General features: G+C 42.2%; 1 protein-coding gene across 3 annotated transcripts; it reads left to right on the top strand.

Moving 5' to 3' along the window:
* The first annotated feature begins 28,199 nt into the window (after nt 1-28,199).
* MSANTD3 (Myb/SANT DNA binding domain containing 3) lies at nt 28,200-53,613 on the top strand. Of its 3 annotated transcripts, none has more exons than XM_031654358.1 (3): nt 28,200-28,400; nt 43,819-44,269; nt 52,430-53,613. In XM_031654358.1, the coding sequence occupies exons 2-3, from the start codon at nt 43,852-43,854 to the stop codon at nt 52,837-52,839; spliced, it is 828 nt and encodes a 275-aa protein (XP_031510218.1). In that variant the 5' UTR covers nt 28,200-28,400; nt 43,819-43,851; the 3' UTR covers nt 52,840-53,613. The 3 variants fall into 3 exon arrangements, with proteins under 3 accessions (XP_031510218.1, XP_031510219.1, XP_031510217.1); XM_031654359.1 differs by lacking the exon at nt 28,200-28,400 and adding an exon at nt 28,436-28,576; XM_031654357.1 differs by lacking the exon at nt 28,200-28,400 and adding an exon at nt 42,559-42,612.
* Nucleotides 53,614-72,089: the final 18,476 nt, after the last annotated feature.

Consider the following 72,089-nt stretch of genomic DNA (forward strand, 5'->3'; position numbering starts at 1 on the left):
AATTGAGGGGGGAAGTGGTAATCAAAATTTGAAGTGCCCATGTGCCTTTACTCAGAAATTCCAAATCTAGAAATCTGTCCAACAAAAAGCTTCAGAGATGTACAGAGGTGTATGAACAAGGATGTTCACTGTGAGTACTACTTCAGAGCAAAACACTGGAAACAACTTAAAATTTGTTTTTGGAGAAATATAAAAGGAACTTCAGAGGACATCATTGGTTGTGGTTATATACAATGTATCTCCTATATAGTAAATGGTTGTCATTACATATAGCGTATTGCATGTTATGAAATATTATGGATCCATAAAAAAGCAAAGAACACTATCATTTTAAATGGGCTAATATGGAAAGATCTCCAAGCTATATTACTAAGGTAAAAGTCAACATGTGAAACAATGTTGTAATGATTCCTTTTGTTTTAAAACTTTAAAAAACGTTTTAAAACAAAAGAAAGATTCATATAAATAACATATGTCAATAAATGTATAAACAGAGGCCTGGAATAATAAATAAGCAGAGGTCTGAACAAAAAATCATGTATCTTTAAAATTTTTGTTTTTCTAAACTGTAAAAAAGTTTCCTAGCTGTGAATGTTTATCTCTTTTATTATTTAAAAAAATCAACAAGTAGTATCTAGACAATGAGATTATGAGTTTCTCTTTATTTTTCTCTGACATTGAAAAAAATTAAATATTATTTTTAAATAGCATTTTAAAAAAAGGAAAATGTTACAATAACAAAACAGATTCTTACAGAGTCCTAAAGATGCCCATGGTTTATTGCTACATGAAAAGAGAACATTGCACAGAAGTTATATTGTATGATCCTTTTATCAATTCAAACAAAGCCAAAACGCATGCATCACAATTGCATAATATATTTGCATAAATATAAAGTTATATATGTGCACCCATACACCAAACTTTTACTAGTGATTTGTGGAGCAGGACATGAGATTAAGGGAATAGATAAAGAAGGACTTCCAATTCATGAATTCTCTCCTTCTGTGTTATAGTTTCTAATCGTTTCTCATTTATTTTGCAGATTCACTAGAGTGTATCTAGAGCTTTCTCTCAGAGAACCTGGACTTTATTCAGTTCTAGAAATGATCAGCTGCTGTTTCTTCAGTATCACTTTTCCATCATTCCCTTTATTCTCTTCTGGAACTCACAGACAGATGACAGATAGGTAGGTAGGTAGGTAGATAGATAAGATAGATAGATAGATAGATAGATAGATAGATAGATAGATAGATAGATAGATAGATAGATAATAGATATTTTTTTTTTTTTGAGACGGAGTCTCGCTGTGTCGCCCAGGCTGGAGTGCAGTGGCGTGATCTTGGCTCACTGCAAGCTCCGCCTCCTGGGCTTACGCCATTCTCCTGCCTCAGCCTCCCGAGTAGCTGGGACCACAGGCGCCCGCCACCTCGCCTGGCTAGTTTTTTGTATTTTTTAGTAGAGACGGGGTTTGACCGTGTTTGCCAGGATGGTCTCGATCTCCTGACCTCGTGATCCGCCCGTCTCGGCCTCTCAAAGTGCTGGGATTACAGGCTTGAGCCACCGCGCCCGGCCGATAATAGATATTTTTTAAACAGCTTTATTGAGGTGTAATTCACATAATGTACACTTTATTCACTATTAAATATATTTTGAAATGTCTCCAATTACTCTCTGTGTTTCTTAACTGCTTTTTTATATGTTTAAAAGAATCTCTTTGTGTGTGTATGTGGATGCTCTCAACAAATTCATCAGTACTGTTTCCCAAGTCCTTGTTTTTAAGAATTCAATCTAGAGTTTATCATTTTTTGAGATTTTATTTCACTATAGTTTTCATTTCCAATAGTTTCGTTTTATTATTTCATTTTCTCTCTCTCTCTCTTTTCTCTCTTTTTTTTTTTTTTTTTTGTTTTGTTTTGTTTTGTTTTTGGAGACAGGGTCTCGCTCTGTTCCAGGCTGGAGTGCAGTGGCATTAACATGGCTTACTATAGCCTTGACCTCCTAGGCACAAGCAATTCTCCCACCTCAGCCTCCCAAGTAGCTGGGACTATAGGCAAGCACTCAACGCCCAGCTAATTTTTGTATTTTTCATAGAGACAAGATCTCACCCTGTTGTCCAGGCTGGTCTCAAACTCCTGGGCTCAAGTGACCCTCCTGGCTCAGCCTCCCAAAATGCTGGGATTACAAGTGTGAGCTGCCACACATGGGATATTTTGTTTTCTTTTATGGATTTTTTCTTCAATCCTTTGAGAATATTAAATATTTTTATTTGCTCTATCATCCATTTTCTCAGGAGTGGATTTGTACTTTGGTTTTTGGTTTGCAGGCTCTTTTTGTGGGAAGTTTCTTGTTGCTATTGTTGTTTTCCATTGTTTGGTCCTACCTCTCTGTGTTTGGTGATTTTGCAGTGTTATCTCTGTGACTGGCCAGGATATATCATCAACAGAAGCACCCAATTCCTAGGATTTTTTTTTGTAAACAGTGTTTTGCTTTGTTACCCAGACTGGTGTGCAGTTGGCATAATGCCAGCTCACTGCAGCCTTGAATTCCTGACTCAAGCTATCCTCCTGCCTCAGCCTACCAGAGTGTTTGGATTATAGGCATGAGCTATCACACCTGGCCCTAATCCCTAGTTTATCCCCTTTCTAATATTGCCTCAGAAACAGCAGCCAATCCCAAACTGACCCGCCTTCCATTAGACGTCCTCAGGATTTTCCATGTAACTACAACCTTACAAAAGACGCTGCCTTCTCCCTCTTGTTGAGTGAAGTTTCAAGTTCCTCTGGGGTCCTCTCCCTCACTGAAGTGAATGAATACTCTGACCATAGCCTTTAGCTGATTAGGCTTTAGCAACCATACCTTCCATACCACAGTTTTGTTTTTCTTAGATTATGGGCATCCTAAGGCAGAGGCTACCACTTTCTTACATTTCCTGTATATCCTGAGGATTATTTATTTGGGACAGCAGTGATACTCCTAGGGCCTAGCAGGGGGATTAGCAGTTTCATCTTTTGCAGGCCCATCCCTGGTTATCTGCCCCGCTGTTTAGCGCTCCTTTTCTCAACTTATTTTATTGTGGGGAATCTGCCTTCTACTCCCACTAGGGAGTAAGATCCAAGAAACTAGGACTGAGGTCTCATTCATCTTCATACACTAGACATTATGCAACCCTTAGCACAAAGGGTAGAGTGATTCATCTTATTTTTATGGAGATGGGCCCTACTCTGTGCCAGGAATTGTGTTCGAGCTAGGGGTTTAATTACGGGCAAGATTCAGTCTGTGCCCTCAGTGAGCCTGCAGTCTAATGGAGATTACCAGCAACAAAACTGGCAGTTACAATACATTTTAAGAGCTGATGGGTTTAGTACAGAATGGGGTGGAACACAGTGGAGGAGATCACATAAAAATGTATGGGCTCAAAGGACATGCATGGCTTAGAGTCTGCCCTGAGTGCCATTTCCCTGGTAAGTGCATTTTTGGACCATGACCTACACCACCTCATTCTGTAATCCCCTTCCCCACCTCCCATCCCCACCCTGACTCCTACCAGCATTTTCCTCTGTTGAATTCACTGCAGTACATTGTAATGCTGTCCCTATTATACTTTCAAATATAGGGGCAAAGGGAAGGTAGCCCTCTTGCTTGGTGGGAGCCTGCACATTTTAGACAGTAATGCAGATTTCTTGAATGATAAAATGAAAGGAAATCTGTATGGAATTGAAGCTTTATGCCATTCCTTCAACATAGAAACTGCTCCAGCCATTCCACAAGCCCAAGGCTACTCTGCAGTCTTAGCCAGAACCCTGATCACTTCCTGGTGCTTTCTCTAACCACCTATGGAGATGGAAGTGCTTTTAAACTGGATTATGGTGATGGTTGCACAATAGAATACATTTACTAAAAATCATTGAATTATACACTTAAAATGGATGAACTGCATGGTACCCAAATTACATCTCAATAAAGCTGTTAGCAGTTAAAAAGAAGAGAGGATCATAAATGGCTCTGGGGGGTCAACCTAGAGTGTCTGCCACAGAAACTCTTTAGTTTTTTCTTTCATAACTGGAATCATAACTGTATGTATTTTATGCAAATTTATATTTTCATTTAATATGTACTAGAAGAGATATTTCTGTATAACACATTTATTTCATCAATTTTTAACATACAATTTTTCCCATCTTAATGTGAAAACCTCTGATATGGTTTGGATCTGTGTCCCCACACAAATCTCAAATCTCATGTTCAGTTGTAATCCCCAGTGTTGGATGTGGGGCCTGGTAGGAGGTGATTGGATCATGGATGCAGTTTCTCATGAATGGTTTAGCACTGACCCCTTGATGCTATTCGGGTGATAGTGAGTGTGTGAGTTATCGTGAGTTTTGGTTGTTCAACAGTGTGTAGCACCTTCACCCTCTTCCTCTTTCTCCTGCTCCAGCCATGTAAAATGCTGGCTCCCTCTTCACCTTGTACCATGATTGTAAGTTTCCTGCAGCAGATGCCGCCATGCTTCCAGTACAGCCTGTGGAATCATGAATCAATTAAATCTCTTTTCTTCATAAATTACCCATTTTCAGGTATTTTACTATTTCTTTATAGTAATGTGAGAATGAATTAATATAGTCTCTTATCGCAGACTTCATATGTGCATCAAAACCTGAGAATGGGTGTCAGTTTGCTAGAAAATCCAATAGAAACTAAAACAGAGGAACATTTTTAAAGAAATGCCGTATCACCAATACTTGGATGGCACATGGGACGAATTTGGGGGAAAAAGCACATCATTGATGACTCTGACTCAAAAGGGATTCAGAAGAGTGGGACTTGCTGACCTAATGTGAAGTTTTTTTGTTTGTTTGTTTTTTGTTTGTTTTTTGAGATAGGGTCTTGCTCTGTTGCCTGGGCTGGGGTGCAGTGGCGAGATCTTGATCTTGGCTCACTGCAACCTCTACCTCCTGGGCTCTGGTGATCCTCCCACCTCAGCCTCCTGAGTAGCTGGGACTACATGCACGTGCCCATGCCCAGCTAATTTTTTGTATTTTTTTTAGAGATGGGGTTTCACCATGTTGCACAGGTTGGTCTCAAACTCCTAAGTTCAGGCAATCCACTGGCCTCAGCCTCCCGAAGTGCTGGAATTACAGGTGTAAGCCACTGCACCTGGCCTATGAAGTTGTTTTAAAAATACCTTAACTCATTTATTTCCTTTATATTTTCAATTTTATTAGTGCAAAAAAAAGTGATATGTGACTTATAAATCTAGGTTAAATAAGTCTAAAATATCTCTTTCATTAAATATAAATGTATATTCTACATAATAAAGTATTGTGCCACAGTTCAATTGGCAGCATTATTTGTTTTTCTTATTGGTATACAAAATAATGGTGGGCCTTACAGTTGATGTCACAATAGAGTCAATGAAATACAGTATTATATAGTGTGTTTACTACTTTTTTTTACTATTTTTAAAAATAGAGATGGAGCCTTACCATATTGCCCAGGCTGGTCTGGAACTCCTGGGCTCAAGCAATCCTCCCACCTTGGTCTCTCAAAGTGCTGGGATTAAAGGAGTGAGCCACCGTGCCTGGCCTACTTTATGACTTTTAAACACCATTTATCAAAATTAATGTTCTAGTGAACTCCCTCATACATGCCTCTTTGTGTACGTGTGCATCTCTAGAATATATATATATATATAGGTGTGGAATTTCTAAATTGAAAGGATTGCACATTTAAAATTCTAACTACTATCCTCCAAAAAGATTATACCCATATAAATGTGCACAAATAATGTACCAGGGTATCCATGAAGTCACACAAAGCGTGTTTTTTATTAATAAATTTTTCCTAATCTGATCCTGAAAAATGATATCTCATTTGTTTTAATTTGCTTCTCATTTATTTTTGCCTATTATCTAAAGCAGAAGACAATTCCTACAGTTAATTTGTCATTATTTTGCATTTGCATAAGGTATCCATTAAGATTATAAACAATTTTCATTTTTACTTTTAATACTTGTATTATGTCTTAATGTTAAGCTCCATCTGGAATTTATTTTTGCCTTAATGTAAGGTAAGGATTTGATTTCTTTTCCCTATCAATAAATAGTTGTTTCAATATCATTTATGGGCTTGTACATCCTTGTTCATGGGCTTAGAAATATCTGTTTATATTTGAACTCTATTCTGTTTCTTTGCTAAAAATTTCTATTTCTCTGGAGTAACATACATTTAAAATTACTTATCTTTATATAATTTTTTTTTTTTCGAGATGGAGTCTCACTTTGTCGCCCAGGCTGGAGTGCAGTGGCGCAATCTCGGCTCACTGCAACCTCTGCCTCCCAGGTTCAAGCAATTCTCCTGCCTCAGCCTCTGGAGTAGCTGGAATTACAGGCACCTGCCACCATGCCTGGCTAATTTTCGTATTTTTTTAGTAGAGACAGGGTTTCACCATGTCGGACAGGTTGGTCTCGAACTCCTGAGCTTAAGTGATCCACCCGCCTCAGCCTCCCAAAGTGTTGGGATTACAGGCATGAGCCACTGCACCGGGCCTCTTTATACAACATTTTAATATCTGATAGAGCAAACTCCATCATTCTTTGCAAAAGTCTCTGGACTATTCTTTTTGGGGGGATTGTTGGAGTCATGCTCTGTTACCCAGGCTGGAGTGCAGTGCTGTGAACACAGCTCACTGCAACCTCCACCTCCTGGGCTCAAACAATCCTCCCACCTCAGCCTCCCAAATAGCTGGGACTGGAAGCATCTGCCACCATGCCCAGCTAATTTTTGTATTTTTGATAGAGACAGGGTTTCACCATGTTGCCCAGGCTGGTCTCAAACACCTGGCTTCAAGTGATCTGCTTGCCCCAGCCTCCCAAAGTGCTGGAATTACAGGCCCGAGCCACTCTGGTGGGCCAGATAACTGTTTCCTATAACACAATTCACTAACTGGACAAAAAAACAGTCAATAAATTGGACTTCATACAAATTGAAAAATTTTGTTTATTAAATGATATTTTAAAGAAGTGAAACAGCAAGCTACAGATTGGAAAAGATGAAGGACAGGTAAACAATATATAAAGAACTCTTACAAATCAATAATAAAAAGACAAGCAACCCAAGTTTTTAAATGGGCAAAATGAACAGATATTTCACACACAAAAAGATACCTGGTAAATGTATGAAAAGTTGTTCAACAAGTTAAAATCATAATGAGAGACTAACACATATTCACCAAAATTGCTAAAATTTAAAAGACTGGTAATTCTAAGTATTGGTGAGGATGTGGGGTAATGGGAAAGTGCATAAAATAAAACAACCATTTTGGAAAACTGTTTGGTAGTTTCTCTTTTTTTTTTTTTTTTGAGATGGAGTCTTGCTCTGTCACCCAGGCTGGAGTGCAGTCGCATGATCTCAGCTCACTGCAAGCTCCGCCTCCCGGGTTCATGCCATTCTCTTGCCTCAGCCTCCCGAGCAACTGGGACTACAGGCACCCACCACCACGCCCATCTAACTTTTTGTATTTTTAGTAGAGACGGGGTTTCACTGTATTAGCCAGGATGGTCTCTATCTCTTGACCTCATGATCTGCCCACCTCGGCCTCCCAAAGTGCTGGGATTACAGGTGTGAGCCACCTTGCCCAGCCACTGTTTGGTAGTTTCTTAAAAAGTGAAACATGCTCTTACCTCATAATGGAGCAATTCTGCTCCTAGGCATATCCAGGGGTGTCCCATTTTTGGTTTCCCTGGGCCACATTGGAAGAAGAAGAATTGTCTTGGGGCACATATAAAATACAATAACAATAGCTGATGAGCTAACAACAACAACAAAAAAGCAAGAAACCCCTCATGTTTTACTGTTCTTTTAAGAAAGTTTACTGTATGTCCAAAAAAGAATTGTGCAGGAATGTTTATGGTAGCTTTATTCATAATAGCCCACACTGGAAATAACCCAATTGTCTATTGACAGAACAGATAAATAAATTGAGGTGTATTCACACAGTGGAATACTATATGGCAATATAAAGAAATGAACAGCTCCTACACACAGTGAAAGAGCACACACTGCATGATTCCTCGTAAGAAGGTCAAGAACAGACAAAACCAAGACATGGTGATAGAAATCAGAATAGTAGTATATCTCATGGGGCCTGGGGGCAAGATGACAGGAAGGAGACATAAGGGAGTTTCCTGAAGTTAAGGAAATTTCTTTACCTTAATCTGGATGATGGTTGCACAGTGTATATATTTGTCAAAATTTATCAAGCTTTACACTTAAATGTATTCATTTTAATACATAAATTATACCTCACCAAAGTACTGTTAGTATAAGGTGGAGAAAGGTGATGGTAGGCATTTGTGTGATTTCTGAAGGGGAGTACAAGGCATGTTAATTGGCTCTAAAAGTTGATGGCATTCATGTGGAGTCCTAATTAAGGAAAATGATTCAGGCTGGTGGGAGCAGGGCAAAGCAAAAAGAAAAAGCAGATAAACTGTGAGTCTGCCTTTCTTCATGGTCCGGGACACATAGCCCTCTTGTGCAAATAACTCACAATCTTCCTGCACCCAGCTATCACCAGTCCCTCAGCTGACAGAAAAATGCAAGTTAGTTCACTGCAACCAAGGCATTATCAATACTGCACATAGCCCTCTCCAGCACAAGCATCATCCTATAAAACCCCAGCAAGCCTTTGTCTCTTTGCAGTCAGCTCCTCTGTTGCTGATCTGCCCATTGCCTTCTTGCAATGCATTTTTACTACTTTCTCTCATAAACTGCCTTGGTAAATTCTTTTTTTTTTTTTTTTTTTTTTTTTTTTTTTTTTTTGTGAGATTAAGTCTCACTTATTCTGTCACCCAGGCTAGAGTGCACTGGCATGAACTCGGCTCACTACAACCACTACCTGCCTGGTTCAAGGGATCCTCCCTCCTCAGCCTCTCAAGTAGCTGGAATTACAAGCATGTTCCACCACACCCAGCTAATTTTTGTATTTTTAGTAGAGATGGGGTTTCACCATGTTGGCCAGGCTGGTTTCAAACTCCTGAGCTCAACTGATCTGCCCACCTTGGCCTCCCAAAGTGCAGGGATTACAGGAGTGAACCACAGTGCCCAACCTGCCTTGGTAAATTCTTGTTATCAACCGCATCACCAGCCTCAGATAGTTGCTACCTGCAACAACTCATTCTTAAATCTAAGTTTATTCTGAATCTATTTTATTTTCTTTCACTGTTATCTATTATTAGTATTCATTTCACTTGATAACATCTATTTCCAGAATCAAAATAGAACTGAGACAAGGAGAGAGAAGGAAAAATATATATAATGTAGTATTACAGAATTAGAAATAGGGTTAATTACTAAAAAAAAAAAGTTTGCAATAGAATTAAATAAGTTGCGGGTAGTGACAAATATAGAAAAAGAAGTATTTCTCTGGAGGAAAGGAAGTAGATCTTGGAGGAAGTCTTTAGAGAGAAAAAAATGAGCTGAGAGCACTAATTAGCTGTATATGACCTCAGGGAAGTCACTTAACCTCTCTGGGGATGATTCTACTTTACAGATTTTTTTGGTATGTTAAATGAAAGAATTGAATTAAATGAGCGCAGAGCATTCTATTAAAGTACAATATAATAATTAATATTCCCAGGTCATCCAGAAAAGTCTAATTTGTGTTCTCTGTATTTTAACAAAGCTGAGAAGTTTGGAAAACATTTGTCACGATAAATCGTTATTGATATATTGAGTGTCCACCTTGTGCAAGTAGTGTCCTAGGCAATATACTTTCATTGCCTTGTTTAATTCATACTTTAATTAATTAATGGATTTTATAACTTGAATAATTGGATCAATTAAAAATGTCTTAACATGTGTGTTATTTTATATTTTATATATATATCTCTTTATATATGGATATATAGATAATATATAGATATATTATATATATCTTTATTTTTATCATAATAATGTAATATTATTGCAGAAAACCAGGAAAATAGAGAAAATTACACACAAAAAAGTAATCTTACCACTCTGAAAGCAACTATTAACATTTTGAAGCATATCTGTTGAATATAGACACATATTAGTTATGATTTTTTAAATAAAGTAAAATTGAGGCCAAATTCAACATATTTCTCTCCTGTTTCTATTTTCAAAAATGTGCTTTTTCAGTAACCATATAGTATTCCATTTTATAAATATAAAGGACTACATAATCCTTTTTCGTTGGCCATAAATAAAAGTTTGACACCAATGATGTAAACTTTAGTTACACCAAAAATTCCTCAGGGCAATGTCCCCAGAGGAAACAGATGGCACATAGTCAGGGTCCCCAGAGGAAACAGATGGCACATAGGAAGAGGGTAATTTGAGAAGTGTTGAATACAAGAACTATTTACAAAGGAGTGGGCAGTGATTAGGGAAACCAGAAGTAGTAATGTGGTATGTGACAGCACTGTTGATGGCACTCCTTAGCCTGGAGGAGCAAGAGGAGGGAGCAGTTCCTAGAACTTGGAGACAAAGGAACCTCCATGGAGACAGCTGCCTGACAAAAGCTGTAGCTGGTACTTGGTTGAGGGAGTAGTCAGCCTGCAGCGACCCAGCTTGGAGGTGCAGGGGATAAACACCTTGACACCCTCATTTGCTCTGAGGGCCAGGGAGGCCAGGGAGATATTGGTGTAGTCCACACAGATCAGCCTCCTTGGCCATAAGGCATGGCAGAGAAAAGTGAAGAGTGCATCAGAAGGAGCAAATGGAGCTCTGAACACACACTTTTGCTTTGATCATGCTTACTTGGCAGAATTCATCTTTGTAATGACTTGATCTGAGAGTCAGAGATAGTTTCTCTTTAAGAAGTAATGTTAAATCTGAGACCTAGAGGATGTGTAGGTGCTAAGAATATGAAGAACAAGGAAAATAATACATGAAGTGGGGGAATAGCATGTGCAAAGTCCCTGAGGTAGAAGGGTGTTTTTAAGGAACTGAAAGAAGCCCAGTGGGTAAGATAGAAAGACAAAGGGGAGAGAACAAAGTAAAATAGAGTGAAGATTTTGGCAGGGCAATCTTGTAGGTCCCACTAAGGATTTTGGCCTTTATCCTTGAAACAAAAGTAAATCATTGACAGGTGTTAGGATCAGATGACAGATTAGATTTGCATATTAAGAATATTATTATTCTGCTCTGGGGAGAATGGCTTGGCAGACAAACAAAAATGAAATTGAGGTGGGTATAGCATTAATCCAGGTAAAAGTTTGGATTAAGGTACTGGTGGAGATGGTGTGACACAGACAGGTTTGAGAAATGTGGGGAACATAAAATTGACAAAAATTGATAATATATTGGATATGGGAATGTAAGGGTGGGGATAGTGTCAAAGAATCTACCAGGATACTCTGCTTGCTTATAAAACTGGGTGGGTGGAGCCAGGCATAGTGGTTCATGCCTGTAATCCCAGCACTTCGGGAGGCCGAGGCAGGTGGATCATCTGAGGTCAGGAGTTTGAGACCAGCCTGGCCAACATGGTGAAACCCCATTTCTACTAAAAATACAAAAATCAGCTGGGTGTGGTGGCACATGCCTGTAATCCCAGCTGCTCAGGAGGCTGAGGCAAGAGAATCGCTTGAACTCGGGAGGAGGAGGTTGCAGTGAGCTGAGATCATGCCACTGCACTCCAGCCTGAGTGACAGAGTGAGACTCCATTTCAAAAAAAAAAAACCAAAACTGGATGGATGAAAAGCTTTTTGGAACTGGGAAAGTATAAAACAGTGTATATAGATAGATAGTTTAGCTATTTTTTTTTCTTTTTTTTTTTTTTTTTTTTTTTTTTGAGACAGAGTCTCGCTCTGTCGCCCAGGCTGGAGTGCAGTGGCGCAGTCTCGGCTCACTGCAAGCTGCGCCTCCCCGGTTCACGCCATTCTCCTGCCTCAGCCTCCCGAGTAGCTGGGACTACAGGCGCCCGCCACCAAGCCCGGCTAATTTTTTGTATTTTTAGTAGAGACGGAGTTTCACCGTGTTAGCCAGGATGGTCTGCATCTCCTGACCTCGTGATTCGCCCGACTCGGCCTCCCAAAATGCTGGGATTATAGGCATGAGCCACTGCGCCAGACCAGTTTGGCTATTTCTTAATGAGTTAAAGACTGTATATTCTAGAAATAAAGTGGTGTGAAGCTGAACAATGGGAACGGAAACCATTTCTACAATTTAACACTTGTTAAACAATCAGAGAAGTGGTAGGTGTCGGTAGGAAGAACTGGGAGAGAGGGTAGAGGACTGACATAAAGCAGATATTGAGGAAAGAGGAATTCATGCGATAATGGCCCAGGTTGCTGCAGATGTGAGCAACTATTCAACTTTTGATAAAACATAATCGAAAAAAAATAGTTTGGCACAAAAATACAAATAAGAAAGCAAAAGAAAATTACTACTTTTCTTCCTTTCTTTCCCTCCCTCCCCCTCCCTGTTCTCTCTCTCTCTATCCCTGGGGACCAGCGTCAGGATCAAAGATCTGCCTTGGACAGTCCCCAATCCCTAGCTATTTGCTCCTTTGTTGAGTGCCCCCTTTCCTCACCTTATCTTATGAAAAGCGTCCCAACCCTCCTAGAGTGTGAGCTCCTAGAAAGCGGACTTAGCATATTTTTGTATGCTATATATCGCATAGCCCACTGTACAGAGGAGCTGCTCATTTATGTATCTTATTTTGAGGTAAATCTGAATCTTACCTGGGCCAGACTCCGTGTTAGGATCTGGGTATTCAACTGTGAGGGGACTCAATTGTGAGCAAGACCTTGTCTCTACCTTCCTAGATCATACAGTCTTAGGAGTACATTGACACTTTAAAAAAAGGCCATTACATGACCCTGAGATGAATGCGGATGGGGTAAGTACTGGTCCTCAGGAGAACAGAGGAGCATGCAATGGTAACCCTAGAGACAACCTGGTGCCATTCCTGCTGGGTGCAGACATCTCCTCTATGAATTTTGGCGGTGGGGGTGAGAGGATAGGGAAGTGAGGGTTGTGAGCAAGGAGGGAGGTTCAAGGAACCTCTTTCACATCCCCTAGTCCCCTTTTCCGGCATGAACGGCTGTATCTATCCAATGCGGGTACGCAGGGAGCACAGTCTTTGTGCTAGGTGGGTGCCAGCACACAGCAGTCACTGACACTGTACAGACTTCAGGAGTGAATGGATGGATGGATGAAACACTTGGGCAATCGAAACTTTTTGCGATTCCTTCCATTTGACAAGTAAGGGTCACGCCATTCATTCCGCAACCCAAAGCCCGCGAAGCCCTGCGGCTTACACAGAGGCCCCGCCCCTCCCGCCCGGCTCGGCGCTCCCTCAGCGGTGGCCGCACAGCCGCTCTGGAAGACACGCGGAAAGGTGGTCAAATTCCGGGTCACAGTGCGCTTGCGTAGGAGGAGCCAGTGGCTAAGAAGGGGAGGAGCCCGCGAAGCTTAGAGTGCGGTGACAAGGAAAACACGGAAGGGATCTGAGCAGGAGTCCGCTAGGGCTCTGTGGGGTTAGTGCTCTTGGGGCCGTTTAGTGGGTGCCCGAGGAGTACTCAAAGAGAACCCATCAGAGACTGACCTGAGTTTACACACGATGCGTCTTTTACTGCTCACATCAAGTCTATTGATTTTCCTTTTTTTAAAATTAACGTTAGTGGTCAAGAACTGGTGCTTTGCAGTAAGACAGATCAAGATTCCAGTGTCTAGTGTGACTACGGGTGTCCTTGGGCAAGTTATCTGTCCAAGTTTCAATCGCTACCTGTATAAAATGGAGTTGATTATAGTTGTGTGCATCACAGGGATTTTGTGACGTCGTATGTATCAGGGTCTTAGCGCAGTGCCTGGTACACAGAAAAAGCCCAGTAAATGGCAAGTGCTATTCTAACCGTTGTCATGAGGTTGGAGGATCGCTTGAGCCTGGGAGGCTGAGGCTTCAGTGAACCGTGATCGCGCCACTGCCCTTCAGCCTGGGCAAAAGAGCAAAACCCTGTCAAAAAAAAAAAAAAAAAAAAAAAGCCCAGGAGAAACAAACCAAATGTCCCTGCATAAATGATAAACAAAATGTGGTATATACGGAATCTTATTCAACCTTTAAAAAGAGTGAACTTCTGATGCAAGTTGCAACATGAATAAACCTTGAAGACACTATGCTAAGTGAAATAAACCATACACAAAAGAACACATGTTGTATGATTCCAGTTCCATGAAGTATCTGGAATAGTCAAATATTATACACAAAGACAGAACATAGAATAATGGTTACCTGAGGCTGAAGGTAGGGCAGAAATGAGGAGTTAGTGTTTAACGAGTGCAGAGTTTAGGATGATGAAAACGTCTGGATGGATGGCGAAAATGGTTGCACAGCCATGTGAATGCACTTAATGCCACTGAACTGTACACTTAAAAATGGTTGAAATGAGCCGGGCGCGGTGGCTCAGGCCTGTAATCCTAGCACTTTGGGAGACCCAGGCGGGCGAATCACGAGGTCAGGAGTTCGAAATCAGTCTGACTAACATGGTGAAACCCTGTCTCTACTAAAAATACAAAAATTAGCTGGGCGTGGTGGTGCGCACCTGTAATCCCAGCTACTCAGGAGGCTGAGGCAAGAGAATCGCTTGAACGCGGGAGGCGGAGGTTGCAGTGAGCAGAGATAGCGCCACTGCACTCCAGCCTGGGCAACAGAGCAAGACTCCACCTCCAAACCAAAACAAAACAAAACAAATTGTTAAAATGGTAAATTTTATGTATATTTTACCACATAAAGAAAAGGAAAGGAAAGAAGCCCAGGAGAAAGCAGCGCACAGCGGGAGTGCATGGCAGCTCAGCTCAACAATGCCGTCCGGCGCTTAGGGTCCTTCTATCTTTCAGTTCACCACTCCCTGCATGTGACTTTTGTCCTTGTGGTCGTAAGACGATTGCTGCTTCTCGAGGAATTGTGTACATGTATTAGATAAGAAAAGCCAAAAGTCATCTTCTTGTGAAGTTTTATATTTTCATTCAAAAGAAGGAGTCTAAGGGAATGTCTGCCTACTACTCGTTGACAAGAAGTTTATCACGTGACCTCTTAACAAGAAAGTTACTTTTCAAGTGTCTAAAATATAGAATAGCACAATAAGGGGGAGCTGTGAGGTCCCCCTTATTGTGCCATTGTATAAATACTTGAAAGATAATTTCAAGTATCTAAAGTATAGAATTTTCAAGTATAGAAAATTTGAGGCCGGATGTGGTGGCTCACGCCTGTAATCCCAGCACTTTGGGAGGCCAAAGTGAATGGATCACCTGAGGTCAGGAGTTTGAGACCTACTTAGCCAATATGGTGAAACCCCATCTCCATTAAAAATACAAAAAAATTAGCCGGGCATGGTGGTGCGTGCCTGTCATCGAGCCGACATTGCTCCACTGCACTCCAGCCTGGGAGACGGAGAGAGACTTTGTCTTAAAAAAAAAAAAAAAAAAAAAAGGAAGAAAATTTTAGTAGCCAGATTTTCAGTGAATGTCCCACAAACATAGAGGTTTGTTTTACTTTTTTCCATAAATGTGCTTATACTGCATATTATTTTTTGCAACTTGCTATTTTTTCTTAGCAATATGATTTACAATTCCTCAGTTCCTTTAGCAGCTGCAAAATACTCGTTTCTAAGGCACGCTTTTTAATTCACATTTTATGGTCTCTCAAATTGGTATGCATCTTACAGTTGCTGACAGCTAGCTAGGCAGCAATAGTGATGTAATTGTCATTGCCTGCTGGGTAGGCATCAGAACTTGCAGAATGGAGGTTAGCAGCCTGGCATATTGATGATTCTGAGTCTAAACATTATACAGAAGGGTCAGACTCTGAAAAGAGGATTTAGCTATATGGTAATCAATTTATTTCATGAATCCTTTTAATTTATGCATAAGGATTATATGGAATTAAATATGTCTTAAGCCTTAATTAGCTTATTCAATAAGTGTAAAATAAAAATTATAAATGGCAAGAAAGCTTTGTGTCATAGCTTAATTAGGATCATTTTTATTTCTTGATGTGTAAAATAATGAAGGCTATAGTGGGTCACATCCTCGAGTCAATGAAATACGGTGGTTTTTTAAATTATTATTATTATTTTTATTTTTTGGAGACGGAATCTCGCTCTGTCACCCAGACTGGAGTGCAGTGACGCGATCTCAGCTCACTGCAAACTCTGCCTCCGGGGTTCACGCCATTCTCCTGCCTCAGCCTCCCGAGTAGCTGGGACTACAAGCGCCCGCCACCATGCCCAGCTAATTTTTTGTATTTTTAGTAGAGACGGGGTTTCACCGTGTTAGTCAGGATGGTCTTGATCTTCCATAGCTTATTTAATCATTACCTTTTGGATAGATGTTAGGTTTTACTTTTTTTTTTTTTTAGTGATGCTTTAGGAAACCCTTGTGCATGCCCTTTTTTCCATATGTGAAAGTAGTAGTTCTCTAGATACCTAGGAATACACATTTTAACATTTTGAGAGAAACTGCCCTTTAAAAAGGTCCTATCAATGTACACTTCCACGAAAGAACCCATTTTTTCCAACCAGTTTTAAATTTTGGTGAATCTAGTATCTGAAAATAGTACCTCATTGTTTTGATTTTGTCTTTTAGTGTTGTTAAGGATGTCTATAACATATAAGCCTATTTTTAAAAATCAACTTTTTATTTTTGTGTAGTTTTAGATTTACAGAAAAACTGTGTAGAACAGAGTACTCCTATATATCCCACACCTAGTTTCTCTATTGTTAATATCTTACATTAGAATGGTATCTTTGTCACAATCAATGAACCAATACTGATACATTATTATTAACTAAAGCCCATATTTTGTTCAGATTTTCTTCATTTTTGCCTAATGTCCTTTTTCTGTTGGACAGTCCCATTTGAAATAGCACATTAAATGTAATCATCATGTCTTCTGTGCCCCTCTTGGTTGTGAAAAATTCTCAGACTTTTATTGTTTTTGATAGCCTTGATGTTTTCAGGAGTACTAATTAGGTATTTTGTAGAATGTTTCTCAGTTGGGATTTGTTTGGTGTTTTTCTAATCACTGGACTGGAGTTTGGGTTTGGGGGCGGAAACCCGAAGAGGTAAGTGGTATCACTCTGATCATACCATTTCAAGGGTACAGACAGTTAACATGACTTGTCACTAGTGGTACTAACCTTGATCATCTGACTGAAATAGCATTTGTCAGATTTCTCCATGGTAAAGTTACTCTTTTTTTCCCCCTTTTCTATAATGTATCCTTTCAAAGGAAGTCACTGCACAATCCATACTTAAGGGGTGGGGAGTTATGCTCCATCACCTTAAGGATGGAATAGCTTTTTTTTGGAATTCTTCTGCATGGAAGATTTGCTTACTCTTCCCTATTATTTAATTAATTAATATATGTATTCGATCATTTATTTGTACAGTATGGACTCATGGTTATTTATTGTATACTTTGAGTTACATTAAGAATTCAATGCTACTTCAGCCAGGTGCGGTGGCTCATGCTTGTAATCCCAGCACTTTGGGAGGCTGAGGCAGGTGGATCACAAGGTCAGGAGTTCCAGACCAGCCTGGCCAACACAGTGAAACCCTGTCTCTACTGAAAATTCAAAAATTAGCTGGGTGTGGTAGTGCGCACCTGTAATCCCAGCTACTTGGGAGGCTGAGGCAGGAGAATCTCTTGAATCCAGGAGGCGGATGTGGCAGTGAGCTGAAAGCACGCCACTGCACTCCAGCCTGGGCAACGAGAGTGAAACTGTCTCCAAAAAAAAAAAAAACAACAACAACGAATTCAGTGCTACTTTCTTTTGTTGCTCAAATGGTTCTAGTTTTGGCCATTAGGACTACCTTCAGTTAACTCCTGTGTCCCTTCAACACATCCCATAAGTGTGTACATATTTTAGCTCTTCTTTACTTTTGTTTTTGTTTTTTTGTTTGTTTGTTTGAGATGAAGCCTCACTCTTGTACCCCAGGCTGGAGTGCAGTGGTGTGATCTCAGCTCACTGCAACCTCTGCCTCCTGGGTTCAATCAATTCTCCTGCCTCAGTCTCCCAAGTAGCTGGGATTACAAACCCTGCCACCATGCCTGGATAATTTTTGTACTTTTAATAGAGACGGGGCTTCACCATGTTGACCATGCTAGTCTCGAACTCCTGACCTCAGGTGATCCAACCGCCTTGGCCTCCCAAAGTGCTGGGATTACAGGCGTGAGCCAATGCACCCAGCCAGCTCTTCCTTACTTTCTAACATTACAAAATGCACAATGTTTATCTTATGTGTTTCCTACCCTAGCCCTTGAATCAGCCATTTTTTCAAATAATCCTGGTCCCTTTTATTGGAGAATGGTATTAGAAATCAGTATCTGGGCACTATGTGTATAGAAATGAATTTTTACATAGTTATATTTATGAACCTTGTCCTGTATGGCTTTGCTTTTAGTATTTTACATAAGAAAGTACAGTAAGTCCTCACTTAATGTTGTCAATAAGCCCTTGGAAACTGCAACTTTCAGCAAAACAGCGTATAAGAAAACACATTTTTTTCTCATCAAAATTAGAAGAAAATGATGTTGAAAGACACGTTATTCAAGGATCTGCTGTCTGTATTTCCTTTTCTGATAACACAAAGAAGTGCTGTATTTTATTTTAATACCTAGCTAATGTTTTTTACATGCAGCTTTAAAATGCATCTGGAATCTTTCTTTTTATGTGATGCAGAGTAGGAATGTTTTTTCTCTGTAAACAGGTAATTAATTATCTCAACTCCATTTGCAGACTGATCAGTCTTTTCCTCTGTGGTCTAAATGTATGATATTTCTACATGTCCAAGTCTTTTCAGGGCTTTATTTTATTCTTTGAGTTTAATTGTCTAATCTTGTATAGAGACATGCAGATTTAATTTCTATAAGTTTGTAGGATACTATCTGATAGAATGAGTGCCATCTTGAATCTTTTGAAAAATTTCTTCACTATTCTTGAATATTTTCTCTTGGAGATAAATTTTAGAATCAACTTGTCAAATTGCACATTTACCATGTGCAGTTTTAGCCATTGTCAATTTTATTTTGGATTAATTCTTTCTACCAGAAATATTTATTATAAATTGGACACAATACTGATAGTTTATATTTATATATTTAATTCTTAACTTATGAAAACACTGTAAGCAAACACTTTCAGATGCTCCAGAAGAATAACATCATCTTGTCATCCTCCATTGGTCTCTTGCTTTTTTAGCTTTGTCTCTATATACTAATTGCTCATTTTGTGGTAGAGTTAAGAACAATAGGTTAAATTAAGACGTCCTTCGCTGGTCAGGCACAGTGACTTATGACTGTAATCCCAACACTTTGAGAGGCAAAGGCAGGAGGATTGGGAGGCCAAGGTAGGAGGATTGCTTGAGGCCAGGAGTTTGATACCAGCCTGGGCAACATAGCAAGACCCCATCTCTAAATTTTTTTTTTAAATCAGCTAAGCTCAGTGGTACTCTCCTGCAGTCCCAGCTACTTGAGAGGCTTGAGCCTAAGAGTTTGAGGCTTCAGTGAGCTATGATCATGCCATGTGCCACTGTACTCCATCCTGGGTAACAGACCGATACCCTGTCTCTAATAAATAAATAAATAAAAGTCCAACATGTCCTTGTGTGGGAATGTGCCCAGGACTAAAATGTTTACCAGGTTTAAAACTGTGGAGTCAAAATGGCTTGCCCAAACCAAACCAAACCAAAAATCATCAAACCAACAAAAATGCACATCAATGCAATGCTTTATCAGTCTTATGAAATGCTTCAGCTTATTGATGCATTTTTCTGTTGATGAACTTTAAGTTGTTTTCAATGTTTCTCTCTCTCTCTCTCCTTGCTTTCTTTCTCTCTCTTTCTTGCTTTCCTTCTCTATCTCTCTCCCTCCCTCCCTCTTTTCTCTCTCCCTTCCTCCTGCCTTCCTCTATTGTCCATAATCAAAGCTGCAATGAACATGGCTCTTGGTAATCACAGGCAAGTCTTTTTCTAGAAAAGACACCGAGAATTTCAATGGCTGAATTAGAAATTTGAGTGAAAAGATGAGGGTAGTAGCAACTGATGTTGAAACAGCTGTTAGGGATCAAAACCAAACTCTTTGTTTTTCAGACATCAATCCTCTTCCCCAAGGATTCACAGCCTCTTCGTGGCAGAATGGCTCTAGAAATAAAGAACAGTTTCAAGCAAATTTATAGAAAGTAACACGGGTTTGCATCAGCAGTGGTGGCAATCTGTGCAGGCTGCTGTTGCCTCTGAGTCTAATGCTGAACCTGAAGTCGCTGTAGGTCGGCCAGATTGACAGACGGGAAGGAAACTGAATATGGACAAGGTGAAGGACAAACTAAAACCTGCGAGGACAAACTGTGGCCCACAAGGAACACTAGAACCTGCCTCTGTCTCTCACCAACTCTAACCTTGACACTCGTGCTTTCATCATGAGTCAGGACTCAGGGAAGCTAAAGGAGCTGTAGGACCCAGTGCTGCCCCATGGCATAAGGTTAGCCAGTTATCATGACATGATGTCCCACTGCCTACTGCCCAGGAAGACCTTCAGAGTGTAAAAGACATGTCTCCAGCTTCCAAATCTCCACCTTCCAAATCTCACCCAGAATGTCTCTTAGGTTCATGGCTAAGCCAGAACTATACAAGGAACAGAATTCTGGGAAACAGTACCAGGTTAGCTTAGCCAACCTGACATAGTACAAAGTTGCTGCATCTGGTGTGGAGGAGGTTTTAGAATATGTCTATGAATACTTTGCTATGGGGAAAGACAGTCACCCCTTTGTGAGGTTATTCAAACAGTCTATGGGGAAGCTCACGCGGATGATTGACGTCTGAAAAACAAAGTTTGCTTTTGATCCCTCACAGCTGTTTCAACATTAGTCGCTACTACCCTCATCTTTTCACTCAAGTTTCTAATTCAGCAACAGACAGATGGAGAGCAACTGAGCCCTCTTACCAAAAACCAGCGGTAACTTGACAGCTCTGTGTGTGTGGAGCCACCGTGGAAGTCTATTCTCCAACCCCAGGCAAGACTTCAAATGACTCTTACCCCAGGTGACATCTTATTGGCTACCTTAGGAGAGACCTCGAGGCATAACTGTTTAGTTAAGCTACTCCCTGATCTTCAGAGCCTGTGAGATAATAAATGTTGGTTGAGTTAAGCCTCTAAATATTAGAGTAATTTGCTGTATGGCAATAAGTAATTATACACCGAGGTACCAATTATTTAGAGTAATCAAGTACTCCAAAAACAAGTAGTAAAAGCTTCAGAGGCTGAGCACAGTGGCTCACGTCTGTAATTCCAGCACTTTGGGAGGCTGAGGCGGGTGGATCACAAGATCAGGAGTTTGAGACCAGCCTGGCCAAGATGGTGAAACCCCGTCTCTACTACAAATACAAAAATTCACCGGGTGTGGTAGCATGTGCCTGTAATCCCAGCTACTTGGGAGACTGAGGCAGGAGAATCTCTTGAACCTGGGAGGTGGAGGTTGCCTCCTCCACCTTGAAGGATCTTGGAGTGAGCCAAGATCACGCCACTGCACTCTAGCCTGGGTGACAGAGCAAGACTCTGTCTCAAAAAAGAAAAAAAAAGAAAAGAAAAGGAAAGAAAAACAAACAAACAAAAACTTCAGAGTCCATGTATTACAGACTTGGAATATGTGCACCAAAACCACCTCAACATCATATTGTTTTGGCACCAGCAAGTCCAGTGGCACTACCTTGTAAGTCTAGCCATTTTAAAATCGACAAAGTGGCCCTCAGGAAAAGATGGGGTGTAGATATTTGAAATGTAGGAGTCCTGGAATTTTCATGCAGCCTGGATTTCATTCTGACTCTGTCCCCCACAACTTCCTGGCCCGCCACTCCTCTAGGTTGCTTTTCGGCTCTGGCTTTTGGGCTTCTCAACAGTTCTAACTGTAGCCTCTTATTCAGTGCTCCAAGCTCCTCCTCTCATTTGCTCCCTGAACAGCTGGATTCTGCAGGCTGAGGTATTTCCATTTCTCTCAATAACCATTTATTATAAAAGATATTTGGGTATATCTGGCAATCTGAAGAATAGTTTCCATCTTGTGGAAGGGGATGTTGAGATAGAAAATCAACTCTATGTGTGTATTGGTAAGATCATAGAGGGCATCACTGCTACTTCCTGAAGCTTCCTAAAGGCTATCCTTCTGCTTGGCTGTTGTTTGATGTATTTAAGAGAAATCTGCAGAAAGACAGATTGGCAGTCAGAAATTGCCTAACAGGATAACTGCACCTTGGTGGGGTCAGCACAGATCAAAAGATCAAATAGTATCCAGTTCTCCAATATGTGATGATAATAGTTAATATTTATATAGAAAACATCAAATTGATTTACATATATAAATTCATTTCGTCCTCTCAACAATTCTGTGATGTAGGTACTCTGCTTTATAAGATCACTTACTTTTTTTTTTTTTTTTTTTTTTTTTGAGACAAAGTCTCGGTCTGTAGCCTAGCTGGAGTGCAGTGGCGTGATCTGGGCTCACTGCAACCTCTGCCTCCCGGGTTTAAGCAATTCTCCTGCCTCAGCCTCTTGAGTATCTGGGACTACAGGCACACACCAACATGCCTGGCTAATTTTTGTATTTTTAGTAGAGACAGGGTTTCACCATGTTGGCCACTCTGGTCTTGAACTCCTGACCTCAAGTGATCCGCCCACTTCGGCCTCCCAAAGTGCTGGGATTACAGGCGTGAGCCACTGCACCTGGCAGGTCACCTACCATTTTATAGTAACAGATTTTCCAGGAAAGTCTCAATTTCAAAGATCTTGTTTCATTATTCTCATTAGCTATCAAAATACTTGAGAAATTGCAATATTTTAGCACCTGAACTGCATCATTCAGACTGCCTCTACCATGAGAGAGTGGATCCCAAATACATTTTATATTACTTATCCTAATTTTTGGCTCAGAAAATATGGTCATATTAATAGAATGGTTTCAGTGTAGCTACCTACCCACGCCAACTTCTGGTGAATACCCTCACTTACAACCCTTGTTTGTACCAGGTGGCTATTTTTGTACCAGGTGATACTGCCCCTCCATCCCATAACAGCTGATTGGATTGGAAGTGGACTTCTATCTGAAACTAGTCAATTCATAGATTGCCATCTTGTTTCCCAGCTTGAAACGATGGATTGAGCCCATAGGTTTTGTCTGGGTAAATATGAACCAAGAGACAAGGAGGAGGTTTCCTTGTTGACCTTGGGCTGCAGTGTCTATGATGACCAAGTACAGCATCAGTAAGCAGAGGGAGAGCGGTATAACAATACAAAAAGACTGAGAAACAGCTGGGCGCAGTGGCTCACACCTGTAATCCCAGCACTTTGAGAGGCCAAGGCAGGTGGATCTAAGGTCAGGAGTTTGAGACCAGCCTGATCAACATGGTGAAAGCCCGTCTCTACTAAAAATACAAAAATTTTCTGGGCATGGTGGCACATGCCCATAGTCCCAGCTACTTGGGAGGCTGAGGAAGGAGAATGGCTTGAACCTGGGAGCGGAGGTTGCAGTGAGTCGAGACCATGCCACTGCACTCCAACCTGGGCAAAATAGTGAGACTCCGTCTAAAAAAAAAAAAAAAACTGAGATAAAAAGAAAGTTGGAGAGGCAGAGACGTAGAAAGACACACTAACTTCAAATGAGAGAGAGAGGAAAATCTGTTTCCAGTGGCTTTTTTTTTTCTTTTTCTTTTTGAAAAAGGGCCTGTTTCTGTGGCCCAGGCTGAAGTACTGTGGCACAATCACAGCTAACTGCAGTCTCCACCTCCCTGGGCTCAGATGATCCTCCCACCTCAGCCTCCCATCTCAGCCTCCCACCACGCCTAGCTCATTTTTGTATTTTTTGTCGAGACGGGATTTTGCTATGTTGCCCAGTCTGGTCTCAAACTCCTGGGGTCAAGAGATCCACCTGCCTCTGCCTCCCAAAGTGTGGGGATTACAGGCGTAAGCCACTGCACGAAGCCCTCAGTGGCTTTTAAGTTCCTTAAAGTCCTTCTCAATTTGGGTTCCTATCTTTCAACACCTAAGATTCAATAAACAGCCTTCTCCTGTAGCAAGTTTGGATGAGTCTCTGTTCCTTGCCACCAAAAGAGCCTGATGAAAAAAGCCTCTAATATCCATACATAATTAGACTTTGGGGAGACTGGATTTGCCAGTTAAAATCATGACAGATAGATAAGCTAAACACCAATGGATTAATTTTCAAAGAGATCTGTACTTTCATCACAGAACTATAGAGTATTCGGAGTTGGATGTTCAGGGCATCTTCCCTCATTTAAGAAAATTTTGTTCTGCAGGGTGCGTTGGCTCACGCCCGTAATCCCAGCACATTGGGAGGCCAAGGCGGGCAGATCATGAGGTCAGGAGTTCGAGACCAGCCTGGGCAACATGGTGAAACCCCGTCTCTACTAAAAGTACAAAAAATTAGCTGGGTGTGGTGGCCTGTAATCCCAGCTACTCAGGAGGCTGAGGCAGGAGAATTGCTTAAACCCAGGAGGCAGAGGTTGTGGTGAGCTGAGATCACACCATTGCACTCTAGCCTGGGTGACAGAGCAAGACTCTGTCTTGAGAAAAGAAAAGAAAAAAAGGCAAGGCAAGGCAAGGCAAGGCACGGCAGGGCACGGCAGGGCACGGCAGGGCAGGGCAGGGCAGGGCAAGGCAAGGCAAGGCAAGGCAAGGCAAAGCAAAGCAAAGCAAATTTTGTTGAAACTAGGCTGGGTGCAGTGGCTCATGCCTGCAATTTCAGCACTTTGGAAGCCCAAGGTAGGAGGATTACTTGAAGCTTAGGAGTTCAAGACCAGCCTGGACAACAAAAAACCCCCCCTCTCTACAAAAACAAAAATTTAAAAAATGAGTTGGGCATGGTGGTATGCTCCTGTAGTGTCAGCTACTAGGGAGGCTGAGGTGGGAGGATCGCTTGAGCCCAGGAATTTGAGGCTGCAGTGAGCTATGATCACAACCTGCATTCTGACCTTGGTGACAGAGCAAGACTCTGTCTCTAAAAGGAATAAAAAAGGAAAAAAAAAAAAGTCATTGAAATCAACTGCTATATCAAGACTGCTTAGTGAGCCTGGATCCTAGCAAAAAAGATACCATATGTAGAGCTAGTCTCAGCAACCTGTGGAGTGCAATCCATCACTCATCTCCATGGCGGGATCTCCTGAAGGGACCCTCCAGCATTTAAAAAAGGGACAAGTCACATGGATGAGTTCTTTGTGGTTTTCTTTTCCTAGACTCTGTGTAGATGCTGACCTTCTGTTAACACTTTCTACAAAGAAACTATAATTGCTTTATTATTGATAAAATAGCTCACATTTATTGAGTGTTTTCTATGTGTTTTCAAGAAACCTATTTAATTTGATGTAAGTGATCCAAAGTGAAGAAGAAGAAGAGGAGGAGGAGGAGGAGAAGAGGAGGAGGAGGAGGAGGAAGAAAGTTGTCCAAGGTAGCATGCAGAACTAAGTCAGGGATCAAGGAGAGAGCTGGGAAGGCAGCCACCACATTGAAGGCCTGAGTAGTTACCCTGCCACATTAGTTTTTAAGATAGTCTGCTCTCTTAATTTGAGGAGAGACGCATGACTAAATATGAGTTTCCCACGTCTCCTTAGCAGCACTTCTACATGTGGCTCATGTCAATCACCATTATTTATTTATTTATTACAGCATTAAATTTTTTATTTTTAAATTTTTATCTGTTTATTTATTTATTTTGAGACCAGGTTATGAGACTGGCTAATTTTTGTATTTTTGGTAGAGATGGGGTTTTGCCACATTGCACAGGCTGGTCTTCAACTCCTAGGCTCAAGCTATCCACATGCTTCAGCCCCCCAAAGTGCTGGGATTACAGGCATGAGCCACAATCATCATTATTTAAATCAATAAAATAATACTGACCATTTGTTGAAGTTAAGACTAGAAGCTTTTATCTACCCAGGCAGGTAGGCATCATATTCCCATCTTAGAAATGAGAAAACTGAGATTCAGGAGCTTAGTTCACGTTTATCTAGTGCTTTTTCCACACTGTATCACTTTATCAATCAAATTTCCAATCTGAATTGACCTAATTTCACACCCCAATAGTTTTCCCTTGACTGTATCTGCATTTAAGATGGGAATCTTCATAGACTTATAACATGGCACTAAGTGGAAAACAAGTGGAAATGATGTACAGCCTTGGCTTTCAGTGTGGTATCATAGTTTGTTTGCTAGTACGTTGTAGCAACTCCCCTGGCATAATTTTAGTTTCCAGGCTCTCTGGACAATTTCAAGGCCTCCTGGCCATCAGACAAATTATTATTAAAATAATGAATGAGACACCTGTAATCCCAGCACTTTGGGAGGCTGAGGTGGGTGGACTACTTGAGGTCAGGAGTTCGAGACCAGCCTGGCCAACATGGCAAAACCTTGTCTCTACTAAAATTACAAAAGTTATCTGGACGTGGTGGCACATGCCTATAGTCCCATCTACTCAGGAGGCTGAGGCAGGAGAATTGCTTGAACCCAGGAGGCAGAGGTTGCAGTGAGCCGAGATTGCACCATTGCACTCCAGCCTGGGCGAGAGTGCGACTCTGTCTCAAAAAAAAAAAAAAAAAAAAAAAAAAAAGACAGAAAAGAAAAGAAATAAAGAATGAGGACCAGTATAGCTCTTAGTTTAAGGTCTTTATTTTTATTGGCGTTTCTGTCCCGGTTTGTTTTTTGAGGGAAGAAAGGGTTGCGTGATTCTTTGAACATAGTGAAGACCTAGATCAGCTTTTATTTTAGGGCTATGGATAGTGGGAGTTGGGAGGGCAAGCAACAGTCTCAAAAATGTTCAAGGAATAAAACACAAAAACGGAAAATTGCAAGTGTTGGCAAGGTTGTGGAAACTTGGAACCCTCAAACATTGCTGGTGGAAATGTAAAATGATTCATTCAGCTGCTGTGGAAAACTTTTTGGCAGTTCCTGGAAAAGTTAAACATAGAATTACCCTATGACCTAGAAAGTCCACTCCTAGGTATGTATCCAAAAGAACTGGGAACAGGTACTGAAATATGTGTACAGGCATGTTCAGAGCAGCACTACTCACAATGGCCAAAAGGTGGAAATAACCCAAATATCTATCAAGGGATGAATGAATAAACAAATTGTAATATACACATACAATGGGATATTAATCAGTCATAAAAACGAATGAAGTACTGATGCACGCCTCAACATGGGTGAATCTTAAATACAGGCTAAGTCAAAGAAACGACACAAAAGGCCGCATATTGTATGGTTCCATTTATATGAAATATCCAGAAAAAGTAAACTCACAGAGACAGAAAATAGCTGAGTGGTTGCCAGGGTCTGGAGGAAGGAGGGACTGGGGAATTACTGCTTAATGGAGTGATCCATGTTTCAGAACTAGATAGAAGTAGTGGTTGCTCAACATTATGAATGTAATAAATGCCACTGAATCGTTCGCTTTTAAATGGTTTATGTCTTGTAAATTTCACCTCAAAAAAAAAAAAAAAAAAAAAAAAAAAAGTTAAAAAGCCCTCTCTGCCTTTCTCTGGGCTTGGAATCTTCCCAATGGATCCAGGGCAAAAGAAACATTCAGCCAACTCTGTTTGCGGAAGGGGCAAAGGGTGGCTTGTCCTGACAGTTTGAGCCGTTGTGCATGCATTTACACAGGCATTAATTCCAACTGAGTCAGCACAGTGTCCAAGAGAGGTCCTGGGCTCCAGTGAGTACAGTCGCTGTCCTGGGGAAGGCACATTCCGCAAATTAACAGAAGTCTGGTAAGCTCAGCATAGAAATTTGGCCGTCCCAAGTATCAAGGAGCCCTAAAAGAAAAGGGCCTATTTCAGTCGGGGGACCTGGATTGAACTAACTCGTGCCCATGGCCGCCGAATCCCGTGTGACAAATGTATTCTTCTGTTGTTAATAGAAATAAAACAGCTTTTCGGGCCCCTTCAGGAGCGCCTCTGCAAAGGTGGGGGGAAAAGGCAACTAAATCAGTACGGGGACTTCAGCCCGAGGATGTCAGGAGCGGGGTCGGTGCGGACGGGCAGGTGGGCAGGGGCACCCGTGCCGCCAGAAGTCCCCGGGAGGCCGGCGGCCGCAGCTCGGGGAAGTGGGGACTGGCGCGGGGCCGCGCTCCCGCTGTCCTCGGCGGCGCCTACGGACCGGCAAGCGGCGGGCGGTCCGCGAGGGGGCGGCGGCGTCCCAGCTGTGGCCGCGGCGCTGCTGGCGGGGCCTGGCCACGGCAGGGCGCGCCGCCGCCGCCCGGCGCTCGAGGCCCGCGGCCCTCCTGGCCGCCCTGCTCGCCAGAGGAACCCAGGCCGCCCGCGCTCGCGCCTCGCCGGCCCCTCCCCCGGTCGCCGCGGCCGCCGCGCCGCCGCTGCAGGTAGGAGGCTCCCCTTCCGGGCGGGCAGCAGCGGGGCGGGGGCGCGGGTGGGGGGCGCGGGCCGGGCGTGCAGGGGCCGGGGGCCGGCATGGCGGGTTTTCGGGCCGAGCCGCTGCGACCCCTGCCTTGCAGGCTGGGCGCCAGGCGGCCGCCTCCGCGCGCCGCGATGGGACTCGGTGAGTAGGGCCGGCCTGCTGCCTACAAAGCCCCGGGGCGCGGGCCTCCGGGGGACTCAGTGGCGCGCCCATGGCAGAGAGTGGGGTGGGCTCTGGACTCCCGGGCTGGGGGAGCTCCTTGGGGGGAATCCAGATGACCCGCAATACCGCAGTCTTCCCATCCCGGCGTCCCCACTGTGTGCTGATCACTGTGCTCGGCGCTTTTCCATACTTGGCTCCTTTAAGACCCCCAGTGCCCCGCCCGTCCAGAGTGTAACGGGAGGGGTCCCTCACTTGCAGGATGAAGGCCAAGCATCACATCCTTGCTTGACTGACCTTGGGAAAGCTCCTTTACTCGGAGCCGGGGCTACTGTTTCTGTAAATTAGAGGCGGGGGTCGGGGGGGAGTGGTATTATATCTACCCTCAGGTGCTATTGTGAAAGATAATGTATATAAATGATAACAGCTAAATTTTGAGCACTTTCTATGTACCAGGCCCAAGGTACTGAACAGTTGGCATGAATTATCATTGAATCATCACACTGGCGCTGTGAGGTAGTTACTGTAAATTGCATGAATAATCTTTATTTAGGAGTACTAAACAGTGAAAAATTTAGTCTCCCTATTCCGATTCAGGAGATTGGGTATTAGGTGTGATAACATTTAAGATTACAGACGTTCCTGCAGTATCGAGGAGAGTAGTTGTAGGATGCAGGGATATATTTGTCATACATTTAAAACTGGAGGTAGGATAAGATCAAGGCCAGAGAGTGTGCCTTTCAGCATGTCAGAGAAGATGGTTGTATTCCAAGGAAATTGCTGAATACGAATTCAAAAACATAGTTTATGAGTTAGGATTGAGGACGGCTGTGGAAGTCTGGGGCCAGAGAGAGACATGGGATGGACTAGGGGGGAGAAGAAGGATTCTAAAGTCCTGGAAGAAGATGTAGAGGAAGGTACCAGGGTTCACCATCCCTCCCCTGCAGAATTCTGGACCAGGATTGCTGGGCCAGATTTCAGCCCTCCCTTGGAGACCCGGGATGGGGGACGAAGGCTGCTGGGTCAGGAGGTGGGGAGGGATGTTATAGGATGTCTCTTTTTACTCCCAGGCAAGGCCAAAAATATTCAGATTGATGGAGGGTGGGGTGGTTGGGCCTCCTAACATGCCATTATCCCTTCTCACAGAATTCTTGTGTTTCAGGGCATGGGGATGCTTGCCAGCCCTAATGGTTGATGAGATGCTTAAAATACAAAAGTCTCACTGATATAATGGAGGAGAGCATTTTCAACACCATTCATTGGGTTAGAGAAGTAATGGGCCTGAGGAGATTATTTTGGGTTTCAGTTTAGAATGGGGAGGACTAAAAAGGCTTTGGATCCTGAAGAAGGAAGTGAGGCAGGAAGGGCCCAGGCACTGCACCTATGGGGAAAGGCAGGAGAAGGAGGAGCTGAGGACTTCACCCCACCATCTGCAGAATACCCAACAGGCTGTTCAGTTCTCAGCTACCAAGGGGGCACCCTCTCCTCTCCCGGTTTGTGATGATTTGTTACTTAACGTATTGTGGAAGATCAAGGGCTGGACTCAGGCACTCCTGTCCTGAGTGAGTAGGAAAGAATTCTGGGAGAAGGGTGTTTTGTTTTGTTTTTAACCAGGCATTGAAGCAGAGAGTAGGTGGGTATGTAGCGATGGTGAAGGTAGGGAACACCATGCATAGTTGGAAGAGCAATTGCTTTGGAGAGATAGAGTGTTTGGGGTTTGAATCCTAGCTCTGCCATTTCTTAGCTTTGTACATTTTTTTTGTGAGGATAAAATAGTGTTTTTTCACATACCTGGCGTGCAGTTCAACAAGCACTAGTGCCGTTTTCCCTGTCCGTGATAACATCCATTCAACAAATGTCTGCTGAGCACCAGTCGCGTGCTGAGTCATATGTTACATTCTGGGGATACAGCGATGAGTCAGAAATTATGTATTCCCTAGGAATTTCCCAGTCCAGTGTGGGAGATGGACGCAAAGAGCAAATTGAAAAAAAAATATGGGAAGTGTTACAGTACAGTCATGTACAACTGGCAGCGAGCTCATAGAAGAGTAACTCATTCTGAGCCAGTGGGAACTCAGGGCCAATCTATATCTACCAAGATAAGTATGAGACATTATGACACAGGTTTTTGTTTTGTGGGGTTTTTTTGTTTGTTTGTTTGTTTGTTTTTTGAGACAGAGTCTCGCTCTGTCGTCCAGGCTGGAGTGCAGTGGCATGATCTCAGCTCACTGCAGTCTCCACCTCTTGGGTTCAAGCGAGTCTCTTGTCTCAGCCTCACGAGTAGCTGAGATTACAGGCGCCCATTACCACGCCCAGCTAATTTTTGTAGTTTTAGTAGAGATGGGGTTTCACCATGTTGGCCAGGCTGGTCTTGAACTCCTGACCTCAGGTGATCCACCCACCTCAGCCTCCCAAGGGGTTAGGATTATAGGTGTGAGCCACTGTGCCCGGCCATGACACAGGTTTTGAATGCTCCTTTACCACCTAGCTTTGATCTCTTTTGACTTTGTCTTATCTTTGCCCTGATAGTCTCTCCTCAATCTCTCTCAAAAAAAAAAAAAAAAAAAAATCTAGTTGAATTGTGTGTGTAATTCGTAAGCTGCTTCAACCCCATTTTAGAAGGTAGCCATTATAAAGAAAATAAACATAACAGACTGGGTATTAATTGAGGAAGGCTTAACAAAAATTGCATGAGAGTTGGGCTTTGAAGATTGAAAATGGGCCGGGCGCGGTGGCTCACGCCTGTAATGCCAGCACTTTGGGAGCGAGACTTGGTTTCCAAAAAAAAAAAAAACAAAAAAAGATTGAAAATGGGCCCTTGGTGGCCTTGGGGTGAAGGATTCCAGCCAAAGGAAGCCGCATGTTGAGTTTGGTCTGGTTAGGGTGAAAAATACATGGAGAGGATGAGGGGCTGGTGAGGGTGCTATAATCAGGGCCAGATCCAGAAAGGCCATGAATGCCATGTGAGGAGTTGAGACTTTTATCATTTAGGCAGTGGGAGAGACGTCTGAGGTTTACAAGGAAGCCTGTGGCTTGATCACTGTGTTTTAGGAAGATCCCTGTAGTTGTGTTGAAGAGAGACCGGAAGTTTGGGAGACCATTTTAGAGATTAGGTCTGACCACAGACATGGGCAGTGAGAATGGGAGAGGAGGGAACAGATGTTGGGGTAAAATGTACCATAGGTCGCATGTGATTGTTAATTAGTCGCATGTGATTGAAGATTACATTGATGTTTCTGCTTTGGGAAGCCAAATTGAAGTGGCTGACATCATCAGAAATCAGAAGATTTTGGTGTAGGGGAATAATTAGTTTTTGGCTATGGAGAATTGGAGTTTTCTGAGGTGCCCATGATGGGGTGCAGAGGTGGCTGATAGATAATTGGAAATGTGTTTGATGCTAAGGAGAGAGGTTGGGGCTTGGAAGAGAGGTTCTTCCATCACTGCCACTTTCTTCTTTTTCTTTTTTTTTTTTTGAGACAGAGTTTTGCTCTTGTTGCCCAGGCTGGAGTGCAGCCGCACGATCTCGGCTCACCGCAACCTCTGCCTCCTGGGTTCAAGCAATTCTCCTCCCTCAGCCTCCTGAATAGCTGGGATTACAGGCATGCACCACCATACCTGGCTAATTTTGTATTTTTAGTAGAGACGGGGTTTTTCCATGTTGGTCGGCTGGTCTCGAACTCCCGACCTCAGGTGATTCTTCCACCTCAGCCTCCCAAAGTGCTGGGATTACAGGCGTGAGCCACCATGCCTGGCCTTTTTTGTTTTTTATTTTTTTTTATTTTTTAAAAGAGACAGGGTTGTGCTCTTTTACCTAGGTTGGAGTGCAGTGGTGTAATCATTGTTCGCTGCAGCCTCAAACTCCTGGGCTCAGGTGATCCTCCCACCTCAGCCTTCCAAGTAGCTGGGATTACAGATGCTCCTGCCTGGCTAATTTTTAAATTTTTTTTTTTTTTTTTTTTTTTTTTTGAGACGGAGTCTCGCTGTGTCTCCCAGGCTGGAGTGCAGTGGCGTGATCTTGGCTCACTGCAAGCTCCGCCTCCCGGGTTCACGCCATTCTCCCGCCTCAGCCTCCCGAGTAGCTGAGACTACAGGCGCCCGCCACCACGCCCGGCTAGTTTTTTGTATTTTTTTAGTAGAGACGGGGTTTCACCATGTTAGCCAGGATGGTCTCGATCTCCTGACCTCGTGATCCACCCGCCTCAGCCTCCCAAAGTGCTGGGATTACAGGCTTGAGCCACCGCGCCCGGCTAATTTTTAAATTTTTATTTTTAGAGATGGAGTATCACTGTGTTGCCCAGGCTGGTCTCAAACTTCTGGCATCAAGCAGTACTCCCCTCTCTGCCTTCCAAAGTGCTGGGATTACAGGTGTGAGCCACTGTGCCTGCGTCCCCCCTCCCAACTTTTTTTTTTTTTTTTTAAACAAACACTGCGAATCTACTATGTGCTAAAGATACAAATAAAATGTAGTTCAATGCCTCAGAGCTCACCATCAGATAGGGAGAGCCTTCAGGATATGGATAGATCTCAGTGCAGAGTAATTCTGAGTGCTGCAAGAGGAAAATACTTGGTACCCTTCTCCTATTGAGAGCTGATGGTTGTAGCTGAAGTGGTGGGAGTGGAGGAGAGTGTACTCAGTAGACGAGAAGTAGGTTGGAGTGGGAACACCTACAGAAGGGGACTTTCTGTTTTTCAACATTTCTTTCTGTGGAAGATACCTTAATAATGATTCCAAAGGCATTTCAGGGAAGCCGTGGGTGGGGATGGTTTAAGATGGAGTGTGGAGAAGGGGAAGGAAGGGGTTAGGACTTTTAAGAACTCTCATCTGGTTTATAGAGGGGACTGTGAGGGTGGGAAAGTGGGGGAGCCCTGGCTTTCAACACAAGGCTGGTTCTGCATGCATACAGTCACACTCAGGCACAGATGATGAAAATAAACATTTCCAAGTTACATGGCTGCCTGGAGTGGGTGGAAAAGTGGTAGAGAGGGAATGCATTAGAGAAAGCAAGTTCGGTGCTAGGTTTGACTGGAAAGCTCTCGAAAGGAAAGAAAGAAGGTGGAGAGGCAGAGAGAGCTTGGGTGAGTGGCCATCCTGGGCACACAGGTATGTACATGTGCAGGCAGGTAAGAGTACTGTCTGATTACTCTCACCTCTGGATAAAATGAAATCCTGAAGGCATCATAGTGGTATTGAGGCTCTTAAAACATTGCCATTTCTACCTCCTTTGAACTGTAATGATATTTGCAAGAAGGAAATGATTATTTTATGATAAATCCTTTGTAAGAGGAGAAATTTAAAATAATAAAACATCTAGCGGCCGGGTGCGGTGGCTCACACCTGTAATCCCAGCACTTTGGGAGGCCGAGGCGGGCAGATCAGGAGATCAGGAGATCGAGACCATCCTGGCTAACACGGTGAAACCCTGTCTCTACTAAAAATACAAAAAAAATTAGCTATACCTGATGTAAATGACGAGTTGATGGGTGCAGCACGCCAACATGGCACAGGTATAGATATGTAACAAACCTGCACGTTATCCACATGTACCCTAGAACTTAAAGTATAATAATAAAAAAAAAATTAGCTCGGTGTGGTGGTGGGCTCCTGTAGTCCCAGCTACTTGGAAGGCTGAGGCAGGAGAATGGCGTGAACCCGGGAGGCTGAGCTTGCAGTGAGCTGAGATCGCGCCACTGCACTCCAGCCTGGGTGACAGAGCGAGACTCCGTCTCAAAAAACAAAACAAAACAAAACAAAAATCTAGCAATAATTAGTTTAAAAAAATGCAAATGGTAAGCAGGTTGGTTATGGCATTTAATTCCACAAATATTTATTGAGTGCTTGATGTACACCAGGCTCTCTGTAAGGAGCTGTAGTGAACAGATCAGATCACCTGCTTTTGCCATTTCACCTGGAACTGCTTAACTTGCATAGTTAAACCTGTGTATGGGCCTGAAGCAAAATAACAAGGTCATCTAAAGTGCTGAGATCACTTCATTCTGCTGTAATGCTCTCTTTCATTGGCTGGTAACTCCACCAGCCTCATAAATAATCAGAAAATACCAACTATGTGTCTTTGGCAGTGAACTGTGGAAATTAGGTTGCAGAAAAATCATTTTAATGGCAGTAATAGATGACCAGTACTGGATAGGACTTTAGAGAATACCCCCTTGAGCTTTATAATTTAGAGATGAGGAATTAACAGCAAGTAAAGAAGGCGTGCCAAGACAGATGTCACAAAATGAATGACAGAGTTGAGAGCAGTGCCCTGGAGTTTTCAAACGGTACAGTCGGGGAGGCTTGAGAGTACCTAGCCAAAAGGGCATCTTGATGGTGAGGGGATTCTAAAGTGGGAAAGGGGTTGGAAAGCAAACGAAGAAGCCTTGATTTCAGACCCTCCCCTGTAACTAGGGCCTCGGGAAGCCCTGTTTTGCTCTGAGCCTCAGTTTCCTCAACTGTAAAGTGAGAGGATTAGATTGAGGTCCTTCTTTAAAATGTATTTATATTTTTTCTTTTTCTAAAGCTGCACTCTCAGGAGCAGCGGTAGGGTTGGGATTTGAGGCCATAGGTCCAAGCCCGTGTCCTTAACCTCTATATTATACTACCTTTTTTTTTGGAGATAGGGTCTTGCTCTGTCACCCTGGCTGGCGTGCAGTGGCATGATTATATCTCACTGCAACCTCAAACTCCTGGGCTCAAGGGATCCTCCTCTCCTAGCCTCCCTAGTAGCTGGGGCTGTAGGCACAGGCCACCTTGCCCGGCTAATACTTTTAATTTTCATTTTCATAGCAATAGAGGTCTCTCCTTGTTGCCTAGGCTGGTCTTGAACCCCTGGGCTCAAGCAATCCTCCTGCCTTAGCCTCCCAAAGTTCTGGGATTACAGATGGGAATCACCACACCTGGCCAATGTGCTTTGTAGTTTAAAAGAAAGGTTATTTTTGAGGTGTTGAGTCAGGAGACAGGCGAGATACCAGGGTAGGAAATAGCCTTTCTACCTTTAGAGCAAGTGGATTGCCCATTACTTGCCAGGCCTTGCTTGTGGGGAGGGCTGCCACGTGTCCTTCAGTTCACTCACCACTTCTGAATATGTTCTTTAAGTCTTTCCCTCCTGAGCTGTGGCCCTGCTTTGTTCTCAAATTCATCTAATTTCAGTCTATTCAAGTAGGAATTAAGTTTCCTGTTCTAGATCCCCCCAATTTTGGAATATGTGCTTGGGCTCATCTCTGTCACTGTGCTTATCACACTGCCTTGTCACCAGCCTATCCCACAATACATGTGCATTATGTCTTCATGGGACTGTGATGTCCTCATTGGTCTGTGATCTTGATCTTAAGGAATACCATTCTCTCTGATGCCTGCACAGAGTAGGTGTTCGGTTAATCCTCGTATATCCTCCCTGCCTCTGCTTTCTGTTGATCCCCTACCCTACTGTGGACACATATACATCCTGCTCATTTCTTCCTTTGAAACAGTCTTTGGCTGGGTGTGGTAGCTCACGCCTGTAATCCTAATCCCAACACTTTGAGAGGCCGAGGCAGGCGGATCATCTGAGGTCAGGAGTTCAAGACCAGCCTGGCCAATATATAGTGAAACCCCATCTTTTTTAAAAATACAAAAATCAGCTGAGTGTGGTGATGGGTGCCTGTAATCCTAGCTACTTGGGAAACTGAAGCCGGAGAATTGTTTGAACCTGGGAGGCGGAGGTTGCAGTGAGCTGAGATCATGCCACTCTACTCCAGCCTGGGCGATAGAGCTAGACTCTGTCTCTCAAAAAAGAAAGAGACAGTCTTTGGTGTGTACTTCCTCCTTTCCAATAACATTGTCTCCAATCAGAGTCCAGGCCTTTTCTTGTCAATTATTTATCTGATGATCTCCTTCAACTCTCTCCGTTCATATCCTATACATTCTTAAAGATCTAGCTCAAATGTCATCTTATTCATGAGAATGCAAGTGAACCTCTTCCCTCCTCTGCACACTCAAGGCGCTTTGTCCTCTCTTCTGGTGTCTGTTTCAGCGTGCCTCTCATTTTAGTTGTCAGTTTGTGCATGTCAGCGCTCTTTCTAGGCTGGAGGGTTCAGCCTGCCCCTGTATCTCCCACATACTCTAGAACAGTGCTGAGCCTTTGGCAGGAGTTCATTACATATTTGTTGAATTGTGTGTGTATGAAATAAAGAGCCAATAACTATATATACACACACACCCTATATATATACACACACACACACACACACACCCTATATATATATATGCGTGCACACACACACACAGCACTATTCTATTTTTGGAAGCAGTTTAATATGGGTGGGAAGAGTAGAAAGAACTAAAATTGATTGAAGCTGTAGTCTGTGTTTCTTTATTCACGTTGCAGGACTGTTGTGCAGAGGGAATGAGGCAGGGCCGGGGTAGCGGGGGGAGTAACTCCATTTTACAGATGAAGCATTAGAGGTTGATTGACTTGCCCAAAGTCACACGGTTGGTAAAGTCAGGATTTGAGCCCAGGTTTTCTGCATCCACTGTCTTGGTTGATTTCACCTCACTTTAAGATCAGCAGTCTATTAATGTCCTGAAGTCTGATTTTCCAGTGCCACAGCTCTTCAGTCATGGTACCCATTCTGAGTATTAACATCAAAGAACTCCACTTTCCACAAAGAGCAAGAGATGGGAAATCTTGACAAGTTTCTCTAGTCTTTGCTCAAACTTTAGGACTTAGTTTCACCCTTGGTGGACTTAAAAATCACTAGATGGTACATTAGTCTTCTCAGGCTGCCATAATAAAATACCACAGATTGTGTGGTTGAAACAACAGAAATTGGATTCTCACAGTTCTAGAGGCTGAGAATGCCAAGATCAAGGTGTTGGCAAGTTAGGTTTCATCCTGAGGTCTCTTCTCATGGCTTGTAGGTGGTGGCCATCTTGCTGTGTGCCATCTTGCTGTGTTCTTACATGACCTCCTCTTTATAAGCCATTGAGGATAACGGGGCACACCAGCTTCCTGGTGTCTCTACTTATCAAGGCACTAACCGCACTGGACCAGGGCCCCATACTTATGTCCTTATTTAACCTTAATTGCTTCCTCAGATGTCCAGTCCCCAAATACAACCACTAGGGAATTAGGGCTTCAACATATGGATCTTGGGAGGACACAGACATTTAGTCCATAAACAGATGAATTTTTGTTTTAAGTTGGATATTAAATGTATGCATTACAGTATTTTGCTGGTTTAGTCAATGTTAGTGTTTTGGAAATTGTGCTAATTGTTTCCTTCTTGTTCTTCTATGGGTATGGGAATGGTGCCTTTTGATTTAGGCCTATCTGGGTCTTTGCCTAGTCCAAGGGGAACTTCCATTGCATTTGAATTTTGCTATTTTATTTGACCATTTCTACTTTAACGCAGCTTTTTTTTTTCCATTAAGAGATGGGGTCTCACCATGTTGTCCAGGCTGAAGTGGGGTGACTGTTGACAGGCACAATCATAGCTCACTATTGCCTCTGACTCCTGGGCCCAAGTGATCACCCTGCCTCAGCCTCCCAAGAAGCTGGGACTACAGGCACCACCCTACCCAGCCAATGTAACCTTTAGTGTACTGTTTTGTCATGTATGATACTGTGTGCATGGTGGGCTGTTTTATGCCTATATCAAAATATCTGCATTTATAAAATGTTTACTGAGATCCCACTTTGTGAGGGTCACTGGGCTGCTTGTTGCCCTGCAACCATGCATAAGAATGGATCGTATACTGTCTACCTGAACAGCAGACACAAGAGATAATGGCTCCTGAGCAGAATTGGGGGACAGGGAAGGCCAGTCCATCCCTAATAAAAGTTGATGCAGCAGGGAAGGCTTGTTATGTTGTCATTTATAACCAATTATGGACATTGCTGAATAGTTTTAAACAAGAGTATCCTTTCTAGCCTCAAAGTTTCGATTAATAAGCATTAATAAGCTTTGCTGGAGAGACCTCTTTGGGAAGTATTTGTTTATGTGCTCAAGTGTAATGCCAGCATTCCCCCGAGGCATGGACCATGTTAAAGCTCCAAAAGATCTCCACGGTTACCTTTCAAATGTATGGCTTGACCTTGGCTCACTGCAACCTCCGCCTCCCAGGTTTAAGTGATTCTCCTGCCTCAGCCTCGTGAGTAGCTGGGATTACAGGTGCATGCTACCACACCTGGCTAATTTTTTTATTTTTAGCAGACACGGAGTTTCACCTTATTGGCCAGGCTGGTCTTGAACCCCTGACCTCAGGTGATCCACCTGCCTCGGCCTCCCAAAGTGCTGGGATTACAGGCATGAACCCCCATGCCTGGCCCAAACATACAGTCTTACTGGTTCAGCTGCAGAAATCAGAGCTCTGGTTAGAGTGAGGAAGGTACACGTGGGAGGATTATGGGCCCTAAGTTTGAAATCGGGAGGAGGTAATGGAGGGAGGGAGATGAGTGGGGGAACAGCCAACAGATGGAGACACACTCCACCTAAATTGCCCTATCCTGGGCCCTTTCCTGGCTGATGATTAGAGTGTTAATGGCCATGCTTTGAGCAAGGGAATAGAGGCTATCACTAGGTCTGAAACAAGAGAGCTAAGCAGAGCAGAGAGGAACATGGGCACTGGAGTAAGTCAGACCACTTACTATTTGTGTGACCAGAGTAAGTTACTGAGCCACAGTTTTCTTATCTGGGAAATGGGAATAGTAATTGGTTAAGGGAGATAAACAGCCTATTTCACAAGGCTGTTGAAAATCCATAAGGAACCTTTGGGGTACATTGCCTTGTATCAGAATCCCTTTATAGCCAGGCAGAATGAACCACAAGGCCCAAAGAGGCCTGCTGTTCTACGAAATTAAGCAAAGTAAATTGGTAACTTTGGATTTACTTAGCTAGTGATTAAATAACAGTTTAGTTAATAGGCTATTAATGGTCCCCAGGTGTTGGTAATTCTGAGTATTTGCTTTTGAGAGCAGTCGTATAATTTCTGCTGATACTTTATATATATAGGCATGTATATATATTTACATATATAAAGTATCAGGAGAAATATGTACATGTACATTATATATATGTAATGTACATGTATATAATGCACATGTATATACATATATAGTATATATACATATTACACATGTATATACATATATATAGTATATATACATATTACACATGTATATACAATATATAGCTCTCAGAGGCTATTTTTGGGAGGGTTAAATGATATTGTGCATATTAAACATTTGTTACACCTACAATACAGGCTCAATAAAAGTTATCTATTATTGCTATCATTATTACTCTGAGACACAACTGGCCTCATATAAGGCAATAAACTTTGTGAAATTTAGACTCCCCACAAGTCCACCACCACCTGGTTGCAGCTAGAGGTGCTGCACACATCTTGAGGAAAAGTGAAATTGCTTGGAATTAATTCCATGTAATTTCAGTCCCACTAAGGATCACAAGACCTTTGTTGAGAGTGTGGCTTGCTTACCTCAGAACTGAAATTCATATATCATTAATCAATGAAGTGACTTTTTTACCTCCACAGTTGGCACAGAATAAAAAAACGAAATAGGGAAATGGACATGCTTATGTGCCATCAATAGAAATGTAATTGGTGCAACATTTTACAAGGACAAGTTGGGGATGTAACAGAAGTCTTAAGTATTTTTATCTTTTGGTGCAACGGTCCTAGGAATTTATCTTGAAGAAATAAAATAGAAAAAAGAGATTTATTCAGAAAGTATGTGTGTGTATACACATGTATAATGTATATGTAAAATAGCATTACATATAACAACAAAATAGGTAGTAATCCTTTTTTCATTTGTGAATCAGAGTTCCTAATCCTTACAGCAGCAATTCTTAGGAGTGGGGAAAGTTGGCATATTGACATCTTCTGGAGCAGAGGCATTGAGGATGGGGAATTGGATCAGAATCTGCTGTGTAAGCTGTGTAATTTAAGAACAGGCTGTGTACCTGTTGATTTCATAACAAAAACTACAGAAAGTAAAGCTGGACATAGACATGTTGGCAGATAGAGATACTACAGAAGAGAGATATTGTACAGGGTGTATGTTAATAAATTTCATTTTGGGGAACATTGATTTATAGGGAATAAAAGTATGGGTGAAGGTAAAAAATTAATTTGGGACCTTTGAGGAAGGAAGAGCCTGGGTTGGGTATCATTGTATGGATATTAGAGCAACATGATCAAAACACGAGCATGGGAAATTAGCATTATAGGGACACATCCCCAAAGATAAATGTCCACTTATTTAGCTTTGCTCAGGATCTGAGGGCCAAACCATCTTTGACATGTGTCTGAACCGCCCAGTGTCTGATACCTGATGCGTCCAGTATGAATGTAGAGCAGGGTACCTGGCATTTGGAGACACAGATTACCCTCATACTTCATTCTATTAATAACAACTTCTAGGATGAGGCAGTGCGTAGTGAGAGACCCTGATCAGGTTCTGTCACCCTCATGTAAAGCCCACACTCCTTGGCCTCAATTTGAAGGGTCTCTGATCCGGCCCAGTCCTCTCCATCCTCAGTCAAACAGATTTCAGGCATTCACAACTACAGAAACTCCTTCCCAGGCATAGTGTGTGAGTAGCTGGCTTGAAATAATGTGATTTAAAATTAATGTACCATAAACTTAAAAGTCACAGCCTCCCCCGCCTAATTTTTTATTATGGAATTTAAAAACATAACAAAGGTTGAGAAAATAACTTAATGAATCCTTGTGTACGTATGACCTTTGATTTCAAATTATCCCATTTTCAGCTAGTGGGACTCTTTTCAAGATGGTTCCTAATTTTCTTTCTTTCTTTTTTTTTTTTTTTTTTGAGATGGAGTCTTGCTCTGTCGCCCAGGCTGGAGTGCAGCGGCACGATCTCGGCTCACTGCAAGCTCTGCCTCCCAGGGTCAAGCAATTCTCCTGCCTCAGCCTCCCGAATAGCTGGGACTACAGGCGCCCGCCACCACGCCTGGCTAGTTTTTTTTTTTTGTTTTTTTTTTTGTAGTTTTAGTAGAGACAGGGTTTCACTGTGTTAGCCAGGATGGTTGCGATCTCCTGACTTTGTGATCCACCCGCCTCGGCCTCCCAAAGTGTTGGGATTACAGGCGTGAGCCACCATGCCTGTGCAGTTCTAATTTTTTGATGTGATTGGTCAGTTTTAAATGGACTGCCTCATTAGTATCTTGATGCATGCCTATTACTCTGAGAAATCAGAGGCTTGGAGAATGTAAGAAGGACTGGGAATACGTTGGCCCTTTCCAACAAGGGGAATGATAATGCTTTCTTTATTGCCGCAGTCAGTGTTGCTTAGCTACATTTTTGCCGTAACATATTTGAGAGGTTAATTTTATAAGAAGCTTTCTGTGATTAAAAGATGTGGGGAAAGTGTGTGGTCCTAAAACACACATAGGTTTCATACACTTCACTCGAATAAGACATTCACTAAGCACCTGTTGTGTGAAACATGCTGACTCAGCACTGCGGAGGATGACAAGGTGACTTATGGGAATCATGGTTTAATCATTTGGAGTGACCCAAGGCAAGAGGCTGAGAGACAGTTGTGGAATGATTCTAAGAATACTAGACTCCTAGGGCAGTCCAAGTTCTGGACTTTCCATGTCACCATCTTTGTGATCTTGTGCAATCCACTTCACCTTTCTGACCCTTACTTCTCTCAGCCGGAAAGAGACTTGAGGAATGTAAAGAGGAACATTGAACTCAGTCTCTTAAGTGCCTAGGCCCTTTCACATCTGAAATTACATACATTGTTTACTTAGGATTTTAAAAAGCAGCCCTCATACCTGAAGGATCACAGACTCCAACCCCTCATTTTAAAGATGAAAAAACTGAGGTTGCCGTTGCTTCAGGTATATGCCACAGAGTGACAAAAACATCAATTTTTTTTTTTTTTTTTTTTTTGAGACAGTGTCTCCTTTGTCATCCAGGCTGGAGTGCAGTGGTATGAACATGGCTCACTGTAGCCTCGACCTCCTGGGCTCTGGGATTACAGGTGCGTACCACCACACCTGGCTAATTTTTTTTTCTTCTTTTACTTTTTCTTTCTTTCTTTCTTTCTTTTCTTTTTTTTTTTTTTTTTTGTAGAAACAGGGTTTTGCCATGTTGCCCATGCTAGTCTCGAACTCCTGGGCTCAAGCAGTCTACCTGCCTCAGCCTCCCAAAGTGCTGGGATTACAGGTGTGAGCCACCGTGCCTGGCTGTACATCATATGTGTGTATATATATATATATTTTTTTTTTTTTGAGATGGAGTCTCACTCTGTTGCCCAGGCTGGATTGCAATGGCATGATCTCGGCTCACTGCAACCTCCACCTCCCGGGTTCAAGCAATTCTCCTGCCTCAGCCTCCTGAGTAGCTGGAATTACAGGCACACGCTACCACGTCCAGCTGATTTTTGTATTTTTAGTAGAGATGGGGTTTCACCAGGTTGGTCAGGCTGGTCTCGAACTCCTGAGCTCGTGATTCGCCCGCCTCGGCCTCCCACATCATATTATATATTTGATTACACGGTGGCTTCTCTTGTCCTCAGCTGTAACAAAACTTTTAGAAAGCTGTTTAGTTCTAAAACTGGCTAACATGATTTGGGGGAAAAATCAGTTGCCTAACATGAAAGAAAACTCAATTAAGAAATCAGAGTCTAGACCGGGCGCGGTGGCTCACGCCTGTAATCCCAGCACTTTGGGAGGCCGAGGCAGGCAGATCACTTAGGGTCAGGAGTTCGAGACCAGCCTGGCCAACATGGTGAAACCCTGTCTCTACCAAAACTACAAAAAAAAAAATTAGCTGGGCGTGGTGACAGGTGCCTGTAATCCCAGCTATTCGGGAGGCTGAGGCAGGAGAATTGCCTGAACCCAGGAGGTGGAGGTTGCTGTGAGCTCAGATCGTGCCACTGCACTCCAGCCTGGGCGACAAGAGCGAGACTCCATTTCAAAAAAAAAAAAAAAAGTTCAACTTTTCTTTTTTTGCTGTTATATACCAGATAGTCACAGTATAGCTAGCAATCCAGTTTGAAGTAAAACCCCATTCCTAGTACATTTCTAAATATTCTCCAGAGTCCTGAATATCATAATTCAACATGAATGAAAAAGAAAGTACTGTATTTCAGACAAGGGAATCAAGTCAGGAATTAAGCTTCAGTGATTCGTAGGCATTGTTTTTGCTGGAGTTGGTAATCATTGCTTCAAACTTCCTTTTACAGGATAGCTAGCGGCCAGGAGAAATATAGTGGAAAATGCAAAACAACGAAATTATAAAGCCTGCCAAATACTTCTCAGAATTGGAAAAGAGCATCCTGCTGGCTTTAGTAGAAAAGTATAAATATGTGCTGGAATGTAAGAAAAGCGATGCGCGAACTATTGCCCTTAAGCAGCGTACCTGGCAGGCGCTGGCCCACGAATACAACTCTCAGCCCAGCGTGTCCCTGCGGGATTTCAAACAGCTGAAGAAGTGCTGGGAGAACATCAAGGCTCGGACCAAAAAAATTATGGCCCATGAAAGGAGAGAGAAAGTGAAACGGAGCGTCAGCCCTCTCCTGAGTACCCACGTCCTAGGGAAGGAGAAGATCGCCAGCATGCTGCCGGAGCAGCTCTACTTCCTGCAGAGCCCCCCGGAGGAGGAGCCCGAATACCACCCCGACGCCTCGGCCCAAGGTATCCGTTCCTGATGCCAGTGTGCACGCTCTCACTGGGTACCTGTTTGACATTTTAATTTTAAAATCCTCCATTTTGAGGGAACTTCTGAAAATGAAACTTTTGTATCAAACTCGTTTTTCCTAATTCAAGATCTCAGGATTATATAGGACATTCAAAGTCATATAGAGGTGGGCGCAGTGGCACGCCTGTAATCCCAGCACTTTGGGAGGCTAAGGCAGGAGGATGGCTTGAGCCCAGGAATTTGAGACCACCCTGGGCAACAAAGTGAGACCCCCATTTCTACAAAAAATAGAAAAAATTAGCTGGGTGTGGTAGCGTGCACCTGTAATTCCAGATACTTGGGAGGCTGAGACTGCAGGATCACTTGAGCCTGGGAGGTGGAGGCTGTAGTGAACTGCACCACTGCACTCCAGCCTGGGTGACAGAGAGAGACCCTGTCTCAAAAAAAAAAAAAAAAAAAGTATCTAAAAACAAAAGTACTTGTTTACATCATTGTGCTAACTCTCTTCGAGACTTTATTATTACTTAAACATAAAGAAAAATAAGGAACTGCATTAATGGAGTTCTCATTCGTGAGGTGCTGCAGTTGCCTATCAACCTATCTCAAATATGTTAAAGAGAATTTTATGAAGATTTATATTCATCCACTCCATTTCACTTTTTTCAAAAAATATTTTTGGAGGTCCTTATTATTTGCAAAGCATTGCAGTAGGCCACTCAAAAGGCCATATTAAAAGAGCCAACTGGCTGGGTGCTGTGGCTCACGCCTGTAATCCTAGCACTTTGGGAGTCTGAGGCAGGCGGATCACCTGAGGTTGGGAGTTTGAGACCAGCTTGACCAACATGGAGAAACCCCGTCTCTACTAAAAATACAAAATTAGCTGAGCATGGTGGCGCATGCCTGTAATCCCAGCTACTTGGGAGGCTGAGGCGGGAGAATCGCTTGAACCTGGGAGGCAGAGGTTGTGGTGAGCCAAGATAGTGCCATTGCACTCTAGCCTAGGCAACAAGAGCAAAACTCCGTGTCAAAAAAAAAAAAAAAAAAACTATTTCAAACTTTAAAAAAAGTGTGGAGACTAATATGATGAACGCCCTGTAGCATTCACCCAGATTAAAAACCAGCATTTTTAGCCGTTATACTATTGTGATCCACAGTTTTGGTTTGTGGCACCCCGGGGATCTTGAAAAACTCCCAAAAAATTAACTTTTAAGTTTAATATACTTCCATTAAAAAGAGAAAAATATGTCATACGTAATTCTTAGGGAAAAAAACACTGTCATACAATGAAGGATGCAGTGATAGTGTGTCATGGCTTCAGAAGGTTGGAATTAAGGGACTATTGAAATGTCTGTAGGCAAGGGGAGGGTGGAAATGCACACAGATAAATTTCCAGCAATTCCTGCTTCTTTTCAGACAGGAAGTGGCCAGTTTATATAAAAATTTATTGCAGTTTTCTGAAAACAGACATTGAAGCAGAGGATGTTTCCTGGTGGGGGACAGAGGGTTGTTCATAAGGTGCGTCAGGGACCCAGCAAGCACTTCCCCAGGATAGTCTGGTTCTCAGCTTGCAGGATGGGAAATTCACTTGTCAGTGTCTCCAGAGTAGACTGAGCTCTGAGGGACTGGCTCCTGTTAATTAAGAGTAACAAGAAGCAGTCCAAAGCCAGGCATGTTATCTGTGTAGAGTGGAAAAGATAATTGCCAAGTGAATCAAATACATGTTTTTGATTAGCACCTTTTTTTCTGTCCTGTAGGCAGACGATCCTGGAGAAGCAAATTGTGATCAAAAGTTTGCTTACTGATCATTTGACCAAGGTTAAGTCCAGGAAGCCAGTTGGGTAACCATAGTGGTTTATGTTATGAACTTCATGCATCGATTTCCAGTGTAGGAACCTTGTGTCTGGGTTTTGATCCCTGAGTTCCCAAGCCAGGGTACCTCCTAGCAGACAGTTTATGGGGGCACTGTCAGCTCTCTTTCTTATGCCTCCTCATTGCTGCTTCTGTCGTGCATGGACTCTCACTGCTAATTAATGGTGTCCTTGTTTTGGAGATGTTTATAGCTTTAGCCAGTTACTCTCTGTTCCTCTCCATCTTGCTGGCTTCAGAGCCATTTAGCTTCTGTGAGGCTGTGGAGGAGTGTGCTGGGGGAGGAGGGAATGGATCAGCAGGGCTGCTCTTTATATTGCATATGTTCCCTGGGAGATACTGCTGAGGACCATGCTGGTGTGAGCTGCTTTCTGTTCATTTTGCAAACCTGTGATCCAGATTATTGTATATTGATTTCATAGGGTTATTCTTAGGGGGCCTGGACAGTCTTATTTCCCCATTTTCAAATTCTGGGGTGGGATCTAGGAAAGTTCATCCCACAAATTTTTTTCTCTTTCTTTTTGGAAGAAATGATGTAATTCATTTACTCATAAACATAATTTATAAATTTTCAGCAGAAGGGAATAAAGGTGCATTCTCAGTGTTTTCCTTGTAGTGACGTTTAATAGTGACTCAAGTATAAAGGGATTTATTTTAAATTGGATATTTGTATATAGATGACGCTGGGGACTCCCCTTTTTGCTGGTGATTATTAAAGCATAGCCAAATGCTCCTTGCTCCTGTGTCCAGGTCCTATCTGGACGGTAGTGGAGAACCTAGTGTGTCCAAAGGTAATCTGTTAATACTAGTAGGTATGGTACTGGAACTCTTTCTATACAGTAAAACAACTTTGAGTTCATTTCACTCATTTTGCATTTCAATTTTTTTTCAAAAAAGAAAAAGAAGCCTGGAATTGTCAGTCATCCTTTCTGGGAGTTGGTGGGAAAAAGGTAGAAAATCTGCTCTAGAGTTATGGCCCTCATTACATCTTGTGTATTTGACATAAGGAATGTGTGTGTGTGTGATCTTTCTAACACTGTGCTGTCTAATACAGTTGTCACAAGCCACATGAGGCTCATAAGCACTTGAAATGTGGGTAGACCACATTAGGATGTGCTATAATTGCGCACACCACATTTTGAAGACTTAGTACCAAAAAATGTAAAAAAACCTCATTAAATAATTTTTATATTGTTACATGTTGAAACGATAATATTTTAGATATATTGGATTAAAAAATATGTTACCAAAATAAATTTCATCTTTTTTTTTTTACTTTTCTAATGTTACTCTGAGGATATTTTAAATTATATATAAATAGCTTATATTGTCTTTCTGTTGGACAGAACTGTTCCAACACCTTACAGGGTACCTGTTACAGAATTAGGTACTCAGAAATTTGTTGGAATTTATGATAAAACTGTTAAACAGGATCGACTCTAATAGTATTCCACTAGAGGCCTCTCTGTAACTACTTTTTGGTATGAGATAGTTTCAACTGTGTCATCTTGATCACTGTCCCTTGGATATACTTAGCTTTGTCAATGACTTTCTGAAAATGTCCATCGTATTCCAACACACTAGTCTTAAAATTTAAGTATAACACTTAGGTATATATTAATATTTGCAAAAAACCCCAATATCTCCTCTTTAAATATATTAAAACAATTTACACCCTGCAGATTTTATGATGTGTGATAATTTGGCTTTGACACTTATCTTCCATTATTTTGAGGGAAACTGTGTACAGAACCAACTAAGGGAGTCAACAAAATTTGCTAGGAGTGGCTGGGAGGCTAGGATAACCAAAAGTCAAATACATTTAAGAAAACTAAGCTTTGGAGTAGCACCCAAATGTCTTAGGATAATTTATATTTAATTTCACATTCTATGCTATAAAGTGATACTTGATAACTGTGAACATTTCTTAATAAATGCCATTATTATTACTGTTCAATCCTAATCTTTGGGGGTGAGATCTCTGGTACCAGAGGGCTGAATTACATTTCCAGTCATGGCACACCAGCCTCACTGGTCTGTGAAAAGCCTTTCTTTTGTTAGTTAGGTGTTTGCTCCATTTTTATTCCATTTTTTCATTTTCTTCACCTGCACCTGAATCATTCTAACATGCTTACATATTCTTTTACATGTGTTTTGTGTGCATCTATTCTAAATTTATATAGATTTAAATTTGTGCTAGAGATACCATTTTCTCTGCTTTTTTCACTTAGAAGAGTCTTTTTAAGATCCGTTCCTAGGCTGAGCACAGTGGTTCATGCCTGTAATCCCAGCACTTTGGGAGGCCAAGGCAAACGGATCACTAGAGGTCAGGAGTTCAAGACCGTCGTGGCCAACATGGCAAAACTCCCATCTTTACTAAAACTACAAAAATTAGCCGGGCATGGTGGCGCACACCTGTAATCCCAGCTACTTGGGAGGCTGAGACAGGAGAATTGCTTGAACTCTGGAGGCGGAGATTGCAGTGAGCCAGTATTACACTACTGCACTCCAGCCTGGGTGCCAGAGCCAGACTTCGTCTAAAAAAAAAAAAAAAAAAAAAAAAAAGATCAATTCATTGCAGTGTGTAAGTCTAGTTTCTTTCTTTTAGTTAATGTGTTATACTCCATAACATGCATCCACCCATCTTATTTATCCACTTTCCCAGGCAGCCTTATTTCCTGTATCTGGGGTTTGGCCTGTTTATAGTTTCCTTCCCATCCTTTTGCTGTCATGGTAGATTTTTCCTGCTGATATTAAACTTACTCCAGTTGTCCAAGTGAAAGAACATCCCCTTGGCTTTCCTGGTCCCGGGAAAGCTGTTGGGATTTCCTACCCTTTTTGCATAAGATTGAGTTGTTTTCTCCTTCAGGTGGCTTTGTTTTGCCTCTGAGAGAGATTACATGGTGGGTATTTGCAGCACAGTGCCATTCCTAGGCTAGTCTTTTTCCAATTAAGAGAGGATTCTTCCCATCTGAACAGTAGTTTCTATTCATTGGAGCAAATATGTGTGTGAAAGTTAATTAACTATACCATCGGGCCTCTTTAGTTGAAAGCCCCATCTTCTGCCAGAGTCTTCTTAAGAGACCTGGCTTTTTTTCCTTTAAAATTTGGATGTTAGCACACATTTAAACTAAAAAGAATGGTTTTAAAGAAGAGTTATTTTTCTCATCCCAGACGCAAACATACTGCCTTTTTATGTTCACAGCTCTAGAAATTTAGAGATCGAAATGCATGATACATACCCATATTCTTAATAAGAGATGGTTTTATAGTGGATACAATTTGGAGGCTGCATTTTAAGATATGTAAGTGATCAGCTAAGCAAGTGGAAGAGTGGGAGGCTGATTATTGTAGTGGTTGAGTTTGGATTTTAGAGTCATACAGACTTAGATTAGAATCCTGGTTCTTTCAACTAGCCACGTGACCTTGGATATTATATTTGGTTTTCTATAATAATACCTCCCTCATAGGGTAAGGATTAGATGAGGTAATGCTATAAAGTGCTAGCCTAGAACCTGGTTAGCTGCTCAAAAAACAGTAGGTGCTATCATCATCATCATCATCATCACTGTCATCATCAGGTCTCTAAAGCCTGGAATTGTTGAGATGAAAGTGAACATTTAGAAATTGGAGGAGGCTGGCGCAGTGGCTCACGCCTATAATCCCAGCATTCTGGGAGCCAAGGCGGGTAGATCGCTTGAACTCAGGAGTTTCAGACCAGCCTGGGCAACCTGGCAAAACCCCGTCTCTACCAAAAAATGCAAAAAATTAACCAGGCTTGGTGGTGCATGCCTGTAGTCCCAGCTAGTTGGAGGCTGAAATAGGAGGGTCACTTGAGCCTGGAAGCCAGAGATTGCAGTGAGTTGAGATTGCACCGCTGCACTCCAGCCTGGGTGACACAGTGAGACCCCATCTCACCAAAAAAAAAAAGAGGAAGAAGAAGAAGAAGAAATTAAAGAAATTGGGTGAGACAGCAGCATTGTGAGGGGATGAACTTTAAGGACTCAAGAGGAGTATCCAGAACTATCCCCTGGAATGAAATCAAAGAGAAAAGAGACTAGAGGTACCACAAAATGTCTAATGTGTCCAGTCTTTAAAGAAGACATTTTCCAGAATGTCTTCCTTTCTAGATCCAGAACTAGAAAGGAAACAGGTGAGGTAATGCTCTTTGCAGTTGAAGCTCACACCCGAGGGCCCTATTCTCAGTGTTAAGCCTCTCCCATTCCTTTGTCCTGTGCCTTGGATACCCACACAGAGCACTGTTCCCTCTCTGTGGTTGGGCGTGTTAGGAGGTATGTGACCCACTGCAGGTAATTCATCCCATACACATTTCTTACATGCCCAGCACTATACCAGGCCCTGTGTCAGGTTCTACATGAGGATGAGCAGAAGCAATCTCTGTCTTAAAGTTCTCAGAGACTTGAAAGGGAGGTAAACTGCCAGTTTTAATAAGGGTTCTGCCAGAGGTAGGCCCAGGAGGCAGTGGGAGCATGAAGGAAGAGCTGTCTTTGAGGCCAGAGCTGTCTCCAGGAAAGATTTCCAAGAGACATTTTCATTATTTCTGAATGGCACAGAGGTGGTTTTTTTTTTTTTTCAACCTTCTCTTCCAGAAGTAAGATTTTTACCTTTTCTTTAATCATAATTACGGACTAGTTATGGTTGTTACTTTACCTCTTGGAGTGGAATAATTAAACAGTAGCCATTTTCCTGTTATTAACAGGGTATTATGAATTAGGTTTCCCCCAGTAGCTGTTAGCATTCCCAGCATCTCATCTTCCAGAATAATGGAGTGGACGTAATAATGTAATCAACTCTGTTAATAAATTGGCATTGTTTTTCTCCAAGGAGAAGATTCTCATTATTGGAAATGTAAAGCTTCTCAAGAAAGCCTTAGAGTCACAGCTAGAAGACTCCATGGGTTAGTGGAGTTAGTGGTTTCTTTATTGCAACTCCCTTAATTGACACTGATGTTACTGCTCTATTAAGAAATCAGGGCAAACATAGCACCTACCAAACATGGTATCCTTTTGCATCCATATACTCTTCGTTTTATATTCAAGGGTTCAGCCAATAAACATTTACTAGGCATCCACTGTGTACCAAACAAAGTAATTAGTACCCAAGGATTAAAAAAAGAGAATGTCATCGTGCCAATACTAGTGTGTGTTAAGTGCTGTAACAGAAAAGTACATATAAAGGAGAGACCTGAGGTTTCACAGAGCAAGTGGCATTGGTTTTGAATGAGTAGGAGTTGGGGGGAGGTTAAAAAAGCAAGACTACAGTAAGTGGAGGGACAGATAGCCTAACTTTAAGCAGAAGGAACAATGAAACAGAATTATGAAAAAAAGCATGACCTTATAAAGGATGTGAGTAGCTTGTGGTAGGAGTGAAGGGTACACAGGGCATTTGGAAGAGTCAGACAAGAAAGGAAGGTCAGCATCAGGTTATGAGTTTTCCTAGGGTAGATTAAGAACAGAGCCACGGATGGGAACCCCCAGGAGAATATGAAAAGGTAACAGGTGAGTACAGCAAGAGTCTCTGTACATCAAGAAGACTTGAGAAGGAGCAATCAGAGAGGAAGGCATCTTAGAAATTAGGCGATTCATGGTTCAGAAGCTAATGGAGGAAAGAAATTTCAAGGATAGTCAAGTACCAGAGATAGGTTGAATAAGAGGGACATTGAAAACTCCCCAGATGGCAGTGCTGGAGAGTAAAGGGAAAATGTTTGTGAGGGAGTTAAGCCAGGGAATGTAGGCTCATCTTTCAAGGAACAGCATTTACAAGATGGCTCTCCAGGGTAAGGGCTAACACCTGTGACCAGGAAACAGCAATAGCACTCTTGCAAAGATTACACATATGTGTTCATAGCTGAATGAGAAGTTGGCAAAGGATGATCAGACTGATAGAGAACTTACTTTGAAGATCCACACTGGCCTTGCACTGTGGTCCTACGCTCATCAGAGTTGGGCACATTTCAGTTTAGAATATCAACATAACAAGGTCTCCGATTCTTGATAAGCATGGTTTTCTGACAACGGATCCCATACTTCGAAGTTCTAGGAAATAACCTAACAAAACCCCTTGTCATTATTTCTTAAGAAAAAATTGCTTTTGATTTGTGGGTTTTTAAAAAGTCAGGTGTTGTTAGGGTGCCTGTAGACATGAAGGCCAAAGCAGACATGGTTTTAGATACATCCTGTAATGAAGGACCCTGTCATTTGAAATAGGATTGGTTTTTTTTCTCTGCCTGTAAAATCTTTGAACATATGTTTTCTGCTACTGTTTTTCAGAATCATTTGCTGTTTCAAATAGAGAACTGTGCGATGATGAGAAAGAGTTCATACATTTTCCAGTATGTGAGGGGACCTCTCAACCTGAACCCTCGTGTTCAGCTGTCAGAATAACAGCCAATAAAAACTACAGGAGCAAAACCTCTCAGGAAGGTGCTTTAAAAAAGATGCATGAGGAAGAACACCATCAACAAATGTCCATCTTACAACTGCAACTGATACAAATGAATGAGGTGCATGTGGCCAAAATCCAGCAGATAGAGCGAGAGTGTGAGATGGCAGAGGAGGAACACAGGATAAAAATGGAAGTTCTCAATAAAAAGAAGATGTATTGGGAAAGAAAACTACAAACTTTTACCAAGGAATGGCCTGTTTCCTCATTTAACCGGCCCTTTCCCAATTCGCCCTAAGACTTTGGGGGTGGCTCTCTTGTAATTAATCTGTGTTGGCAAAGAATGTTTGGAACATGGACTTGCGGTCAGTAACCTGTAACAGAGCTACAACTAGGAAAATTAGAGTGGTAGTAGTCACTTATTTAAGAATTCATTCAGGTAAACAGCTGCACCCTCTGTACCCCTTAAGTGGCAAAGAAGCTGTTATAGTCTTCTGAAAATTATCACTATGAGTGCTATAATTCTGAATGTAATGTCTCTTAATTAGAATTCATACAAGAACCACGTGTGAGTGTTGTTGTTTTTTGTTTTTTGTTTTTTAAATCAAATGCAAGTGTGACTATAAAGGAGTGTGGCTGTTTTTTTGGGTTTTTTTTTTTTTCTTTTTTTCTTTTTCTTTTTAAACAGACAGCAGAACTTTTCTATCCAAATGAATGCCCTCCCATCGAAAGTGACTGTCCTGGGAGGCTACACGTTTCTCCAGTGGTGATGCTGTTGCTCAAACTTGCTAGAGGTCTTCAGGGAATCTCCATGAGAGCTGCCACACTTTTTAAATTTTCTCAGTATCATCCTCTGAGTATGCATTTTCTGTTTTTAAACAGCCCAGTGTTTAGAAGGGTATTTTCTAATGTGGCTCATAAACCACCTTTTAAGGCCTTTTCTTTTCTAAATAATTCTCCAACAATGGTAGTTCTGTTGGAACTAAGGATGTAACTACTTTGAGGGAGAAATGTTCGTTTAGATTTCTACATTCTGGTATGTGAGTTTTATTAAAAAAAGAAAGACTTGCAATTTTATAGTCACACTGTGTATGTTTTTTAAAGGTGCTGCCTTCCCAGCTGTGCTCCACTTTTTGTCTTCTCTCTGTAGTTTCCTCCCAGCTTTGTACTACTGAGTTGATGGTTGCCCTTGCTTTTAGTATTTAGCTACCAAAGGAAAGGCCCTTCCCTCGCCATGCTCATGTTGCTAGCCAGTAGTAATGCTTTGTAGCTGGCATTTCATAGTTAGCATTGGGCCTTTTGAGAATCCATTACCAACATATTCGGAAATATGGATTGATAAATGGATATTTTGACTGAGCTGCAGTATAGCTTCTCCTGTAGCCTCTTGTTAAAAACAGCCCTGGGAGTTGGGGACAGCAGTAGTTGGAAGCAGCAAAGTGACACTTAAGTACCAAGGCAGATCAGCAGTTTCTGACAATGAGAGTTCAAGGCCATGTGGTGGGGAAGGAGGAGTATACGTGGCAGAGTCCACATAAGTGATACAGGCCTTGGAATCGGGGCCTGAATTCTAAGCTCAACTCTCCCTCAAGTTGCTGTATGAATGTGGGTAACTCCTTTTAACCCTTGGTGTGGTGTTTCCTGTCCACAGAACAAGGGAGTTGGGCTAGATAATGTTCCGAGTCTCTTACAACTTCTTGGCTATGGAGTGGTCTGTATAGTCTTAGATGGGTACTGCCCACATCATAATCAGCTGGAGAGCATGGGTCAATAGGGAGAAATTGTTTACTGCAATGGCTATGCTTCCCTCCTGCATAATTTTGGAATTTGGGGGCTGGGGACCGTAAGTTTGGTAAGGTACACATATACTTGCTATTTATGCATAGCACACAACTTAAAACAGGTATGAATTTATTTTTAACACTGAATTATATTTTCAGTGTCTCAAAGGAACTGGTTATTTGAAGAAAGCCTGTGAAGACTAGTCTTCTTTGAAAGAAAAGGTCTTTTTGTGAGGATTTATGTTCTTAATTTAGTTTTTACCAAATGGACCCTTTTAGAGAAAGAAGCATCGGGATAAAGTCCCAATCTTCAGTGGTTTGTGGAAGACAGAACCAGATGCTTCATGCCCTCCTACCCTTTTAGGATTAGGACAGGGAACAGCAGACCCTAAACATACATGTGAACTGAGCAAAGATTGCCTTTGCTTCGCCTATTGACACATCTAAGAACCTCATTAATATAGAGAGTACAGAGTGGAGTCTGAGATTCTACATTTCTTACAAGTTCCTGGTTTATGCCAGTTATACTTGTCTGGTTACCACACTTCTGAATAGCAAGGTTTCAGAGGACTCTATGAAGTTTTTATTTCTCAGAAATTTGGCTTAGGTACATCTTTACATACAGTGGTGCTAGATATTATTCTCTCAGAACTTACAACTTAACCACACAACAATGAAGAAGAACACAAAAAATGCTTGCACACAGTAGTGTATTTTAATGGAACTATAAAAGCATTGAACTGATTCCTAACTTTATGTATAAAGGATAAACCAGCAGCCTAAAGCACCTTGCTCTACTGTTAATGGTACTTATGAGTTTCTAACAGTAGCTTCCAACCTTGGCTATGCATTAGAAATAGCATTTTATAAATAATTAGTCCCACTGCGTCCCACTTCCAGAGGATTCTGATTCAATTTACCTGGGCTGGGTCCTTGTCCTCTGTATTTTTCCGAAGCTTTACAGGAGATTATGATGCATAATTGGGATTGAGAATCACTGATATAGCATTCACAAATGTGTCTCATTTTATTCTTCATCCCGTGAGGCTGTGCAGAAGGAAGGAAATGACACTCAAAGAAGAACCACCTGGTGTCAAGCCCATAGATAGCGAATGGCAAAGCAGAACCTCAATCCCAGATTTCTTGACTCCAAAATATATAGCCCAAACTGCCTGCCCTTGTCCCATTCCTTGAGCTCTATCATGGATTGGTTTTATCCTGAGAGTCAGATCACATTACAGGGTACTTGTTGCAGTGTCTCCATTTGTGAACAAGTATATCACAATTCATTTCACTTTTGAGCAGTTTCTTACCTGAGGTAGAAATGCAATAACCGTTTCTTAGTAGGTGCTGTAAGGGATAGACAGGTAAATATTAAGACACAGTTCATCATCCCCCACCTTGGCAAATCATGGACACAGCCCAGTAGGGAATATAAGGGTTGTACACAGCTGTCATGTGCGTGATCACTGCATGTCTTCAAAGTGCGTTTGTACCTCAGCAGAGAGCTCAGAAGCATGAAGAAAGTCCTCATGGAGGAGATGGCAGTGGAGCTAAGTCTTCAGAGTTGGCATTTTGGCAGGTGGAGGTTTGGAAACAGAAGAACTTCACTAGATGCAAGGTCCTGTTGAAGATTCAAGATAATGAGACACATAATTGAGAGGGAGTGAGAGCATGGGGAATTTCTGAGTTGGGGCAGTAACATGATCAGAACTGTACTACAGGAAGAAAAGTAGAAGAAGAACTGAGTAGAGAGAAGACTGGAGTAGGGGATACCAGGTAGGAGGGTTTGTCCCTGGTTAGGATGAGATGACAGCAGGACCCAGAAGAGGTTGCACTAAAAACCAGAGAGACAGCCGGGTACAGTGGCTCACACCTGTAATCCCAGCACATTGGGAGGCCGAGGCGGCTGGATCACTTGAGGTCAAGAGTTCATGACCAGCCTGGCCAACATGGTGAAACCCCGTCTCTACTAAACGTACAAAAAAATAGCCGGACGTGGTGGCGGGCGCCTGTAATCCTAGCTACTTGGTAGGCTGAGGCAAGAGAATCGCTTGAACCCAGAAGGTGGAGGTTGCAGTGAGCCAAGATTGCACCATTGCACTCCAGCCTGGGTAACGAGCGAAACTCCGTCTCAAAAACAAAACAAAACAAAACAAAAACCAAAAAACCACAAGGGAGACCAGTGCGAAGGGCATTGCCAAAGTGGCATCAGTAAGGCTTGGCAGTTGACCTTGTTTGTTGGAGAGAAGGGATAAGATTTTAAAGCTACATGTCTGAAAGAATGATGCTGCTGATCGAAATAAAGGAAGAAAGGATGTATTTCTGGCTCCAACCTGTCCTAGGAAGGCCTAGACACAGATCAGTGCTATGCCTCCCTCTCAACCTCAAACACCAACACCTCCATGCATTTCCTCTTTGGCTACTATGTCTTTTCCCTGACTTCTGCTTTTTCAGCTCTCTGGGCTGCCACTTCCACCTGTTCATCTGACTTAGACCCTCCCTGCTGGGTCCTTGGTCATCTACTCATTTGGTGCTTCCTCTGCCATCAGTACCTCCATTGCAGCTAGTGGGATGTAAATCACCATCTCTTATATTTGCTTCCCACTAGAAAGATCAGGAGAAGTTATTTCTTTCCCTTGTGCTCCAATTTTTCTCTAGACAGTTGGTATCCATAATTTTAAAAAAAGTTCCTTGTTGTATAAACAAGCATTGGCTGAGAGGGGCTGTTAATCCACATCATGTCCCTTTTATAAAAATTCATGCATGGAATCCTACATTGTTATGCATCAAAATCTCCCGAAATGTCTTAGGATTTTTGCTGTGAGAATATTAAATGCATTGTTTTGTTTTGTTTTGAAGAGACTAGACGTGCAGAGGAAGAGAGGTGGCATGGTGGGAGGGTACATTTGAGTTGTCAACAGCCTCTGCAGTGTCAGATCAATTACATCAGCACTTGGACTGGACCACGGGAAAGGAATGATTCTGCCTCCTGGGAATGTCAGAAGGACCTGATGATTATAGTTGGCAAAGCAATGAGGAGTGGCTTTGAATGTCATTGCTAAGAATTACCCTTTGAGTAGCATTTCTGGATGTCTGAGCTTTTCAAATGACAATTCTTTTCTGCTGTGGCTTTCCTTTCTGTTGGACTGGTTCCCAGAGGGTCGTCTTGTTTGTCCTTGCCCTTGCTTTTGTATCAGTTCATGTTTTCTCTTCTGTCATCTTCCTTCCCAGCCCTGTTTCTCTGCCTCCTCCTTCTGCACTCACAACAGCCTCCCCTCTCCCCTGTTTAGAGGTGGAAGCATGTAAGAATGCGTGTGAGGGGGATGCTTGCCAAAGGACAGCATATTCAACATCTGGTATCAACAAGGTAACATTTAGCCTTAGACTAGCCAAACTACTGATGACCTGCTTCAATGCTGCATCTGCTGCTTTTTGTGTTGATGGTACTCAGAAATCATGGGAAAGGTCTTCAGTGATCCATGACTGCAACAAATCATTTTCCTAATTGTGCCGTATATTATGCCCCTCAACACAACTTACTAATCTCTGCCTCAGTTCCTCCGTCTGTGAAAGTGGTGTAATACTTATCTACCTCCCTTGAATGTTGTGAAGATTAGTATATGTTGGTAAAGCACTTTTAAAATAAAGAATTATATAAAGCATTTTAATATTATTGTTGTCTTTGGGATGTGGGTGCCCTCCTGTAGAGAGGCTGCCCTGTCGGGGAAGTATCCCAGGTGTACCATGGTTTAGGAACACCCAGTGTATAAAACTTCCAGTGTAACAAAAACAAGAGTGTGATTGTTTCCTTTCTTTCTTTTTTAACCTCATCTCAGGCTCTACTTTCAGATTACTTTCTTTATGAAAAATTTCAACATGGCATTTCTTTAAATAGGCTTTTGGTGCATTTAGCATGAGATTCAATTTATAGAAGTGAATTATGCAAGATTTAAAAGAACACATCTATTGAACCTCTATTACCCAATGTAACTGTTGGGTTTGCAAGCTGATCATTTATCTAACAGTGAAGTTTATCATCATTAGGTGGAAAACTTTGGTTTCTGCATTATCCAGATGTCCAGATTGTATATGAAAGTTCTCTCACTGTAGGTACTGATTGGAACGGACAGAATGGTGATCTTGTTACTTCCAAATGAGAGGATCTGCAGTTCCACTTCTAAAATGCCCTTACAGCACAGCCAGTTTTGGGGGAAAGGACTAACCACATATGCTCACTAAAGGGCTGACAGTCAGTCCATGAGATAGGAAAATGGAATATAGGTTCTCTTTCTTGACTCCTGGTGACTGCTAAGAGATTTAAGTCAGCTCTGGTCTGTTTTCTTTTCTATGGGTTTGTTGGGAGGAAAATTCAAAATCCTGTTATTTAAGAGATTGGTTTTTTATGGCTGGGCGTGGTGGCTCACGCCTGTAATCCCAGCACTTTGAGAGGCCGAGGCGGGTGGATCACGAGGTCAGGAGTTCGAGACCAGCCTGGCCAACATGGTGAAACTCTATCTCGACTAAAAATACAAAAACTAGCCAGGTATGATGGCGTGTGCCTGTAATCCCAGGTACTCGGGAGCCTGAGGCAGGAGAATCGCTTGAACCTGGGAGGCAGAGGTTGCAGTGAGCAGAGATTGTGCCATTGTACTCCAGCCTGGGTAACAAGAGCGAGACACTGTCTCCAAAAAAAAAAAAAAAAAAAAAATCGATTTTTTAAAATCAAAAGACTACCTGCTATGGGGGAAATACTCTAAGTAGCAGTGGAAGGTAAGGCTCTAGTTCTTTTCCTGTCCCATCATCTGGTTCAGCTTCCAGCATAACCAAAAAGGAAATTCAGAGGCTGGTGCTGTGCATATAGATTTAGATTCTTTTTTTTTTTTTTTTTTTTTTTTTTTTTTGAGACGGAGTCTCGCTCTGTAGCCCAGGCTGGAGTGCAGTGGCCCGATCTCAGCTCATTGCAAGCTCCGCCTCCCGGGTTCACGCCATTCTCCGGCCTCAGCCTCCCGAGTAGCTGGGACTACAGGCGCCCGCCACCTCGCCCGGCTATTTTTTGTATTTCCTAGTAGAGACGGGGTTTCACCGTGTTAGCCAGGATGGTCTCGATCTCCTGACCTCGTGATCCGCCCATCTCGGCCTCCCAAAGTGCTGGGATTACAGGCTTGAGCCACCGCGCCCGGCCTTAGATTTAGATTCTTATCTATGAGTCTCCAAAGAGTTTCTTGAAATGGACTGGTTGTTCTTCAACATTCTGTGGGACTGGAGGCAGTTGCTCCAGTCACTCAGGCATTGAGAAATCTGGGGTATGACTGGGACAAATGTCTCATGTGGTCACCTTTATTTCCAGGCTGAAGGGGCAGGAGCTATCCAGGGGAAGCTCTTCTCAGGGCAGAAGTAGAAAAGGGCAAGCCCAACTGTAGAAGAACATTTTATGATTCAGTGTTATATCTGCTAACATCTCCTTGGCCAAAGCATGGAGCTCTAAGGAGGAGGGAAGTAGACTCTTCCTAAGAAGGTGAGGAGAGGAGGAACAGTAATCTAACCTACCACAGAATCACAAGTGGGAAGGGAACTAGGGGGATACCAAGGAGTTGAGATTATATTATAAATCAAGGAATGGGGAACCCAGGGAACAAATGCGTCCTCATTCCTCTGATTTTCTACTGAGACACTTCTTCATTACTTCTTTCCTTCCTCTAAATTTGTTTTTCATTTAGTGGGGGAGACTTTAAAATGGTGATAATAATAGAATACCCTTCATAGGGTTGTTGGATTAAATGAGTGACATATGTATTTAGAATACTGCCTGGTATATGGTAAACATTATACGTTTTAGCCATTTTTTTTTTAAGGTCATATGGCTTCTACATGGGGATGGAGAGATTTGAACCCAAGTGGTCTGGCTCCAGAGTTCATGCTTTTAAGAATGACAATACAGACCAAGCACGGTGGCTCACGCCTGTAATCCCAGCACTTTGGGAGGCCAAGGCAGGTTGATCACCAGAGGTCAGGAGCTTGAGACCAGCCTGGCCAACATGGCGAAAACCCATCTCTACTAAAAATACAAAAATTAGCCAGGCGTGGTGGCGCACACCTGTAATCCCAGCTACTCAGGAGGCTGAGGTAGGAGAATGTCTTGAACCTGGGAGGCAGAGGTTTCAGTAAGCCTAGATCGTGTCACCTGACTCCAGCCTGTGTGACAGAGTGAGACTCCATCTCAAAAAAAGAAAAAAAGAAAAAGAAAAAACAAGAATAACAATACATCTGGGTGTGGTGGCTCATGCCTGTCTGGAATCCCAGCACTTTGGGAGGCGAAGGTGGGAGGATCACTTGAGCCCAGTAGTTCGAAGACAGTCTGGCTAACATAGTGAGACTCTGCTTAAAAAAAAATTAAAAATATTAATAAAAAAGAATTATAATATACAGCCTTTGTATTCAGCATCTGACTTCAAATCTTAGCTTTGCAAAGATGTGACCTCCTGAGTATTAGACCATCATCAGCAAAATACCTACTTCTCAGGATTGCTGTGATCTCATGAGAGTACAAATATGGAAGAGCCTTGAAAATTGTAAAATCGAATCCCCCAAAGTTCCACAAAAACAACCCCCCCAAAACCTCTAACTCTCTATTCTGATCTTTTGTGTTTGCAAGAGTCTAAGACTATCTCTTCTCCCATCACAAAACCTCATCTTCAATTGCCTTCCAGCCTCCTCACTCTGATACTCCTTTAACACAATCATCAGTCTCTTAGTTTCAGAGCCAGGCTCTGTGCGATTTCTTCTGTTGATCCCTCTACCTGGAATACTCCCAGCTTCTCTGCAATCCCTTCCCATCACCTATGCTGCTGAAATGTTACCCAGTCTTCAAGGTCGAGTGAACAACAGGACACACTCCTAGAATCTGGGCTCTGGTTCTAGTTTTGTGGGCAAGTTACTAGGTCTCTCTGGATACTAATTTCTTCGTGAGAGAAGGGTGTTGGAGATGAGGATCTCTAAATTCATGTTCTAATTAGTCTAATTCTGAAATTAAACTAACTTTTTCAATTTACTGCATGTAACCCAAGTTATCAATTTTACCTTCTCCTTAGAAGATAATGTGTACATAAATGGAATTCAAATACTACATGCAAGTGGATCAGCCCCCAAGGTTGAAAGCACCATTCATGAATGTTATTGATTATTGTATTACAGTTAAACTGTTTATAAATGCAATCTAAATATAGGCAATACAAGAATTTCTATATAATGGGAACAAAAAGGTTGTTGCTGCTCCAAATGTAATTTTTCCGACAAAATGTAATTGACTGTTGTTTATTTCAAACTGCCCGATTCTACAGATTATAGGCCACTTCTTTTTTTTTTTTTTTTTTTTTTTTTTGAGACGGAGTCTCGCTGTGTCGCCCAGGCTGGAGTGCAGTGGCGCGATCTCGGCTCACTGCAAGCTCCGCCTCCTGGGTTCACACCATTCTCCCGCCTCAGCCTCCGAGTAGCTGGGACTACAGGCGCCCGCCACCTCGCCCGGCTATTTTTTTGTATTTTTAGTAGAGACGGGGTTTCACCATGTTAGCCAGGATGGTCTCGATCTCCTGACCTCGTGATCCACCCGCCTCGGCCTCCCAAAGTGCTGGGATTACAGGCTTGAGCCACCGCGCCCGGCCAGGCCACTTCTATTTTATAAATTTCCCCGTTCTAAGGCAATCATGTGCCCAGAATATGTAGATTTTTGTATATCCTTTAAAAATTCTAGTCAATTGATTATGGTAGATGATTTCCATTGTAAAACCAGGGCTATGGGAAAATCTACTTCAAAGGGAAGGAAGTCAGCATTTATTGAACACCTTCTGTGGGCTTTAGGCATATTTATGTATTATTTCATTTAATTCTTAAAATAGTCCGCAGATGTAAGTAATAATATTCATATTTTATAGAGGAAGTGAAGCCTGGAGAGATTAAAGTGACTTGTTCAAAATTATATACCAACAGATCTAAAGATGGATAGTGGTGATTTGTACAATAATGTGAATGTACTTAATGCCACTGAACTGACACTTAAAAGTGGTTAAAATGGTAAATTTTGTGTTATGTTTCACCACAAGAAAGAAAAGGAACTCACATAGCTAGTAAATAGCTTAACTAGATTTAGATTCCAAGTCAGTAGGCTTTGATTGGTCTGTTTATGACGTTGGAGAAATTCAGCACGCTGATTGGGTGGTTATGTTCATCAAAGATCTGCCAGGAGACTGAGGAGCCTGAAGCAAAAAAAGCAGAGAGAAGTGCTAAGTGAGGTTGTAAGTGTCAGCAACAGCTAAGATGGCAATCCCAATTCTGTCTGATAGTAAGCTGAGAACCAGTGACCAAGGCAAAAAAAAAAGATCATCAATCAGGTTTGCCGTTTAGATTAGCGTTTCTGCAATGTTAGTATGCATAGGAATCACCTGGCTGTCTCATTACAATGCAGATTTTGATTTAGAAAATCTGTGATGGGGTGAATTTTGCAGTCCTAACAAGCTCCCAGGTGATGGTGATATTGCTTGTCCATGGACTAACTGATGTATAGCAAGGATTTAGATCACTCTAAACTCCTCCAAGACAGTTGTCTAAGTGTGGCTTTCAGATCATTTGCACCAGAGAATCTGGGGTGCTTTCACAAAGCAAATTCTGGACCCCGTCCTGGACCTAATGAATCAGGATCTCTGAGGTGGGATTGGAATGTATACTTGTAAAAGCTGCCCATTTGCTTGTTATGTGTATGATGTTTGAGAACCACTGCTAATAGGACATCAACATGTCATGATAATTATAAACCCTTTCACTTGCATATCCATTTCCAGTTTATAAATCCTTCTCACATCCTGTTTTTCCTGTACCTGTACAGCAGGCTGATGAAACTTATACCATTAGCCCTGCTCTGCAAATAAGGAGAATGACATCTCTAGTCTTAAGTGCTAGACTCAAAGGGTTTCTGACTCCCAGGAAAGCATTCTTATTATTTTGTGGCTTGCTCTCCCACTTTACCATATCTTTACTTATACCCCTACACAAATTAGAAGTTCTTTTATGTCTAAAAAGCTTTGCAGAGCAATTTTCTTGCTATGATGCTTTTAAAGATTTCAATCTAATTTAGCACATTAAGCAGCACAGTTTATGCTTATAAGCATAAAGTTATCCAAGGTCATGGCAAAAAATGTTTGGTGAAGTAATTAAGAAATAGTTTGCACTGAGGGTTTTTTTTTTAATCTTTTTTTAATCCTTTACCTACATTTATCAATTGTTAATGGTTCATTTTCCTCTCTTTTAACCATTTGAAAGGAAGTTACAGACATCATGACACTTCACCCCTGAATACTTCAGCATGTATCTACCAAAAATAAGAAAATTCTCTTAGATTACTATAATCCCATCATCACACCTAAGAAAATTAACATTAATTCAGTATCATCTAATAGATAGTCTACACTCAAATTTCTGCAGTTATCTTAATATCTTTTATTGCTGTTTATTTTTTCAGATCCAGTTAAGGTTTATTGCATTTGGTTGTTTTGTCTCTTTAGTCTTAATAATCTAGAACGAAACTCTCTCCTTATTTATTTATTTATTTTTTGTGACATTAAATTTATTTTCAAGTCCAGGCCTTGTAAAGTACCCTCACATTCTGAATTTATTTGGTTACTTCCTCATGATTAGATGCAGGTTCAACTTTGTCAGCAAGGGTATCATGTAGATAAATGTCACGAACCTCTCATTGCATCATTTTAGGAGGCACATAGTGGCAAACTGTCCCTAAATTTGATCACCTGGTGGAGGCGGTAGCAGTCATTATAAAGTTACTTTCACTCCATTGTAAAGTTACTTTCACTCATAGCTAATAAGTTATCTGTGGGGTGATGCTTTAAGACCATGAATATTGTCTCCTTGTAACCTTTCACCCAACGATTTTGGCATACATTGATGATCCTTATCTGATTCCATTATCTTGTTGAAGATTGCAAAACGGTGATTAAATCAGTCTTGACCATTTGTCAGCATTCATATGGAAAGAAGGCATGCTGGGTTTAAGAAAATCTGAATTTAGGTTACCTCAAGTCATGCTGGCTACTCAGAAAGCAAAGGCTCCACTTCGCCACATGTTTCTTAAGAGATCATCTCCCTTAGAACTCCTTGGCTGGGGTGGGGAGGACAGGGGATAGTTTTTTCCCTGTGCCAAGGAACATCTACCTGAGAGAAAAGACTCCTAACTTCCTCCTCCTAAGCATCACGGCTTTAGGTTGCCTCTCTGCTGTCTGCCTCTGGTGCTATCCATCTCTCCTAAGCTCTGCTGGGAGAACATAGAAGCTGTGATCCAGGAATTTCCTTAATATCTCAAAATCCTAACTATAAACCACCTGCAACAGCCCCCATTCTTTCTACCTTCCTTCTTGTTACAAAGAAGAAAGTGTCTTCTTTTAATAGCCATTTCTTCTATCGGTACTCTGAATGCCACTCCTTCCTGTTTTCTCAAGAATCTCATGCAGGGCAGGCGTGGCGGCTCACGCCTGTAATCCCAGCACTTTGGGAGGCTGAGACTGGTGGATCATGAGGTCAGGAATTCGAGACCAGCCTGGCCAACATAGTGAAACCCCATCTCTACTAAAAACACAAACATAAGCTGGGCGTGGTGGCGGGCGCCCGTAATCCCAGCTACTCTGGAGGCTGAGGCAGAAGAATCATTTGAACCTGGGAAGCAGAGGTTGCAGTGAGCCGAGATTGCGCCATTGCACTCCAGCCTGGGTGACAGGGTGAGACTCTGTCTCAAAAAAAAAAAAAAAAAAAAAAAAAACAACTTATGCAACTGATTATCGTTTTTCCTGTGTTATTATGCTCAAGTCTCTCCTTGCCCCCTTATTGGATTTTTATCATCATCATTTAAATGTGTTATAGTCTTGTCTTAAAAAGTACTTTCTTTACCCACAGTCACCTTTAGCTTTGTTTCTCTTCTTCCCTTAACAGCTGAGCTGTCTAAACGTTCTGTCTCTACTTCCCACTTCTTTCTTTCTTTCTTTTTTTTTTTTGAGATGGAGTTTCCCTCTTGTTGCCGAGCCTAGAGTGCAGTGCTGTGATGCCAGTTCACAGAAACCTCCAGCTCCTGGGTTCAAGCGATTCTCCTGCCTCAGCCTCCCGAATAGCTGGGATTACAGGTGCCCGCCACCATGCACAGCTAATTTTTGTATTTTTAGTAGAGATGAGGTTTCACCATGTTGGCCAGGCTGGTCTCGAACTCCTGACCTCAAGTGATTCACCTGCCTTGACTTCCAAAAGTGCTGGGATTATAGGTGTGAGCCACTGTGCCCGGCCTCTATTTCCTACTTATTAGTCAGTTTCAATAAACTCTTTTCTGGATTCTGCTCCTACCACTTTACCAAATGGCTTTACTAAGATCACTGATGACTTATAAATGACTGTATCCATTGGACTCATTTTGCTTTACCTATCAGCAGCATTCGACCAGTTGACCATGTCCTGCTTTTTGAAACATTTTGTTCCTTGGTCACTATGACACTGCTCTTTCCGAGTTTCCTTCTGAATTTTCTGAGAATTCTGTCACAGTTAGTTACCTCTTATCAGTGTTCCTCAGCTTCAGCCTAGTCCTCTTCTTTAATTTTACAAAATCTCATTAAATCATCACACTCACTTTCATGACTTCAATTAATTTACCCTCTGATGCCTTCCACCTTTATATGCCAAGTATAAATCTCTCCTCTAAGCACCAGGCTTATAAATTCAACTGCTACTGGACACCTCCATCCAGAAGCCTCACTGGCCCTTCAAATTCAGTGTGCCTAGAACTAACTAAACTCATCCTTTTCTCTCCAAACCTGCTTTTTGTCCAGAGTTTCTATTTTAGTAAATGCCACTGAATCTGGAGTTAACCCTTGCTTGACATTTTTTCTTCCTCACCTCCCACATCTAGTCAGTTACCAAGTTCTGCTGATTTTACCTCCAAAATTCCATTAATTTACTTGTCCCCATCTTCCCTAGTCCGAGCCGCCATCCTCACTCACCTGGACCACAGTGATAGCCCCCTCATGATTTCCCTGCATATATTTTGCCTTTCCAATCCATTCTGCACACTGCAGCCCAAATGATTTGTAACAGCTTTGATAAGATGTAATTAACATAACTTACAGTTCACCCATTTAACCAAGTGACCTTTTAAAAACACAAATCTGAGCAGGTTATTCCCTGCTTATAATTTTGAAATCAAGTCTGAATCCTTATTCTAGCTTATTTTATTAAATTAATTAATTTATTTTTTTGAGACAGTCTTGCTCTGTTGCCCAGGCTGAAGTGCAGTGGCACAATCTTGGCTCACTGCAACCTCCACCTCCCGGGTTCAAGTGATTCTCTTGCCTCAGCCTCCCGAGTAGCTGGGATTACCGGCCCATGCCACCACGCCCGGGTAATTTTTTCTGTATTTTTAGTGGAGACGGGGTTTCACCGTGTTAGCCAGGATGGTCTCGATCTCCTGTGATCTGCCCACCTCGGCCTCCCAAAGTGCTGGGATCACAGGCATGAGCCACTGCACCTGGCCCCTTATTCTAGCTTAAAAGGTTGACGTGATCTGTCCCTTGCTTTCTAAAGTTCCCCAACTTCATTCTCTGTCATTCACTCTCCAGACTTCATCCACGGTTGCGTTTTCTCTATTTCTTGAACTTGCCATATTCTTTATTCCATTTTTACATGTTGATCTTTCTTCATAGAATACTGTTCCCTCTCTACCACTTTCTAACTCATCAGTCTTCCCGCCTCAGCTTAAATATCACTTCTTCTGGGAAGCTTTCCTTGATACCCCCAGTGCCTGCTATGGTAGGAGTCTGATACATTCTGATCATCTGCTAAAGCCTTTACATTTAAAATTTGACTTCTTTGTTAGACTATAGGACAGGGATGGTGTTTATCTTGTTCACCTTTGTGTCCTCACTGCCTAACATGGTTGCTTAGCAGATAATGGGCAATCTCTAAATACTGCTGGATGAATGCTGGGTGAATGGGGCTATTGTTACCAAGATCCATGCCCTGCCCTGACCCCTGCTCTCATCGTTGTTGAAGTCACCACTACCAAAGCTGCCTTATGTACTATTACTATTGTTCTATGCTGAGAGAAATAGCTTCAGAATGCAGTCTTGCTGTTTTACTTTTATATCTCCCTCAATTAGGAAATTAGACTAAGTGCTGAATCCAACAATATTGACCCTTATGCTGAACCCCCAGGCCATTAGACTTTAGGGAATAATTTTTAACTGGGAGGAAGGGAGAATAATTAAAAGTCTGTTGATTCAAGTTCACATGTATATATACAGATGAGTTGATAAATACAGTAATGGATGTGTGGATACACACATGTAAATGTGCATGTGCAAACACAGGGTCCAGCTGTCATACTCCAATATGCATGCATATACACTCTCACAGAGGCAACCTGATATATACTCACTCCTTACATATGTACACAGAGTAAAATGACATATGCTTGGCACTTATGCATATGTACAGAGGCAAGCTGATACACTCATTACATATGTACACACAGGCAAATGACATATGGTCAATACATATGTATACATACAGAGGCAAGCTGACATACTTAAACGCACACAGTGGTAAAATGTAATTATTTAGTTCCATTTGACTCACTGTAATTCCTCCAGGTACCTAGCTCCTTGCTTTATCTCTCTTTCATGATTCTTGGCTCAGTGGATGCCATTCTCAAGTTCCCAGGCTCTTGGCTGAAACATCTTGTCCTTCCCTTTGACCCACCTGGCTTTTGGTCAGAACTTTTCCTCCCAGCAGCTTGGCTGCCTCTGCCAGTTACCAGGCTGCGTCCTGCAGGCCTCTCTAGTACCCAGCCAGCTCAGATGAGCTGTTTTCACTGTTGACTTTTAACCTTTTGGGTTTTGATTCAAAGTACAGGCTTTCGAGCTAGACAGACCTGGCCCCAGCCTTGTTGCCCATTAACTATGTACCTTGGGCAAATTACCTAACCTCTCCAAACCTCAGCTTTCTCATCTATATGATTAAGATAATACTAGTACCTTCTCAGGCCAGGGATAGTGGCTTACACCTGTAATTGTAGCACTCTGCGAGGATGAGATGGGAGGTTCACTTGAGGCCAAGCTTTCAAAATCAGCCTGGGCAACATAGTGAGACCCTCATCTCTTAAAAAAAAATTAAAAAATTATCCAGGCATGGTGGTGCACACCTATAGTCATAGCTATTCAAGAGGCTGAGGCTGGAGGATTGCTTGAGCCCAGGGTTCAAGGTTACAGTGAGCTATGATCACATCACTGCACTCCAGTCCAAGTTACAGAGTGTGACCCTGTCTCTAAAAAAAAAAAAAAAAAAAAAAAAGACCAAAACCACAAAAAGACTAGGTTTTTGGTTGTGTTACATTAGATAATACATGTGGAGCTCTTAGTCTGGTATATAAGTACAGTTAATGACAACTGCCACTAACAATAACATTTCTCATGTGGTTACTATGCGACTCCTACTTCTAGCTAATGATTTATTGAGTACTTATGATGTAATAAGCATGGTTCTAAGCACTTCACATCTATGAACCCATTTTATTCTTATAACAACCTTTATGAATCAGATAAAAATTTTATTTCCATGTTACAGATGATCAAACTGAGGCACCAAGAAGTTAAGTAATTTGACCAGGGTCATATTGCTAGCAAACAGCAGAGCTAAGATGCAAACCCAGATGGTTTGGTTCCGGAGCCTACACTCTTAATTACTATGCTATACCTCCTACTTCCATTTACATGTGATTGTCTTTCTCAGAGAAGCTATTTCATTGATACACTCCTTTATGAACTAAAACCCTTGGAGAAATTTTTGGATTGCGGCTGAAAATTTCCATTTGCTGAAAGATCAAGAAAAATCTTACTTCTGTATTCAGAGCAATGCTGAACAATTGAATGACAAGAAGACCTGCAGGAAAAACCCAGAGATGCCTCCTCAGTTTCTCTACCCACTCACAGGGACTGTTTGGGTGAGAAGTGACAATTATAGTAATGAAGCCTGTTCTCCTTCAGGCAGAGTTAGGATATCTTCCTGCATTCCCATAGCACTTTTTGTTCTGTAACCCTTGCCTTCTTGGCTTCTACCTTGTCTATGTAATTGAGGACCATTCAGGGGAAGTGGATAAGAATAACAGTAATTCCAACTGAAGTCCCCACCAATGGCATCACAAGAATCTCTGAATATAATCACAAGAAACCCAACAAAATCTCTGGACACTCTTGCAACATGGTCAGGATGGCTTGTGAAGACTCTTAGGTGCCTGCAGTCTTGATAATGCCAATTTTTTTGCTTTATCATGTGTCAGATGATGATGCTTCTTCATCTTCTCCTGCTAGTGATGTGGTGGGGTTTTATAGTCAGAATGAACCAGGTAACTCCAACTTCTTCACCTTGTGGCCTTGGGTACTTGACCTCATGAGCCCTTTGTTTTTCCATCTATAAAATGGAAATAATACTTACCAAAAAGGTGGGTGGGAAGATTAATGACAACAAATGCGAAGTGCCTGGGACATAGGCATACCTGTGCCATAGCCGGTTCTCGGTGTATGATTATCATGGCTCAACCCAACAATTATTCTTTCCCACTGACATTATTATTATTATCAGGTCTCCCCTATTAGACCATAAGCTCTGTGAGAATCAGAGACTGTTTTGTTCACTGCTGTTTCTCTGTACCTAGGACAGTGCCTAGATCATAGTTGGTGTTCAGTAAATATTTGTTGAATCAATAAATGAAGTCCTGATAAATGAAGTCCTAAACTAGTTGACCTTCCTTTTTTTTTCTTTTTTTTTTTTGAGACGAAGTCTCGCTCTGTTGCCCAGACTGGAGTGCGGTGGCGCGGTCTTGGCTCACTGCAACCTTCACCTCCCGGGTTCAAGTGATTCTTCTGCCTCAGCCTCCCAAGTGGCTGGGATTACAGGCGCCTGACACCATGACCAGCTAATTTTTTGTAGTTTTAGTAGAGATGGGGTTTCACCATGTTGGCCAAGCTGGTCTTGAACTCCTGACCTCAGGTGATCTGCCCACCTCGGCCTCCCAAAGTGCTGGGATTATAGGTGTGAGCCACTGTGCCCGGCCACCCTTGCTTTTTTAGATTCTTACTAAACTGGCTGGTATTCAGATGCTCTTACTCGCAGGGAAGTGTTCCCTCTGCCTGGAGCACTCCCTCTTCACCTGGTTAACTTCTACTCCTCCTTCTGATCTTAGCACAAGCATCACTCCTTTACGGAAACCTCTCTAACCTCCTCTTTCATAGCATTTGTTAACAATGTGGCAATTTTACTTTTATTTGTATAACTGTTTGATTAATATTTGACTGTAAACTTCCTAAGGACAGGGACCAGGTCTGTTGTACTTACCATTGTATATTCCCAGGCACTAGGAGTAGACCTTCAGTACAAATTTGCTGAATGAATAAATAACATATCCATTTTACGAAGACCCCCCTATCTAGAAATTGGGGTCCAGTTTCACAAATTGGATCAGAAGTCAATCCCAGGCTTTGCCAGTGCTGCACCATAAATCATTGCTTTCCCCTGTTTCTATGTCAAGCACTGTGACTCTCTCCTACTGGGGCCAATTTGTCAGTCCCAAAGTGTCTCATTACTGTTTATCAGGACTTTGTTATGCAGCTGGACCCTCCAGCAGGAGGTCTAGGAAAGCCAGGATATTGGCAGGGCTGGGAGTATGGGATGGGATTTGCCATTTACATCTACCCCACCCTCACTCCATTTATATTTGATATTTATCACAGTGAGTTGTAGTTGTTAATTTTCAAGTGTCTCCTTCTCTCCCACACAGTGAGGGCAGGATCTCTTGCCCCCAGAGGCTACTCTGGTGTGCAGCGAATGCTCATAAGGGTTTCTTGAAGGAATGCAATGTTTTCCATGAGTGAAGCTTAATTGAGAACAGAAATCAACTCATAAGAGAGGGCACTACCTCTGACCTTTTTTTTTTAAACCTGAGCCAATAAATCCCTTTTTGTTTACCTTAACTTGGATTGGGGTTTTCTGTTACTTGGAAGTGAAAACATTCTGGTAGAGCATAACTAATTATGTTCCATATAAGATCTCTGATAGATTTTTGTTTAAAAATATTCACGTCCTATTATTCCCTCTCACTTACCTCCATAAGGAGAATAAACTTCCCTATCCTTTGTCTTTGAGCTCAGCTATGGGACTGATCTTAGCCAGTGAGATTTTAGCAGACATACACAAGCAGAGTGTATATGCCCCCTTGTACCGCTGCCATCTCCGTGACAAGAGTTCCTCCTGGATCCCATCCCCAGAATGAATACTAGAATAGTGAACCAGAACTCAACCAGCACACAGGAGCCAAACCCAGCTGAATCTGTATCTTAAAGCAAAGCCATCCACCCAAGCCTAGCCTAGATCAACCAGCCAACCCCTAGCCAACTTCTAGATCTATGAGAAATGAATGCTCCTTGTGGCATGCTGCTGAGATTTTATGGAGGTTTGTTAGGGAGCAATAGCTGACTGATCAAGTTTAGGTCAGGGTTTTCCAAACTTGACAGTGCATCTGAATTACTTAGACAACTTTAAAATAAATAAGAGATACCTGGGCATCACCTAGACTGTCTGGAGTACTGTTCAGAAATCTACATTCTTTTAAAATTCACTGGGTGGTTTTTATGTAGTGAGTCCCACAGCCTTTTGCTATCTGATATTTTGGGGTCAC

This window comes from Papio anubis, chromosome 13, assembly GCF_008728515.1.
Source record: "Papio anubis isolate 15944 chromosome 13, Panubis1.0, whole genome shotgun sequence".
Taxonomy (NCBI): Eukaryota; Metazoa; Chordata; class Mammalia; order Primates; family Cercopithecidae; genus Papio; species Papio anubis.

Bases quoted from the DNA above. Each gene is read 5' to 3' on its own strand.
- MSANTD3 (XM_031654358.1), top strand. From the start codon at position 43,852: ATGCAAAACAACGAAATTATAAAGCCTGCCAAATACTTCTCAGAATTG. The intron at 44,270-52,429 runs GTATCCGTTCCT...ACTGTTTTTCAG, and splicing joins CCCCGACGCCTCGGCCCAAG to AATCATTTGCTGTTTCAAAT.